Source organism: Arachis stenosperma, chromosome 2, assembly GCF_014773155.1.
Source record: "Arachis stenosperma cultivar V10309 chromosome 2, arast.V10309.gnm1.PFL2, whole genome shotgun sequence".
Taxonomy (NCBI): Eukaryota; Viridiplantae; Streptophyta; class Magnoliopsida; order Fabales; family Fabaceae; genus Arachis; species Arachis stenosperma.
The window spans coordinates 86600763-86672851 of record NC_080378.1 but is presented as its reverse complement, the minus strand read 5'-3'; the positions used below and the strand labels follow the sequence as shown (position 1 = coordinate 86672851).

The 72089-nt window shown below is 38.8% G+C and overlaps 1 long non-coding RNA gene and 1 other non-coding gene across 11 annotated transcripts; one reads left to right on the top strand and one right to left on the bottom strand.

Annotated features, from left to right (window-relative positions):
• The first annotated feature begins 29832 nt into the window (after nucleotides 1–29832).
• Nucleotides 29833–33735, top strand: LOC130961371 (uncharacterized). 10 transcript variants are annotated; one of them, XR_009079527.1, is made up of 7 exons: nucleotides 29835–30517; nucleotides 30679–30799; nucleotides 30922–31120; nucleotides 31251–31464; nucleotides 31703–31795; nucleotides 31886–32446; nucleotides 33132–33735. It is a non-coding gene; the product is annotated as an uncharacterized LOC130961371 (long non-coding RNA). The 10 variants fall into 10 exon arrangements; XR_009079526.1 differs by having other exon boundaries at nucleotides 31886–32544; XR_009079528.1 differs by having other exon boundaries at nucleotides 29833–30517; nucleotides 31251–31605; nucleotides 31886–33735.
• Nucleotides 33736–55175: 21440 nt separating this feature from the next.
• LOC130964131 (small nucleolar RNA R71) lies at nucleotides 55176–55279 on the bottom strand. The gene has a single exon (XR_009080239.1). It is a non-coding gene; the product is annotated as a small nucleolar RNA R71 (small nucleolar RNA).
• Nucleotides 55280–72089: the final 16810 nt, after the last annotated feature.

Below are 72089 nucleotides of genomic sequence, written 5' to 3'. Positions count from 1 at the left end.
TACTTGCTATCAATTAATGATTTGATTCAACATTTCAAGTATGTTGCCTTTTCTGTTGAGAAAGGTTTAATGTTTGAATCATATCTTTTCTTGTTAGCCAAGTCATTAATTTTTTTAAAAAAAAAATTAAATCTTTTTAAATTGTTTTTCAAATCATATCTTCTTCAAAATCTTTTTCAAAATGTTTTTAAAATCTTTTTAATTAATTTTCGAAAAATCTCTTCCCCTCTTCTCACATCCTTCTATTTATGGAGTACCACTCCTCCTCAATGCACAATTCGAACTCTATCTCACTAAGTTCGAATTCTTCTACCTCTTCCTTCTATTTTTTCTGTTCCTCTGACACCTCAAGGAATCTCTATACTGTGACATAGAGGATTCCATATTTTCGTGTTCTCTTCTCTTTCATATGAGCAGGAACAAAGACAAAGGCATTCTTGTTGAAGCTGACCCTGAACCTGAAAGGACCTTGAAGCGAAAGCTAAGAGAAGCTAAGGCACAACTCTCTGTAGAGGACCTAACAGAAATCTTCAAAGAAGAAGAACCCATGGCAGCCGAAAACAACAACAATGCCAACAATGCAAGGAAGGTGCTGGGTGACTTTACTGCACCTACTCCCGACTTCTATGGGAGAAGCATCTCTATCCCTGCCATTGGAGCAAACAACTTTGAGTTTAAGCCTCAATTAGTTTCTCTAATGCAACAGAATTGCAAGTTCCATGGACTTCCATTGGAAGATCCTCATCAGTTTTTAGCTGAATTCTTGCAAATCTGTGACACTGTCAAGACTAATGGGGTTGACCCTGAAGTCTACAGACTTATGCTATTCCCTTTTGCTGTAAGAGACAGAGCTTGGATATGGTTGGACTCACAACCTAAAGAAAGCCTGAACTCTTGGGAAAAGCTAGTCAATGCCTTCTTGGCAAAGTTCTTTCCACCTCAAAATTTGAGTAAGCTTAGAGTGGAAGTCCAAACCTTCAGACAGAAGGAAGGAGAATCCCTCTATGAAGCTTGGGAAAGATACAAGCAATTGATCAGAAAATATCCCTCTGACATGCTTTCTGAATGGAGCATCATAGGTATTTTCTATGATGGTCTGTCTGAACTGTCCAAGATGTCATTGGATAGCTCTGCTGGAGGATCTCTTCATCTGAAGAAGACACCTACAGAAGCTCAAGAATTAATTGAAATGGTTGCAAATAACCAATTCATGTACACTTCTGAAAGGAATCCTGTGAACAATGGGACAAATCAGAAGAAAGAAGTTCTTGAGATTGATACTCTGAATGCCATATTGGCTCAGAACAAAATATTGACTCAGCAAGTCAATTTGATTTCTCCAAGTCTGTCTGGAATGCAAGCTGCACCAGGCAGTACTAAGGATGCTTCATCTGAAGAAGAAGCTTATGATCCTGAGAACCCTTCAATGGAAGAGGTGAATTACATGAGAGAACCCTATGGAAACACCTATAATTCTTCATGGAGAAATCATCCAAATCTCTCATGGAAGGATCAACAGAGACCTCAACAAAGTTTCAACAATAATAATGGTGGAAGAAACAGGTTTAGCAATGGCAAACTTTTTCCATCATCTTCTCAGCAACAGACAGAGAATTCTAAGCAGAGCCACTCTGACTTAGCAACCATGGTCTCTGATCTAATCAAAACCACTCAAAGTTTCATGACTGAAACAAGGTCCTCCATTAGGAATTTAGAGGCACAAGTGGGATAGCTGAGTAGGAAAATTACTGAACTCCCTCCTAGTACTCTTCCAAGCAATACAGAAGAAAATCCAAAAGGAGAGTGCAAGGCCATCAACATGGCCAAATTTGGAGAGGAAGGAGAGGCAGTGAACGCCACTGAGGAAGACCTCAATGGACGTCTACTGGCCTCCAATGAGTTCCCTAATGAGGAACCATGGGAATCTGAGGCTCAAAATGAGACCATAGAGATTCCACTGGACTTACTTCTGCCATTCATGAGCTCTGATGAGTATTCTTCCTCTGAAGAGGATGAGTATGTCACTGAAGAGCAAGTTGCTAAATACCTTGGAGCAATCATGAAGCTAAATGACAAGTTATTTGGTAATGAGACTTGGGAGGACGAACCTCCTTTGCTCACCAAAGAACTGGATGACTTGTCTAGGCAGAGATTACCTCCAAAGAGACCAGATCCTGGGAAGTTTTCAATACCTTGTACCATAGGCAACATGACCTCCAAGAAGGCTCTATGTGACCTAGGGTCAAGTGTAAACCTCATGCCTCTCTCTGTAATGGAGAAGCTAGGGATCTTTGAGGTACAAGCTGCAAGAATCTCACTAGAGATGGCAGACAACTCAAGAAAACAAGCTTATGGACTTGTAGAGGATGTTCTGGTAAAAGTTGAAGACCATTACATCCCTACTGATTTCATAGTCCTAGAGACTGGGAAGTGCATGGATGAATCCATCATCCTTGGCAGACCCTTCCTAGCCACAGCAAAGGCTGTGATTGATGTGGACAGAGGAGAATTGATCATTCAAGTGAATGAAGAATCCTTTGTGTTTAAGGCTCAAGGATATCCCTCTGTCACCATGGAGAGGAAGCATGAAGAGCTTCTCTCAAAACAGAGCCAAACAGAGCCCCCACAGTCAAACTCTAAGTTTGGTGTTGGGAGGCGACAACCAAATTCTAAGTTTGGTGTTGAACCCCCACATTCAAACTCTAAGTTTGGTGTTGGGAGGTTCCAACATTGCTCTGAGCATTTGTGAGGCTCCATGAGAGCCCACTATCAAGCTACTGACATTAAAGAAGCGCTTGTTGGAAGGCAACCCAATGTTATATTTTATCTATTTTCCTTTGTTATTTTATGTTTTCTGTAGGTTGATGATCATGAGAAGTCACAAAATCAATTGAAAAAGCAAAAACAGAATAAAAATAGGAAGAAAAACAGCACACCCTGGAGGAAGATCCTGCTGGTGTTTAAACGCCAGTAAGGGTAGCAGTTGGGCGTTTAACGCCCAGTCTGGCACCATTCTGGGCGTTTAACGCCAGAAAGGTGCACCAGACTGGCGTTAAACGCCAGAAAAGGGCAAGAAGCTGGCGTTAAACGCCAGAAATGGGCACCAGCCCGGCGTTTAACGCCAGAATTGGCACAGAATGCATTTTTGCACGCCACTTGGTGCAGGGATGCCTTTTCCTTGACACCTCAGGATCTGTGGAACCCACAGGATCCCCACCTACCCCACCACCCTCTCTCTTCTTCTTCACCCCTTCACCAATCACCTCTACCACTCTTCCCCAAAAACCCCTCACCTATCAAATCCCACTATCCTCTTCACCACTCACATCCATCCTTCATAAAACCCCACCTACCTCACCATTCAAATTCAAACCACTTTTCCTCCCAAACCAACCCATAATGGCCGAACCCTACCCCTCTCTTCACCCCTATATAAACCCATCTTCACTCCTTCATTTTCACACACCCTAAACATGACTTCTTCCCCTTTTGGCCGAACCACAAAGCCATCTCCCTCTCCTCCATTTCTTCTTCTTCTACTCTCTTCTTTCTTCTTTTGCTCGAGGACGAGCAAACCTTTTAAGTTTGGTGTGGTAAAAGCATTGCTTTTTGTTTTTCCATAACCATTTATGGCATCCAAGGCCGGAGAAACCTCTAGAAAGAGGAAAGGGAAGGCAAAAGCTTCCACCTCCGAGTCATGGGAGATGGAGAGATTCATCTCAAGGGTGCATCAAGACCACTTCTATGAAGTTGTGGCCTTGAAGAAGGTGATCCCCGAGGTCCCTTTCAAACTCAAAAAGAGTGAATATCCGGAGATCCGACATGAGATCCGAAGAAGAGGTTGGGAAGTTCTTACCAACCCCATTCAACAAGTCGGAATCTTAATGGTTCAAGAGTTCTATGCCAATGCATGGATCACCAAGAACCATGATCAAAGTGTGAACCCGGATCCAAAGAATTGGCTTACAATGGTTCGGGGGAAATACTTAGATTTTAGTCCGGAAAATGTAATGTTGGCATTCAACTTGCCCATGATGCAAGGAGATAAACATCCTTACACTAGAAGGGTCAACTTTGATCAAAGGTTGGACCAAGTCCTCATAGACATTTGTGAAGAGGGCGCCCAATGGAAGAGAGATTCAAGAGGGAAGCCGGTTCAACTGAGAAGGCATGACCTCAAGCCCATCACTAAGAAAAGGATGGAGCAAACAAGAGATCCCACTCACCATGAAATCCCTGAGATACCTCAAGGGATGCACTTTCCTCCACAAAATTATTGGGAGCAAATCAACACCTCCCTAGGAGAATTGAGTTCCAACATGGGACAACTAAGGGTGGAGCACCAAGAACATTCCATCCTCCTCCATGAAATTAGAGAAGATCAAAGAATCATGAGAGAGGAGCAACAAAGGCAAGGAAGAGACATTGAGGAGCTCAAGCACTCCATAAGATCTTTAAGAGGAAGAACAAGCCGCCATCATTAAGGTGGACCCGTTCTTTAATCTCCTTGTTCTTTATTTTTCTTGTTTTTTGAATTTTCATGCTTATGTTTATCCATGTTTGTTTCTTATGATCATTAGTGTCTTAGTGTCTATGCCTTAAAGTTATGAATGTCCTATGAATCCATCACCTCTCTTAAATAAACAATGTTCTTAATTGAAAAAGAGAAGAATTGCATGAATTTTGAATTTTATAACAGATTAATTATTTTGATGTGGTGGCAATACTTTTGTTTTCTGAATGTATGCTTAAACAGTGCATATGTCTTTTGAATTTGTGGTTCATGAATGTTAAAGTTGTTGGCTCTTGAAAGAATGATGAAAAAGGAGACATGTTACTGAGGATCTAAAAAATCACAAAAATGATTCTTGAAGCAAGAAAAAGCAGTGAATACAAAAAAAAAAGAAGGAGAAAAACGAAAAAAAAGGGGAGAAAGAGAAAAAAGAAAAAGTAAGCAGAAAAAGCCAATAGCCCTTTAAACCAAAAGGCAAGGGTAGAAATAAAGTTGTGATCCAGGGCAAAAGAGTGTGCTTAAGAACCCTGGACTCCTCTAATTGGGGACTCTAGCAAAGTTGAGTCACAATCTGAAAAGGTTCACCCAATTATGTGTCTGTGGCATGTATGTATCCGGTGGTAATACTGGAAGACTGATGCGCATAAACTTGTTATGCTACGATTTTAGGAAATTGCACGAACGGCAAAATTCCTTCCGGCAAGTGCACCGGTTATCGTCAAGTAAAAACTCACAATAGAGTGAGGTCGAATCCCACAAGGATTGGTTGAATGAGCAATTCGAATTAGAAGTTTGTTTAGTTGAGCGGAATCAACTTTTGGATGTGAATTTCATAAAGTAAATGTGGCAGGAAACGTAAATTGCAAGGAATTGAAATTGCATAAACTTAAATTGCGAGAATTAAGGTGCGAGAAAGTAAATTGCTGAAATTAAAAGGGAATTGGGGGTGATTGCATGAATTGAAATTTGCAGAAGGTAAATAGAAAGTGTAGATCAGAAAGAGGGGTTCATTGGGGTCAGGAGATATTGAAATCTCCGAATCAAAACAGTTTCATCTCTTCTTCAACCCATGCATTCATTGAATCTTGCTTGGCAATCTTATATGATTGGATCCCAATTTCTTGGCTCACCAATTCTCTCTAAAAACAAACAAATTCCCAATCCCTTGGTTTAAATGTTCATAAGAAGAGATGATGCTCGATCACTGATTATACCACACAGTTTCATGAACCACAATTTGGTAGGATTACATGTCACAATATCCATCCAAACCCCAATCCAATTCACTGTGAGAAAGCTTCTCTAGCATGAATCCATCATTCCTTTCCCAAGGTTCCGAAGGATTCCAATTATGGGTAGTTTCTTTCCCAAGACAACTACCCAATGGAATTAGATCGAGAAGCTTTCTAACAAAATTCAAGAGAAAAGATTGAAGAAGAAGATAAAAACTATTATTGATTCATTGAATTACAATAGAGCTCCCTAACCCAATGAAGGGGATTTAGTGAGTCATAGCTCTGAATTCAATTACAAAGTATGAAAAATAGCCAAATGATCAAAAGTTCCAAAGTGTCAAAAAGTGTCAACTAACTTCAATTCTATCCTATTTATACACTTTCTAAATTGAGCTTCTGTTGAGTTTCTTGGGCTTTGAGGCTTTTTCTTGAATTCCTTTTGCTTTGGGTTTATGATCCATAATCCTGATGAGGCTGTGATCCAATTCTGTAACATTCATTGAGCAATTTTAGTGATAAACAAGTAATGACACAAGACTCAACAAATTGAAGTTCCAGACTCATCAATTCTTCCGGCCCAATCTCATAAACCATGATATTCAATTGGGTTTCATACCATAATACGTTTAAGTTAATATTTGTGCTCAAATGCTAACTTAAACTTCAATATATTTGGCCCAGAATCCCTTTCAAAAGGTGGCGTTTAAGTTGAAGTTTAAGTTTCAGTTTAAGGTTAAACTGAAACTTAAACGTGGAATTGGAAGAAAGCAACCCAGGAGGGTAATTAATCGAACACGTTTAAGCTTCAGTTTAAGGTTAAACTGAAGCTTAAACGTGGAAATGAAGATTGCAACCCCTGGAGGCAATTCTGGTCGAACACGTTTAAGCTCCAGTTTGAGGTCAAACTGGAGCTTAAACGTGGAAATGAGAAGGCAACCCTGGAGGAGCAAAAACGCCGAACACGTTTAAGCTCCAGTTTGAGGTCAAACTGGAGCTTAAACATGGGACTGAAGAAGGTAGCCCAGGAGTGTGAATGTCGAACACGTTTAAGCTCCAGTTTGAGGTCAAACTGGAGCTTAAACGTGGAAATGGCTTCCTGGTGCATAATGTGGTTCGAACACGTTTAACCTCCAGTTTGAGGTTAAACTGGAGGTTAAACGTGGAAATGCTCCCTTGGTGCCATTCTCATTCTGGCGTTTAACTTCCAGTTTAAGGTTAAACTGGAGGTTAAACGCCAGTTTCCTCTTTTCTCAGCTTTCATGATTCTGGCGTTTAACCTTCAGTTTAACCTTCAGTTTAACCTTAAACTGAAGGTTAAACGCCACTTTCAGCTTTGATGCATTTCCTATTCTGGCGTTTAACTTCCAGTTTAAGGTTAAACTGGAGGTTAAACGCCACTTTCAGATTCTCCACATGTGATCTTCAAGCTTCCTTTATTGATTTTGTTGCTTCCTTGCCTAGCCTCTTCTTCCCTGAAATCATCCACACAATTGCATCAAAGTCTTGCAAAATTTCATGAGAAGTCTTCCATTCATAGCATTCAAGTAATATAACTAAAAACTCATGGAATTCGCATCAAAATCTTCATGTTTGAATGATTTAAGACAAGCATGACTATTTGGCCCAAATGATTACTTAAGGCTCAAGAAAATGCATAAAACAACTAAAAATAAAAGAAAAAGGCTAGTGAAACTAGCCTAAGATGCCTTGGCATCAAAGACAGAGTGCTTTGGGCCACGGCCAAGACTCATAAAGTAGCTGTGTTCAAGAATCATCATACTCAACTAGGAGAATCAATAACACTATCTGGATTCTGAGTTCCTAAAGAAGCCAATCATTCTGAATTTCAAAGGATAGAGTGAGATGCCAAAACTGTTCAGAGGCAAAAAGCTAAAAGCCCCGCTCATCTAATTAATACTGATCTTCATAGATGTTTTTGGAGTTCATTGCATATTCTCTTCTTTTTATCTTATTTGATTTTCAGTTGCTTGGGGACAAGCAACAATTTAAGTTTGGTGTTGTGATGAGCGGATAATTTGTACGCTTTTTGGCATTGTTTTTAGTATGTTTTTAGTATATTTAGTTGAGTTTTTAGTATATTTTTATTAGTTTTTAGTTAAAATTCACTTTTCTGGACTTTACTATGAGTTTGTGTGTTTTTCTGTGATTTCAGGTATTTTCTGGCTGAAATTGAGGGACCTGAGCAAAAATCTGATTCAGAGACTGAAAAGGACTGCAGATGCTGTTGGATTCTGACCTCCCTGCACTCGAAGTGGATTTTCTAGAGCTACAGAGGCCCAATTGGCGCGCTCTCAACGGCGTTGGAAAGTAGACATCCTGGGCTTTCCAGCAATATATGATAGTCCATACTTTGCCCAAGATTTGACGGCCTAAACTGGCGTTCAAAGTCACCCTCATAATTCCCAGCGTTAAACGCCGGAACTGGCACCAAAGTGGGAGTTAAACGCCCAAACTGGCATAAAAGCTGGCGTTTAACTCCAAGAAGAGTCTCTACACGAAAATGCTTCAATGCTCAGCCCAAGCACACACCAAGTGGGCCCGGAAGTAGATTTTTATGTCATTTACTCATCTTTGTAATTCTTAAGCTACTAGTTCCCTATAAATAGGACCTTTTGCTATTGTATTTGATGTCTTGGAATCTTGGTAGCTATCTTTAGTCTTATGCTATCTTAGATCATGGGGCTGGCCTCACGGCCATGCCTAGACCTTGTTCTTATGTATTTTCAACGGTGGAGTTTCTACACACCATAGATTAAGGTGTGGAGCTCTGCTGTACCTCGAGTATCAATGCAATTACTATTGTTCTTCTATTCAATTCAGCTTGTTCTTGTTCCAAGATATAACTTGTTCTTCAACTTGATGAATGTGATGATCCGTGACACTCATCATCATTCTCACCTATGAACGTGTGACTGACAACCACCTCCGTTCTACCTTAGATTGGGTGAATATCTCTTGGATTTCTGATACACGACGCATGGTTGATCGCCTGACAACCGAGCGCTCGCCTGACAAACGAGCCAGCCATTCTGTGAGATCAGAGTCTTCGTGGTATAGGCTAGAACTGATGGCGGCATTCAAGAGAATCTGGAAGGTCTAACCTTGTTTGTGGTATTCTGAGTAGGATTCAATGATTGAATGACTGTGACGTGCTTCAAACTCGCGATTGTGGGGCGTTAGTGACAGACGCAAAAGAATCACTGGATTCTATTCCGACATGATCGAGAACCGACAGCTGGATAGCCGTGCCGTGACAGGGTGCGTTGAACATTTCCACTGAGAGGATGGGAGGTAGCCACTGACAACGGTGAAACCCTTGCATAAGCTTGCCATGGAAAGAAGTAAGAAGGATTGGATGAAGACAGTAGGAAAGTAGAGAGACGGAAGGGACAAAGCATCTCCATTCGCTTATCTGAAGTTCTCACCAATGAATTGCATAAGTATCCCTATCTTTATCTTTATGTTTTATTCATCATCTATACCCATTTGAGTCTGCCTGACTGAGATTTACAAGGTGACCATAGCTTGCTTCATACTAACAATCTCCGTGGGATCGACCCTTACTCGCGTAAGGTTTATTACTTGGACGACTCAGTGCACTTGCTGGTTAGTTGTGCGAAGTTGTGTTTATGCCATGGTATTGTGCACCAAATCTTTGGGGCCATTACTAGGGATTATTTGAGTTGTGAAAAGTAGTGATCACAATTTCGTGCACCAACGAGCAAACCTTTTAAGTTTGGTGTGGTAAAAGCATTGCTTTTTGTTTTTCCATAACCATTTATGGCATCCAAGGCCGGAGAAACCTCTAGAAAGAGGAAAGAGAAGGCAAAAGCTTCCACCTCCGAGTCATGGGAGATGGAGAGGTTCATCTCAAGTGATACACTTTCCTCCACAAAACTATTGGGAGCAAATCAACACCTCCCTAGGAGAATTGAGTTCCAACATGGGACAACTAAGGGTGGAGCACCAAGAACATTCCATCCTCCTCCATGAAATTAGAGAAGATCAAAGAATCATGAGAGAGGAGCAACAAAGACAAAGAAGAGACATTGAGGAGCTCAAGCACTCCATAAGATCTTCAAGAGGAAGAACAAGCCGCCATCACTGAGGTGGACCCGTTCTTTAATTTCCTTGTTCTTTATTTTCCTATTTTTCGAATTTTCATGCTTATGTTTATCTATGTTTGTGTCTTGTGATCATTAGTGTTTTAGTGTCTATGCCTTAAAGTTATGAATGTCCTATGAATCCATCACCTTTCTTGAATGAAAAATGTTCTTAATTGAAAAAGAGAAGAATTGCATGAATTTTGAATTTTATAACAGATTAATTATTTTGATGTGGTGGCAATACTTTTGTTTTCTGAATGTATGCTTAAACAGTGCATATGTCTTTTGAATTTGTTATTCATGAATGATTGGCTCTTGAAAGAATGATGAAAAAGGAGACATATTACTGAGGATCTAAAAAATCATAAAAATGATTCTTGAAGCAAGAAAAAATAGTGAATACAAAAAAAGGAGAAAAATGAAAAAAAAAAGAAAGAAATAAAGTTGTGATCCAAGGCAAAAAGAGTGTGCTTAAGAACCCTGGACACCTCTAATTGGGGACTTTAGCAAAGCTGAGTCACAATCTGAAAAGGTTCACCCAATTATGTGTCTGTGGCATGTATGTATCCGGTGGTAATACTGGAAGACAGAGTGCTTTGGGCCATGGCCAAGACTTATAAAGTAGCTGTGTTCAAGAATCATCATACTTAACTAGGAGAATCAATAACACTATCTGGATTCTGAGTTCCTATAGAAGCCAATCATTCTGAATTTCAAAGGATAAAGTGAGATGCCAAAACTGTTCAGAGGCAAAAAGCTAAAAGCCCCGCTCATCTAATTAACACTGATCTTCATAGATATTTTTGGAATTCATTGCATATTCTCTTCTCTTTATCTTAGTTGATTTTCAGTTGCTTGGGGACAAGCAACAATTTAAGTTTGGTGTTGTGATGAGCGGATAATTTATACGCTTTTTGGCATTGTTTTTAGTATGGCGCGATCTCAACTGCGTTGGAAAGTAGACATCCTGGGCTTTCCAGCAATGTATAATAGTCCATACTTTGCCCAAGATTTGATGGCTCAAACCGGCGTTCCAAATCAGCTCAAAACTGCCCGGCGTTAAACGCCGGAACTGGCACAAGAATGGGAGTTAAACGCCCAAACTGTCACAAAAGCTGGCGTTTAACTCCAAGAGAAGTCTCTACACATGAAAGCTTCAATGCTCGGTCCAAGCACACACCAAGTGGGCCCGGAAGTGGATTTTTATGTCATTTACTCATTTCTGTAAACCCTAGGCTACTAGTTCTCTACAAATAGGACCTTTTTCTATTGTATTTTCATCTTTGGATCTTTGATCATCTTTAGATCTTTGAATCTTTTGATCACTTTAGATCTTAAGATCATCTTTGGACGTCTAGTTCTTAGATCATTTGGGGGCTGGCCTCTCGGCCATGCCTAGACCTTGTTCTTATGTATTTTCAACGGTGGAGTTTCTACACACCATAGATTAAGGTGTGGAGCTCTGCTGTACCTCGAGTATCAATGCAATTACTATTGTTCTTCTATTCAATTCAGCTTATTCTTGTTCTAAGATATCACTTATTCCTCAACTTGATGAATGTGATGATCCGTGACACTCATCATCATTCTCACCTATGAACGTGTGCCTGACAACCACCTCCGTTCTACCTTAGATTGAGTGGATATCTCTTGGATTCCTTAATTGGAATCTTTGTGGTATAAGCTGGAATTGATGGCGGCATTCAAGAGAATTCGGAAGGTCTAAACCTTGTCTGTGGTATTCTAAGTAGGTTTCAAGGATTGAATGACTGTGACGAGCTTCAAACTTCTGAAGGCTGGGCGTTAGTGACAGACGCAAAAGAATCACTGGATTCTATTCCAACCTGATTGAGAACTGACAGATGATTAGCCGTGCTGTGACAGAGCGCGTTGAACATTTTCACTGAGAGGACGGGACTGTAGCCACTGACAATGGTGATGCCCAACATACAGCTTGCCATGGAAAGGAGTAAGAAGGATTGAATGAAGACAGTAGGAAAGCAGAGAGACGGAAGGGACAAAGCATCTCCATACGCTTATCTGAAATTCCCACCAATGAATTACATAAGTATCTCTATCTTTATTTTATGTTTTATTTATCTTTTAATCATTAATCCTCCATAACCATTTGAATCCGCCTGACTGAGATTTGCAAGATGACCATAGCTTGCTTCATACCAACAATCTCCGTGGGATCGACCCTTACTCGCGTAAGGTTTATTACTTGGACGACCCAGTGCACTTGCTGGTTAGTTGTGCGAAGTTGTGATAAAGAGTTGAGAATTCAATTGAGCGTACCATGTTGATGGCGCCATTGATGATCACAATTTCGTGCACCAACAGCTCTCAATAGTTGTGTAGCACTGGAAAATGTTCTGTGGTCGTACCACTATTTATCTGACTGCCTCAATGCAGCAGATGAACACACAAATAATTCTGGAGTTGCCTTAATGCAACAAATGAATAAACAAACATCTCTTAGGTTGTCTCAAGTAACAAATGACCTTTTAACAGGTCCTCTGCTTTTTATCATACTACTCTTTTCTCTTTGTCTATTTACTATGCTCTAATTACTCTCTTCTCTTTGTTTCTCTTTACTCTTTTCTGGTTTCTCTTATCTTTGTATCTTTTTACTCTGCTCTGGTAACTCTGTTCTCTGTGTTTCTCTACTCTGCTCTGATTTCTCTGTTTAATATATGTATTTAAAGCTTATGTAAATTTCGGTATGAAAAGTTAGCCTGTCCCAAGTATAGGTTCATTAAGTCTATATTGAAATAGTTTAACTTTTCATATAATACCTAACCTTAGTCGCAACTCATGGAATAACTATGTTGCCCTAGTTCGTTCACTAATCTCTGTTTATTTTTCTGTCATTAAAATTTTACAAAATTTTCTTTGGTTTTTATCTTTTCTGTAAATTTTTATCTTTCTTTTATCTTTGCCTCACTAACATGTTATTACCACTCCCTAAGTGTTTTATGAAGGTAATTATGAGATTCTGCGCTTAAAGTTGTCTTTCTAAATCTTTTACAGAAAACTGCTTTTTTCGCATTATTTTATTGTTTTTATTAAAATATTAATTTTAATTAAATATTATTTTTTAATATTTTATTATTATTTATTATTTTATCATTAAATTTTTGAAAATTACCCCCACTTTAACTTTTAACCTTTAAAATTCACTTTTTACCACCCGTAACTTTTAATATTTCTACTTTAACCACCCTAACTTTTAGAAATTACCAAATAACCCCCCAAACACAAAAAGTTTTACTTCCTTGCCCTTTTCAAGATCTAAGGCCTGTTCTTCCATGTTCTTCATCACACTCAAGTGTTCTTTGTGTTCTTCGCAAATTCTTCATATTCTTTCTCTATTTTTACTCGTTTTTCAGTCTTTTCAGCAACCAATTTTTACCATAATTCATAATAAATTTTCAGCCACTAAAACCCCATCTTTTTCACACGCTTTCAACACAAATTGACCTTAATTTAAGCATAAGGTTTTGTTTTTCCAGCAGCCATGAAGAACATAAGTTCAAAGTTGAATATCATCAAATTTCATCAAATTTTCACCAAAATTTCAACAGGAATCACTCATATAAACCATCAATTTCAAGCACATCCAAACCATATCATAATCACACAAATCAAACATAATCAATCAAGATTAATTTCATCAAACCCTACCTGGTTTTGCTGCTCCAAATTCAGTTATACTTTCAAGTGGTCCTTAAGCACTTTTTCCTCCTAAATCACATCAAGAACAACTTTAAATCCAAAAACCCTCAACTGACCAAATCTCACTCAGCACATTAGGAAGGGATTTCTCACCTTAGAGTTTCTAGAAATTAATGTTTCTTGGCCCTCAAGTCAACTTAAGCATGATTCTTAAGGAAGAACATCAAGAAAACACATGTTTAAGCATGTTTCCTTGAAACCGAAGAAAAAGGGAGATGGTGCAGCCAACTCACCTTGATTCCAGCCTTGATAAGTCATATGGTTATGTAGAGAAAGAAGAGAGAATCATTTTGGTTGGATTGGAATTTTGATTTGAGTTTTAGTTCAGCAAAAATCAAACTTTGAAGATTTGGAACTAAGAACTTTTCTCTCTTTTTCTCTCTTGGAAATTTCGGCCACAAGGAGAAAATGAACCAGCTTTGGGGGTTTTGGGGGTGTAGGGTGAGTTGTGATTGGATGGCTTGGAGGTGGGTTAAAATAATATTAAAATATCTCAGATGTATAACTACTAAAACTAGATGTATTGTAACACTTGTAAAAACATCTCTAAAAATTCTTTTCTGAGCTACTAGCATAAATGACACTAGTAACATATTTATTATGAGAATAGAACATGTATGATGAGGCCTTAGCATTGCTAAAGTCATCAGAGAGTGCTGGTACTAAGCTGCACTAGTAAACTGTGAACCCGGTTAAACCGATTTTTTTGTTTTTAACTAAAACTGACTAGGTAATCTTATAATATCATCCAATAAGCTTCTAATACTCATATAATGATGATATTATAAAATTATCTCTCTTCTCTCATGAATTGAGTCCGGTTCATCAAACTGAGACGACTTACAGAAACCAAAATCAAAACACCTAACCGATACGGTTCAAAAACTAGGTTTTTTGCGATTGCATTGTTGAGCTTGCCCCCAAAAGAGGTTCTAGCTTAAACATGACATATTGACAATGAGGATTGAGATGCTTGATGATACATCAGAGGTGTTCCCTTTACTGATCTTCCGAAGAAATTCATACTTTCAGAAAAGATCTCACGTACTCGAAAATCAGGATTGTTACATATTCTCCATTTTGCATGGCTTTCTCTTCACTCCTTTGATCCATTCCTAGCGTTTTCAAGTTGAATTCACTAACAAACACATCAAGGCATCTAGTGGAATCAAAGGTGAATTAAAACTAGCAAATTAAAGGCCTAAAAAGCATGTTTTTACACTCAAGCACAAATTACAGGAGAATTACAAAACCACGCTATTTCATTGAATAAATGTAGGAAAAGATGATAAAATTCCTCTAAATTCAAAACGAGATAAACCCTAAAAATGGGGTTTATCAACCTCCCCACACTTAAACAATAGCATGTCCTCATGCTAAATTAAGAAGGAAACAAGGGGTATGGCAATTATTCAATATAAATAAACTATATGCAACCTATCTAAATGCAACTATCTATATGAATGCAAATGCTTGGTTAAAACAAATCATCTTCCAGGAAAACATATATAAGCATAAGGGCTAAAGCAATAGAATTCAAATCAAACCCACAATTGTGTTGAATTATCAAAAAGAATTGCAAACTTGCAAGAAAAGGGATGATCATGGTGAAATCATGTAATTGAGTAATCGAACCCTTACCGGATGTGTATCTGCTCTAGTCACTCAAGTGTTTGGGGTTGATCACTCAATTCTCTTCTACTCATGCTTTCCAAAATTTGTTTTTCATCTAACAATCAACAATTATTCAATGCATGCATACAACTATCATGAAGACTTATTCATAGGTTGTAATGGGGCTAGGGTAAAGGTAAGGATGCATATGGTCAAGTGAGCTTGAAATTTGAATCTTTGATTAAGTTAAACTTTCCCACTTAACCTATATAACAACCTATACAATTCAAAGCTAACCTAACTACCCATTCTTCACTATTTTTACACACTCATGCATTTCTCTTTTCAATTCAAATCCCATATGCATTGATCATTATTGAACTTCACTTTGGGGCATTTTGTCCCCTTTTTATTGCTTTTCTTTTTCTTTCTTGTTCTATTTTAATTTATTTTTTTTTTCAAGCTAAACTATATACAAGAACATCAATTTATAAGGTCTGGCCATTTGATTAATACATGAATGTGCACCCAATTTCCAAACATAGAAATACAAAACACCATTTTATCCCAACCAATGTTCCCAAATCTCCCCAAACTTGGATAATAAACACTCTCACTAGCCTAAGCTAATCAAAGATCCAAACTAGGGACATTTATTGTTTTTCGCTTTAGGCTTGTAATGTGCTACAATAAAGAACAATTGGGTTAAGCATAGGCTCAAAATTGGTTAACAATGGAAGGTAAAAGGTAGGCTATTTGGGTAAGTGAGCTTTATGAAACAATGGCCTCAATCATATAAGTGCATGTATACATGGAATAATGGATATAAAGAATTAAACAAATCAAAGATCACAATCATAGAAAGAGAATAATCACACACAAGAATGAAAATAAGTGGTTATATAATGTAACTACACCATTAGGCTCAAATCTCACATGCTTGTGTTTTTAGCTCAAAACATGATCCACAATATGTATGATTCAAGCAAGTTCAACACAAAAATTTCAATTAATTGGGGTGGTGCCCTATAGATAAGTTCCTTGGATAATTTCATTGTTTTGACTAAACTTATTATATGTATCCTAAATGCAATGTTGTGATTGAGAAAGCTAAAAATTCCTTAGTTTATTCCCTTTTCCAAACAAACCAAATTCTCTTATGTAAGAAAGGGTCAACTAAGCTCAATAATCCAAAATTTTCAAATCACAACCAAAAAACTCAAATAACTAAAAGTGCAAATCAAGCTAGAAATTTGAAAATGTATACAAACAAAAGATGCCAAATGCAACAAACTAAAACAGAAGTATTCAAAATAGCTAGTATATACAATAATCCCAAAAAGTGTAATAAAGTAAAATGTGCAAATACTAAAAACAGAACAAAATAAGAAGAATGTCTGAAATGGTCACCTAAAATAGAAATATCCCGCCGCCAACGACGACGGCGACCTCACCACACTTAGAATGATGCATCATCCTCGATGCTATGGCTGAGACTGGGTAGGTGGGTCGACGTCCGCTGCTGGCTCTGGCTGTGGCTGTGGTTGTGGCTCCACAGTAGTCTGTAATGTCTCTGCAAAAGCCTGGGTCTGGGTAGGTGCCTCTGCCAGCTGAGCCTCCTCCTCCTCCCGATCCTCCTCCACCTCAGAATGGTCGAAAGGAGTATTAGGATCAGAGGGCATGACAGTGCCCAGTGATACAAGCATCTGACTCACAAGATGAAACATTAACTTGTTGCGGCACTCGCTCCCCACCATGAGCCCGATGAGATGCTACACAAGTTGATACGTCGGCTGGGGTGCTGCTGGTGGTGCTGCTGGTGGTGTTAATGGTCCAGGTGCTGCTGTTGAAGAGGAAGATGGCTTAAGTGTCGCTACTGCAGAAGCTCGAGCGCGATGCGAGACTGGTGTTTAAGTGTCGCTCACCCAAGTCCCACGAAATAGTCCTCTCCTTTCCGTGGACTGGGGGTGGCAACTCATCATCTGGCAAACATGGAACTCCAGCTCGATGAGCCATCTCTGTGACCAAAATAGGGAATGGGAGTGTGCCTCTGACATGGGCTCGCCACATATACTTCCTGATCAGTCGGGGAAGGTACAGCTCCTTCCCCTTCATAATACACCCAATCAAGACGAGTATGTCCACCAGAATCTCAGTAAAGTGTGTGGTCGGCATGACATAGTGAGCAAGAATCTGCTGCCATGTCCTAGCCTCCCTCGTCAGATAGTCAAACATCATCCCCTTGGGTTTTGTTTTATTGGCATCCATCTCCCAAGGGGCACCCGGCTGTGCAATAACACTCTGCAAGGCATCATAATCATAAGTCAGGCAATGCATCTCCTCCTTAGCCCTCTGAAAAGTGTCTTTCTCACTAACCTTGGGCTGACAGTAGAGTGCCTGCTCAATATCCACCTCTATAATTAGAATCTGTCCTCCTCTCAGGTGGACCAAGTCAAGGATCGGTCTATAGAAATTACAATAAAATTCACGGACCCACGACTCGTTCACCCAAGGTAACTCCCTATCCACAAAAGATAAACCCAACCCCTCAATCCGAAGCTCAACAGATCGCCTCAAATTAGCGGGAATATCCAGCTTCTTCTCTAAGTTGAGATGCCGCTTCTGAAAAAGCGGAAAGCGAAGCTCACAGTAGAAATTAGGGAACCTCTCTGCTTCGGTCGGAGGTAGTTGCTGATCTGCCTCATCCTTATCAGATAGATATATCTTGGCATAACTGGAGATGGCAGAAGCAGTGGAAGATTGAGATTTCTTCCTTTTCTGAGAGGTATCCTTTACTTTTCCCTTTTCTCTGTCTGACATCCTAGAAAAATAGAAATCACAGGATATAATAAGCAAAGTAGAGGAATAGAAAAAACAAGGATACAAGTAGCAGACATAAAATAGATAAAAGAGAGACATTGAGGTATATTCATGAAGTGAGGTAAAGAAAAGAATTCTTCGAATGCATGAAAATAGAATTTAGATATCAATTAGAAATACAAACCAAGAATTCATACAATACTAGCAAAATGCTTGTTTGTTAAGCAACAACAATTGTCATACCCAAAAGAATGTGAAATGGTTAAAGTGAAAACTAAAAAGTAGAGTTAAAGAGTCAATTAAGTCAAAAGTTAGAAAACGGTTAGAAATTAGTGGCATGACAATTATGGAGCTTAACCAAGAGAGAAGTTCAAAAAGCATCGGGAACAAGCATACTCACATTTATGAGGATGATGCAAGTCTTTGATGATGAAATATGAATTACACAAAAGCAGGTCATCATCAATGTTTATGGTCGCTAAAGTTGTAACAATTGGTGTTGAGAGATGTGAGACATGCACTTGGTGTAACTAAAAGAAAGTTGAAGCGGATTTAATTGAAAAAGTTCACACCAGTGGAGAGCACCAATTATTATAATGTAAGAACCGTCATCAAGAAAAGACAAGTTTTAATCAAATGGTGAAAAAATGGAAACAACTTCATTGGTTAAGTAAAGTTAAAAAAATTGAACTTTGAACCAAGAAGTCAGAAAGCATTTGACTTGAACTTGAAATGTTGAGAACACAAAGAAGGTTCATATTGACATAGCTAACCAAGGTTTTATTTGACACAGAAATCCATCAAATAGGCCTTCGGTTCTGTCAATCATCAATACATATGAAATGGAACCAGAATAAAAATGGAAATGCTGAACAAATCAACTTATGAATTGAACTTGGTATAAGTCACTTGAGTCTCAATTCAAAGAGTGTCAAGTTCAATTCCTAAGTTGCAAGTTTAATTACAAGATGATTTCCAAAATTTTGGCAGCATTCCGGCGGCAAAGTGGACGTTCCCAGATAACAAACAGCAGCAATATAACACACATGAATCCAGATTACATTAAACAAGCAAAGCAAGCAGCCAATTCATATGGTTTAAGCATCATTGGGCGAAATAAAACAACTCAACTCAAATCAGCACAGTAGCATCAAATAGTAGGAAGCTCCAAAATTAACAATAACAACACATTCAAACAAAATTACAGAACATTAACACCATCACCATTCAGCAAAGCAAATGGGCATTCATCATTTCAGACACCAAAAATAGAGCAATTATTAGACCTAAATCCTCTAACCACATCCTAGCTACCTAACCACCTAAAATCAACTAGCTTTCATTAAGTAAATATATATTCATTGTGAAATTCTATACCGATAGACAATTTCCGTTCATCAGTTTCACAATGAATATATACCTTCACCACCATATACCTATGACCCATACTTCCAACACAATCCTCAATCACCACATCTTCAAACACCACACTACCACCATTATCCACCTCCTTGCATACCACCTTAAAATATTCATCAACATGAATCACCTCTCATATATCCAACCCTCCTCCCAAACAATGAACCCCCTCTTTCATCCCAATGTGAAGTTCTCCAACTATTGACCCAAGAACAACAAGACCTTCAAGCTTTTCTCCAAGAGCAAGAAGGATTCCGAAGGACACCAGGGCAATTCATGGCTACCACAGCCGAAGTAGTGGACCGCTTGATTCTACTACACTCATCTGATCAAAATACTCCTCTTGAAGAATGTGAAGGATCAATTGAAGAGTGTAGTGAATAGGAAAACATGGAGTCTCAAGTGGAGGAAGAGGAACTAAGGTTTGAACCGCAACAAGAGGAGGAAGGTGAAATGAATGAGTCGGAAGAGGAAAAGGGAGAATTGAGGGAGATTGATCAAGATGTGGATTCTATCATCAAAGGTTTTTTGTCCATATTCGTCAATCCCCTCAATGATCTTGATGAATCATCCCTTTTTGGTTTTGAAGAAGAGGTTGATGTGGACTTTACACAACCTCCAACGTATTACCTAAGTGATAGGGAAGAGGAGGTAGAGGAATTTGGTAAAGAAGTTGTTGTTAACCAAGAAGTAGAGGTCCTCATGCAAGAATCTAGGGAAGCAATTCCGTTCCAAGAGCACATTGAGTGGGTGACAATTTCATCGATGAACTTCATCGGCCAACATCAATACACTATTTTGGAGATAGATCACCAACTTGAGGTGCTTCTTAGGTTGTTACATAGTGGATGAATGGATGTTGGTTCTCAAGTGAATCCAAGGCTTTTCAAGAAAACTAATTCAAGGTTGGGATTCAAGCATGGTGTAGAGCAAAACTGAGTGGATTCCAGAGATTGTTGGGATGCTTTAAGGGTACTTTAGGAGTCTGTCCATCTGGCTTGAAGCATAGAGATCAACAAGAAAGGGGATGGGCAACTAGAATATGGGACCCCGGAAGACCTTTGAAGTGCAAGCTTGGATGGAGATTCAAGGAGGAGTGGAAACATAAGCCACCCTAACAAGAGTCTCCTCAAAAAGTCTAACTTAGGGAATTTAAATAAAAGTGCTAGGTGGGAGACACACCACCATGGTAACACCTTTCCTAACCCTCTTCTTGTTTATATTCTTGATTTATTGCATTTTTGTTTGCCTTGATTAGCTTAGGATTAGTTTAATTTTGAGCTTAGATAGGTTGATTTTTGTATGGATCATGAGTTTGTGAATTTCTTGATGTTTTGGGTTGAAATTTGTGTTGAGCTAAAGTTGAGTGCCTTAGAATTTAAGGAAATTTTTTTTGAAAAACAGGGCAGTGTGCGTACGCACACACTTATGCATGCACACACAACCACTAATTTTTGCATCTTGTGCGTACACACCCCCATGTGCGTACGCCAACTCAGTTTTACACCCTCTGTTCGAAGCGCTCGCACAACCTTGTGCGTGCGCATTCCAGTATGCACGTTAACCCATATTCAAGCACTTTATGTACGCACCCATATGTGTGTACGTACACCTCGTAATGTCCTTTCTGCAAGGAGCGTTCGCACATGCTTGTGCGGATGCACACTTTCCGTTTCTACCTTGTGTGCGCACGCACACCAGTCTGTGCGTACGCACTAGTCCTGTTTCGTGCATACTTTAATTTTCATTTTAGTGTTGCTTGAATAAATTGCAAGTGTTTATTTTATGCTTAAGTGGGCTGAATATTGATTGAAATTGTCTTGGAAGTTGATAAATATGTGCACGTTTACATTTTATTACATATTAGGTGAAATTTTGAGTAAGTGCATTAAATGTAGTGAATTGGATTGAGTTGCTTGTTCACCACAATTTTCAAACTAACATAATCACATACTAAGGTTCTTGTTCTTTAATTCTTTGCAATTGTTTGAGTGACTTGATTTGATCAAGCTTGTTACTTTTGGCAACAAGAACCTTATACATGTGATTATTTCTTTATTTTTAAGGATGAATAAGTAGTTCTCTTTCATAATTGAATTGGGTATTGTTTGTTGCGCTATTTTATATTAATTTTGCGCGTTCACTTGCATAATTTCAATATCCAATATCCTCTAAATTAAATTCACTTTTGTTATGTTTGTCTAAGCTTGCTTATGCTTTAATCTTTGCTTATTCATTAATTGCAACTTGGCCACCTAATTGAGGAAATCATGCAAATTCTTTTGATTGTGTGGCAACTATTTTGTACGGCCAATGTGTGTGTTCTAAACGATGAGCACATTTAGGATGCACACATTGTCTTTTCTCCTACCACACTCATATGAACTCTTCCTCAATTCATGTTTTATTCATTTTATACAGCAACCCATATCCCAATGCCCACCAGCTGAAGGTGGAGCTTCATAGTTCTTCACCCCCGGATTGTGTGCTTGCACGGAGGACCGTGCAACGATTAAGTGTGGGAAAAGATCCGCAATTTTGGCGAGTAAATTTCTCTTTCTAAACACTTTGCACTATTTTCTAGTTTTTTATAGTTGTGTTTTTGTGATATTAGTTAGTATTTCATTACATTATGCTTTGTTTAGTGTTATATATATATTATCAGAGCCTTTGGGAAGTAGGAATATACATATTATCAGAGCCTGATGGGGAAGTAGGAATATACATATTATCATTAAACTTTCTCTGAGATTCATGGATCTGGGATTTTACTGTTCACATTCTTATTTACTGTTAATGTTCTTATTCGCTGTTCATTTTGTACATAAGAAACAATACTTTAAATCTGGAAGTACAGGCCGTTTAACCTTATTACTCAAAGGAACTGTAGCAGTAAGACCCTGGAATTCGGGCAGTAAGACTAGCTTGATGATGTTCCCAAAGGTAATAATGGTCCAAACATAAGAACTCCTGGTGGCTATAGATTTAAAGCTTTAATTAAAAAAAAAAAGAGTTAAAAACCCAGATTCAAAATTTGAGTGATAGTTTAGTGATAATATATATGTTCTCTCTGAACCAAAGGAGGGCTATGATATCAGATTTTATGTAATCATGTCTAAACTCTTTCGCTCTCTCTCTAGACGCCTTTCCTTTTCTTCACCATCCTCTTCTTCCTCCTCTTCAATCCATTCTTCTTCCAATCCCCTTACTGAGAAAGTTACTCGCCCTGAGGAACTTTCCCCCAAACACAATATCTTTGAAGAAGAAGTCTGCTTCGAAGATATCAATCAAGCCATTGACAATTGGGAAATACCCAAAATCCCTCAAGATGAGTTATATGTCCCTGATGATAACAAGAGAAAATCTGATTATATCATCAAAACGGCTGAAAATAATATTCCTCTAGGACCCGATTCCGGTGAGGAATTTCATCTTCTGACTAAACAATCAGTTAGAGAACATGCCCGCCACTACAGATATCTTCACATAGGGTGTGTCCAAGCTGCAGTCAAACCACTCATCCGAGAAGGTTTGAATGCCTCTATCCTCATGTGTCTTAGAGATATCAGACACAATGACTTCCAAGACTCCTTAATCGGAACAGTTGAAACAAGTCTAGGACATGGTCCAGTTTACTTCAACTGTTTCCCAAACAAGACGGTCAGCCTGTTAGACCTTAATATTCTTGACTCTCTTTTTCTAAACATCCGAATTCATGGTCTTAACATGAAAGAAGGTTCCATTCCAGCCGCTTTAATCTATAGGATTCAATACAAGGTCATGAACACTTGTAACTCCAGAGTCCTTCTTAAGTCCCAAGATCGTGAAACCACTTTGTTTGTCACAGACATGACAAAGGCTAACGTTATGATCCCAAGGCTCATAAGATGGGATGAAATTGACCTCCCACAATCATGGTCAATTGACCGAGCCATTCCAACGCAACCTAGACAAGCACCTCTTTTACGAGAAGTAAACAAGATGAATCAGGGAAAGTAGAGATTTTCTTTGATAGACGAAACTCTTTTTCTTCCAGATCTGAAGCAGGAACTTCTAATGATTTTGCTTCAGCAAAAAGATCTTTTTCAGTAACTTCCCAATCTCAGTTTTCAAAAATGTCAAGACCAGCTAATTCTGAAATACATATTTCTGGATTACAAAATAATTCAAGCATTTCTCAAGCAGTTTACCAAGAAGATGATGGTGATGTAGAATTTGAAGTTGAATCTTCTATTCCATCCCATCAATCTCCAACATATTCTTCTTTGAATGGTAAATGAATAACACGGAATTTACTATAAACAGAGAAGCCTTACTTAAAAACCTTAACTCTAAAGAGTATGATCTCCAAAGAGAATGGTATTTAAGTAATTATACAGCTTCTCAAATTTCATCATTCAAAGAAAAATATTACAAATTTTTAAATGATGTTAGATTGCATATTCCTTTTTTTGAATGGTTTCATGCTTATTCCATAAAAAACAACATTGAGTATCCTTTTAAAAATAAACAAACTTCATTTTCAGCAAATGTTATTTCAACATGGAAAGTCAAAGATGGGAACTTAGTTAGATCTGAGTTTCCTCCAAAAGGAGCTTTTATTATTTCAAATACGGAAGGACATAATCCTGTTATGGCCTCTCCCTTTAAAACAAAGAATATAGATGAAGCTGTCGCCCCTAAAGATATTAAAAATCTCATTGAACAATCAAATTATACCAACAAATTTTTACAATGCTTGGGTGACAATCTTTCATCTTCAGGATCTACTTTCTCCTTGAAAAATGTTTCTGAAACATCTACTTCTAAAAGTATTGAGAAACCTCTTTTTAAACCTTTTAAAATAAGTAGCAAGGCTAAGCAAAGTCTTAAAACCTCCATTTTAAAACAACAATCTAGTGATTCGGAAGTTATTCAAAAGATTGACCAACTTTTGAGCCGTTTTACTACTATCCCTGAAACTCCTACAAACTCAGGTGAATCTACTTCTCGTATTCAAACACGCGCTTCTAAGGCTATTAATGCCCTTGGCCTTGAGTCCAATGAATCTTGCTCTGAGCAAAGTGATGATTCTGGCAAATCATCCCTCAAGATCAGTCCCATTCTGACCAACTCCCTAACCAAGTGGAAGGGTTTAACTAAACCCTCTACGTATGGTTATAATCGTGTATCCGCTCCAGATCTAGCTCTTGAAGAAAGAGAACTAGGTTTTGTTAGCTTCAATGCCAACAATGTCTATGAATGGAATATAGATGGCAAAACGGAATATAATATCATGAGTATGCTCCAGCACATGACAATGGTAGGTACAGCCTATCAAGCAGCCCATGACACCTCTGAAGAAGCTATAGCCAATGTTATTGTTTCTGGGTTTAGTGGCCAGCTGAAGGGATGGTGGGATAACTACCTTTCCGATAACCAAAAACACTCAATCTTTTCTGCCATAAAAGTCAACGACCAGAACGAACCCATCATTAGTGACGATGGGGAACCTATCCCTGATGCTGTCAATACCTTGATTTTTACCATAGCAAGCCACTTCATTGGTGATCCATCTCTTTGGAAAGATCGTTCTGCGGAACTACTTTCCAATCTTAGATGCAAAACTTTGTCTGACTTTCGATGGTATAAAGATACCTTTCTTACTAGGGTTTATACCAGAGAAGACAGTCAGCAACCTTTCTGGAAAGAAAAATTCCTTGCTGGACTCCCCAAATCACTTGGAGATAAGGTAAGGGACAAAATTCGTAGCTTAACTCCAGACGGGATAATACCCTATGATGAGTTAAGTTATGGCCAACTCATTTCTTTTATCCAAAGGTTGCCCTAAAGATTTGTCAAGATGATAAAATCCAAAGGCAACTTGCTCGTGAGAAAACTCAAAATCGTATCGATTTGGGCACTTTCTGTGAACAATTTGGTCTTCCTGCTTGTCATCCAAGGAAATCTAAAAGACCTTCCAACCGAAAAGTTTTTAAACCTAACCCTGAAAAGAATTTCAGACGCTTCAAAAGGAATTTTCAAAAACCTAAAAATGAAACAGGTTTCCAAAAGAATTTCCAAAAGTATCCCCAGAAAAATCCCATTATCTGTTACACATGTAAAAAACCAGGTCATGTTAGCAAATATTGTCGGTTAAAAGGAAAGATTAATAATCTGAACCTTGATCCTCAGATTGAGGACCAGATTAATAATCTTATGATTGAAAGTTCAGATGATAATTCTGGACCCGAATCTTCTGATAATAATAATATCAACAACATCCAAGTTGATGATATTGAGTCATCCTCAGATTCAGATATCAAGCAAATTAATGTTTTATCCAAAGATCAAGATCTCTTATTTGATGCAATCGAGGCTATTGACAATCCAGAATAAAAGAAAGATTTTCTTTTGAAACTAAAAAGATCTTTACAAAAGGAGAAAAAACCCAAAAGTTTGGTCCTTAATAACAAATATGATGTCAAACCTATTTTCAAAAAATTAGAAAAACAAGTTATTCGTCCTATAACCATTCAGGACCTCCAAAGTGAGGTTAACAACCTTAAAGAGAAATACAGGAAATTAAAAGAAACCAAAGCGATCATCATCATATTCTCTCACAATTAGTACAAGAAGAAGAATCTGGTGATGAGGATCTTGGTTCTCTTTTAAACCAAACTGAGTCCTCTAAGGAACAAGAAAACAAAATTTCTAACGACAACGAGGTAAAACAAATTTTGAGAATAATAAATGTATTCTCCTTCATGAAGCATCGTGTTAATGTCCGAATTGTCGTTAAAGATTTTGTTTTTGATACCATTGCACTCTTTGATTCAGGTGCAGATTCAAACTGTATTATGGAAGGTCTGGTCCCCACAAAATATTTTGAAAAAACTACTGAACGCCTTAGCTCAATAACGGGTGAAAGGCTAAGTATCAATTTTAAAATAACCAATGTTTTTATTGAAAAAGGAAATATCAGTATTCCCACCGATTTCATCATCTCAAAAGAGATAAAAAATGATGTAGTTTTGGGGACACCTTTTATAAATCTTTTGTTTCCTTATCTGGCAGATTGGCCTGGACTTACCTCTTTTGTAGGAGGACAAATAACTTTCTTTGAGTTCTTAGACTCACCAAAGCAAAGATCTTTAAACCTAATCGAATCCAAAACCAAACAGATTTGTTTTCTAAAACAAGAAATCTCTTTCAAAACTCTTGAATCGCAGCTTTCACAACCAAAGGTTCAAGAAAAAATAAAAAATCTTTTAAACCAAATTGAAACATCTATTTGTTCTGATTTGCCTCATGCCTTCTGGGATAGGAAACAACATATAGTTGATCTTCCATATGAAAAGGATTTCAAAGAATCTAAAATCCCTACAAAAGCCCGTCCCATTCAAATGAATGAGCAGCTTTTGCAGCATTGTCAACAAGAAATTAATGATCTCTTGGATAAAAAATTAATCAGGCCTAGCAAAAGTCCTTGGTCTTGCTCTGCTTTTTACGTTAATAAACAAGCTGAGATAGAAAGAGGAACTCCCAGGCTTGTTATCAATTATAAACCTTTGAATCAAGATTTACAGTGGATTCGTTATCCCATCCCAAATAAAAAGGATTTGCTTAACAGGCTAAACTCGGCAAATATTTTTTCAAAATTTGATATGAAGTCAGGCTTTTGGCAAATCCAAATTACTGAATCAGATCGATATAAAACAGCTTTTACAGTTCCATTCGGGCAATATGAATGGAATGTAATGCCTTTTGGCCTGAAAAATGCCCCTTCAGAATTTCAAAAAATCATGAATGATATTTTCAATCCATACTCAAACTTTGCAATTGTCTATATTGATGATGTCTTAATTTTTTCCCAAACTCTGGATGAACATTTCAAACATGTTAAAACTTTTATGTACATCATCCAAAAAAATGGACTTGCTGTTTCTAAACCAAAAATTGTTCTTTTTCAAACAAAAATCCGATTTCTTGGTCACATTATTTTCCAAGGAACAATAACTCCTATTGAAAGATCAATTCTGTTTGCAGAAAAGTTTCCAGATTATATCCTCGATAAACCTCAGCTCCAGAGGTTCCTAGGATGTCTTAATTATGTTTCAGATTTCATCCCGAATCTGAACAACCTCCTTAAGCCCTCCATGATAGGCTTAAGAAAAATCCCCCACCTTGGACGGACAAACATTCGGATATCATCAGATTTCTTAAAACCAAAGTTCGCAATCTTCCATGTCTTTACCTACCCATTCCTCATGCATTCAAATCGTAGAAACTGATGCATCAGATTTAGGATATGGTGGTATATTAAAACAAAAACTGCATGATAAAGAAGGTATCATTGCATTTACATCCAAACACTGGAATTCTACTCAACAAAAATATTCCACTATCAAAAAAGAAATTTTAGCCATTGTTTTATGCATCACAAAATTTCAATCAGATTTACTCAATCAAAAATTTTTAGTCCGAGTTGATTGTAAATCAGCTAAAGACGTGTTACAAAATGATGTAAAAAATCTTGCATCAAAACAAATTTTTGCCAGATGGCAAGCAATTTTAAGTGTCTTTGATTTCGACATTGAGCACATCAAGGGTAACTCAAACTCTCTCCCTGACTTTCTCACACGTGAATATTTGCAGGGAGATAATCAAGGAAAAGATGCCTAGAAAGGCAGCACTAGCCTCGGTAAGAGGCAGAGGAATTCGCTTAGCCCTTCCTGGGCCAACAAAGAGGTCTGGGTCAAGTACCCCGACTGGGTCATCTACCCAACAACCTTCCCCTTTAACCCAAGAACCGACTGGGTCATCTACTCAGATCACAAAAAATGTAGTTGAGTCATCTACTCAACCCCCAAGCAGCCAAACAGCAAAACAAACAAAGGCAAACTATGCCTTCCCAATCCAAACCTTGTTGGCCTTACAAGATGCGGGCCTTACAAAACTTCATAAAAAATCCTGGGCTGACATATGTGACAGCTCAGATGAAGATGAAATAGACCTTACCAAACTTATATCACAAATGGCAACTCAAAAAACATATATATATATATATATATATCTTAGTTGCTTTTAGTTTGCTTGTAGTAAATATTTGCATTTACATGTTGCCTAGTATATAAAATAAGTTTGGTAGAAACAACAAAGGAATTTTCAAGAAATCTCTTTTAAGGTGTTCTATTGATTAGATTTGAAAATTTGTTTTCCAACTTGCTTGAAGTATTTTTTTATGGAACATGGAAAAGAACTAGAACAAAACACCAAGTGAGATTTGAGCTTTAATAGTGTGGTTGTATATTTTTAACCACAAATTTTATTCTCGTATGCCACACTCTTTTATGATGTGATCTTAGATTTGCTTGAATCTTTATGTCCTATATTTGATGTTTTGAATGCATTTAGTATGATTGAGGCCATTTTTGAAATTGAATTCACTAACTCATATGGCCAACCCTTACATCTACCTTTGTAACCAACTTTTAAGCCTTTTAATTTCCCTTTATTCTAATTTCAACCACATCATTCTCCCTAAGCAAAAAACTATTAATGTCCATGAATTGTATCTTTGATTAGCTTGGGTTGAGAAGTGTGTGCTACTCAAGTATGGGAGAAATTTGTGGAGAAATATTGGTAGTAAGTTTACTTTGGATATTCATTGAGAAATTATGGAAAAATGGGTAAACACTCATGCATTCATTACTTAAAATATATGCATCTCTTTTTTATTATAAAAAAAAAGAGAAAAGAGAAAAGAGATGATGACAATAATGATAAATAAAGGATGCATATGTATGTGAATTAGAAAGAACATGCATGAGTGAATGTAAAAAGAGAAATGAATGGGAAATTGGGTTGTTTTTTTTGTGTAAATAGGTTGATATAGGATTAGGTGGGATACTTGAGCTAATCAAAGGTCCAATTTACTAGTCCACTTAACCATATTAATCCTACCCTTACCCTAACCCCATTACAACCTTCCAAAGACCTCATGATATTTGCATTCATGCATCAAGTATTTATTGATTGTTAGATGACTAGCAAATCCTAGAAAATTTGATTAAAGGAGAATCGAGTGATTAAGCCCTAAACACTGAGCGACTAGAGCGTATACACATCCGGTGAGGGGTTCGATCGCTCAATTCTATGATTTCATCTCTTATCTTGGGTTTTCTTGCAAGTTGTTGAAACTAATTTCTGAAACTTCAAATCAAATCTTTGGATATTGGTCAATTTGCATTGATCCCTTGCCATGCCCTAATGATCTACTTTGGATTGATTGGAATTCTATTATTTGTCTTTGCCAAATTCATTAGGAACTTTAGTATCACGACAAAAAAATGTTAGTAAAAATGGCACTAATTTTATGGCGGGTCAAGAAAATTGCCATTATGTTTGATAATTTTGGCGGTGCTAACTTATGCCATAATGTTCATGGTTTTTATGGCGGCTTTTGTTGATTGTGGCGTTTGGAACCGCCATAGAATTTTTGTTTTCTTTTCTATTTTGAGTGATGTTGCATATGAGAAAATGAGGATGATGTCAATGATGAACCCTAATTTCTTGCCGTTGTTCATCTTCCACTAATTTGTCATTAAACTTCTTACTGTCACTCATCCCCTTGTTGCAGCTCATCTCCTCGTTGCTGCAAGCAACGTCGTTGTCATTGCCTTCATTGAGCTTCTACGATTTGGCTTCGATCTGAAGACTTGTCAGCATTCGTCGAAGCTCTGATTTCTATGTTTCTTCAATTCATAGATTTTCTCTCTCCCTGACGTTTAGTTTCTTCACCTCGGAGCTCCAAAAAAACCACCACCAGCACTGAGCGCCACCATGGAAGGTGGCGGAGCAACGCTATCGGATGTTTATCAAAGCGCGAAGAAACTCCTCCTGAATAGGTGCGACTGCGTGGAACGCCTCGAGCGCCTCGACTACTTTGCCTCCTCTGATCTCTCGCTCTCCCTCTCCAACAACATCTCTCAGATTTAATCCCTATGCGTCTAGATGGATTGATTTTAGCGCTCCATCGCCGCTAAATCTCAACGCGATCTCTGGAAAAGGTTCGTTCTAAATCATCATCCTCCTTTGCCATTTTTTAACTTATTCTGAATAAGTTCTAATCGAAAATTTTGTTTCTGCAACGCGATCTAGTGTTTTTTTCTTTTCATTTCTTTTGCCAGTGGTTGATGTTGAAGTGGTTGCGTTGTGAACTTTGGTGCAGAAAAGGGGAACATATAGCTGAAGAGAAAAACTCTCTGAAACAGTCTTTAGATAAATATAACATAAAAAATCATGAACAGATCACAGAAGCTAAAGATAGAGAAGAGCTTCTGGGACGAGCAGTATGTACTTGAATTTTTATCATGCTCTGGTTTTGGTGATTCTATCTATTACTGTTTTTATGTTCTTGCTTGATTTTGATGCATGCATGATTGATTTGATTTTTGTTAATTTGATGTAGCAGAATGAGAATTTTCGTGATGCTGGTGAGGCCAAAATTGTTGATGAGTTTCGTCAAGCTCTCATTTTGGATGAGCTTCTCCTTTCCAAGCACGATGACTATCACATGTTGCTCAAGTTCATTCTTAGTAATGCATGCTAAAAAGCTTCATAATAATGGAGGCATATAAAATTCAAAAAATAATTGTTACAACTATCCTAAAGTAAGTCCTTCCTCTGCTTTTGTTATAGTAAATATGGATTATAAAAGAGTTTATCTCTCGATTAAATGTTTAATTATATCGAATTAGAGAGTTTAATTTTAATATCATTAAATTGGGTCCTTCATTGCAGGCCTTGAGCCAAATGTACATCATTAATGCTGGTTCTGGATTCAGAATATTGTGGAGCACTGTCAAATCCTTCCTTAACCCAAAGACCACATCTAAGATCCATATGAGAACAAAGATTGTATGCTAATTAATCCTCTTTAATTCTACATTTACAAGTACTTGGCAACAAGTATCAAAGCAAACCGAAAATGAGAGGCAAGCTAATGAACTAGAAAGTGAGTCATTAACCGAGGATGATAAAGTCGAGGAATGTATATTTGCAGATAAAGAAGCAAACCTTTGTGCTAATGTTGTTGCTCATGTTTCTGAGGCTTATCAGTTTAATGTTTAGAAGTTCTTAAATGGGCTTGATTTTGGTGATTTCATGTGACCACCATGTATATTAATTAGCTTTATAGAACCTCAGAAGCAAGTTAACTAGTTGCTTTTGTTTCCTATTTCAATATTACACAGGAATGTTTGACTACCAATATGTTGTTCCTGTTCATGCGAAAGTTGCTCAGAGGAAAAAGAGAAATTGGTCAGAACTTGAGGAACCACACTTCGGTGAATATCTTAGTTTCAATATTCTGTTATTTAAACATAGTGTTTTGATGGCTTTTTCCAGGTTATTAGTGTGTTTCTGTTCTGTCATAGGTGAGCGTGGTCTTATGGATGTGGATCATGAGGACATTATGCTTATTGTGCCTTCATTCATCTTGCAACTTTTAGAATGAGATGAGCCTAAGAGATTTGGAGATAACTAGAATGCAAAGCTTACTGCAAGTTGAGGTGTCCAGAAAGGATGATGTAATTAAAGGGTTGCTCTATGACCTGAGCTTGCTGCAAGAGTTAGCATCTAATAATAAAGACCAAAAAGTATTATTAGTCCTAAAGTATCTATTTTTGCATGACTATTTCTCTTTGCTATTTTCAGTTCATGATTAGTGTGCAAGGTGGTACTTATTTAGTTATTTGAGATCAAGTGAAATATGGCTAGTGGTACTTATTTAGTTACTTATTTTCTGTTCATTTCCTCTTATCTCACCGCATAATAATGACATAATCTCCTCAAGGTTATTATTGACTTTTGCAATCATTTCATTTGCAAACAAAAATATATTATATTGTGTTACTTTCTCTATTTTGTAGATCAAGAGTGCTTCCTCCTCTCACTTTGCCACTTGCAACTAAAATTGCTTTTCTTGGCCTCATCGGGTATAATGCAAATTGTAACAATAAATACAGTTCCACTACTCTCTTATTTTTTCCTTACAATCCAGGTCAAAATTATTGGAATATTTTATCTATTTTAGGTAGGTGTCTAATTAATAGATTCTTTTTATAAAAATTTAAATTTTGATAGGCTTATCTATATTGGGTGTGGGGATTTTGTTTTATATTCACTCCTGTATGATAAGCTAATCATTTGAAGCACATATTGTGACAATAGAGGCATAATCTAAGAGATTGACATATCATATATTTTGTTGTTCTGAGGCAACATTCAATTGAGACATAATGAACGTGATGAGATACACTCACATGATATTTTTTTCTCCCATTTCCCCTTTTTATATTGTCAACTATTAGATTTTATATATGGATATATGCATAATCATATTGCTCCTGTAGATCAAATCCTTTGATTTCTTTCACTGGCCACTATGTTATATACATGGATATATAAACAAGATTACTGTTTGGTTGTTCTTAATTCTCATTTTTTGTTTAAATTTATTTTGTGCTATTGATGAGTGGATAATTTGTACCCTTTTTGGTATTATTTTTAGTATGTTTTTAGTATGATCTAGTTAGTTTTTAGTATATTTTTATTAGTTTTTAGTTAAAATTCACTTTTCTGGACTTTACTATGAGTTTGTGTGTTTTTCTGTGATTTCAGGTATTTTCTGGCTGAAATTGAGGGTCCTGAGCAAAAATCTGATTCAGAGACTGAAAAGGACTGCAGATGCTGTTGGATTCTGACCTCCCTGCACTCGAAGTGGATTTTCTGGAGCTACAGAAGACCAAATGGCGCGCTCTCAACGGCATTGGAAAGTAGACATCCTGGGCTTTTCAGCAATGTATAATAGTCCATACTTTGCCCGAGATTTGATGGCCCAAACCGGCGTTGCAAATCAGCCTCAGAAATTCTAGCGTTTAACGCTGGAACTGGCATAAAACTTGGAGTTAAACGCCCAAACTGGCATGAAAGCTGGCGTTTAACTCCAGAAAAGGTCTCTACACTTGAAAGCTTCAATGCTCAGCCCAAGCACACACCAAGTGGGCCCGGAAGTGGATTTTTCTTTCATTTACTCATTTCTGTAAACCTTAGGTTACTAGTTTACTATTAATAGGATCTTTTGACATTGTATCAGAACCTCATGACACTTTACACGTTTCTTTGTGTACTTTCCACGGTATGAGTCTCTAAACCCCATGGTTGGGGGTGAGGAGCTCTGCTGTGTCTTGATGGATTAATGCAATTACTACTGTTTCTTATTCAATCATGCTTGCTTCCATTCTAAGATATCACTTGTTCTTAACTCGGATGAATGTGATGATCCGTGACACTCATCATATTCTCAACTATGAACGTGTGCCTGACAACCACCTCCGTTCTACCTTAGATTGAGTAGATATCTCTTGGATTCCTTAACCAGAATCTTCGTGGTATAAGCTAGAACTGATGGCGGCATTCAAGAGAATCCGGAAGGTCTAAACCTTGTCTGTGGTATTCTGAGTAGGATTCAATGATTGAATGACTGTGACGTGCTTCAAACTCCTAGCAGGCGGGGCGTTAGTGACAGACGCAAAAGAATCAATGGATTCTATTCCGGCCTGACCGAGAACCGACAGCTGATTAGCCTATGCTGTGACAGAGCATAGGAACGTTTTCACTGAGAGGATGGGAGGTAGCCACTGACAACGGTGAAACCCTACATACAGCTTGCCATGGAAGGAGCCTTGCGTGTTTGATGAAGAAGACAGTAGGAAAGCAGAGATTTAGAAGATGGAGCATCTCCAAAACCCCAACCTATTCTCCATTACTGCAAAACAAGTAACCATTTCATGTTCTTTTGCTTTTTACAATCAATCCTGATAATTTCTGATATCCTGACTAAGATTTACAAGATAACCATAGCTTGCTTCAAGCCAACAATCTCCGTGGGATCGACCCTTGCTCACGCAAGGTATTACTTGGACGACCCAGTGCACTTGCTGGTTAGTTGTGCGGGATTGCAAAAGTGTGATTGCAATTTCGTGCACCAAGTTTTTGGCGCCGTTGCCGGGGATTGTTCGAGTTTGGACAACTGACGGCTTATCTTGTTGTTTAGATTAGGACTGTTTTGTTTTTATTTGGTTTAGAGTCTTTTAGTTGAGTCTAGTTTCATATTCTAAGTTTGGTGTCCTCTTTGTGTTTTTCCCTTAAAATTTTCGAAAAATTAGTGTTTGATTTTCTAAAAATTCTAAGTTTGGTGTCTTTTTATGTTTTTCTCTTTCCTCTTTTCAAAAATCAAATCTTTTTCAAAAAAAAATTTTCAATCATATCTTTTTAATTGCTATTTTCAAAATCTTTTTAATTACTTAATTGATTCAGTTCTCAATTTGCTTTGATCTCATTTTCTTTTTGATTTTCGAATTTTTATTTTAATTTTCTTTTGTTTTATTTTATTTTTTTCGTTTAAACTCAAAAAAAAAAACAAAATTTATCTGTTTGCAATCATTATCATTTCCCTTTTGTCCATTATGGACATAAGTGGGATTGATCAGTCCAAAAGGACTCTGGGGTCATATGCTAACCCCATTATAGCTGCATATGGGAGTAGCATCTGTACACCTCCCATCAAAGCAAGCAGCTTTGAGCTAAATCCTCAACTCATTATCATAGTGCAGCAAAATTGCCAGTATTCCGGTCTTCCACAGGAAGAACCTACTGAGTTTCTGGCACAGTTCTTACAAATTACTGACACAGTACATGATAAAGAGGTGGATCAGGATGTCTACAGACTATTACTGTTTCCATTTGCTGTAAAAGATCAAGCTAAAAGATGGTTGAATAACCAACCTACAGCAAGCATAAAGACATGGAAACAGTTATCAGAAAAATTCCTGAATCATTTTTACCCTCCAAAGAGGATGACACAGCTAAGGCTGGACATCCAAGGCTTTAAACAAGAGGATAATGAATCCCTTTATAACGCTTGGGAGAGGTATAGAGGTATGCTAAGAAAATGCCCCTCGGAAATATTTTCAGAGTGGGTACAGTTAGACATCTTCTATTATGGGCTTACAGAAAAAGCTCAGATGTCTTTAGACCACTCAGCTGGTGGATCTATACACATGCGGAAGACAATTGAAGAAGCTCAAGAGCTTATAGACACTGTTGCTAGAAACCAATACTTATATTCTAGCAATGAGTTCTTTCCAAAAGAGGAAGTCATGGCATTAGTCACTGATCCTAATCCTCAAGAACAGATGAATGAGCTTAATCAACAATTGCTCCTGATGACAGAACAGTTAGCAGAATTTAAAGAAATGCTCCATGATACTAAGGTTGCTAACAAGAACATAGAACTGCAGTTGAATCAAGCAAAACAGCAAATATCTAAACAAATAACAGAGGAATGTCAAGCAGTTCAACTGAGGAGTGGGAAGACACTGAACACCACTGCTCAAAAGAGCAAAAAGCCAAACAAGGAACAATTGACAGAGGATAACCAAAACACTGTTCAAAATCCCTCTGAGGACAGTAAGAGCCCAGAGAGGAATGTTATTGGCGTTCAAACGCCAGAAAGGGAAGGAAAGCTGGCGTTAAACGCCCATTCCTTGCCCAGTTCTGGCGTTCAAACGCCAGAAAAGGGGGAAAAGTTGGCGTTAAACGCCCATTTTCCACCCAATCCTGGCGTTCAGACGCCAAGGGAGGATCAGACACCTGAGAGTGCTGACAATAATCCCTCTAACAAGGCTTCTTCAACCACTTCTGTAAGGAATAAACCTGCAGCATCAAGGGTTGAAGAATATCAAACCAAGATGCCTTATCCTCAGAAACTCCGCAAGGCGGAACAGGATAAGCAATTTGCCCGCTTTGCAGACTATCTAAGGACTCTTGAAATAAAGATTCCGTTTGCAGAGGCACTTGAGCAAATACCTTCTTATGCTAAGTTCATGAAAGAGATCTTAAGTCATAAGAAGGATTGGAGAGAAACTGAAAAAGTGTTTCTCACTGAAGAATGCAGTGCAGTCATTCTAAAAAGCTTACCAGAAAAGCTTCAAGATCCTGGAAGCTTTCTGATACCATGCACATTAGAAGGCGCTTGCACCAAGACAGCCCTGTGTGATCTTGGAGCAAGCATTAATCTAATACCTGCATCCACTATCAGAAAGCTTGGGTTGACTGGAGAAGTCAAACCAACCAGGATATGCCTCCAACTTGCTGATGGCTCCATTAAACATCCATCAGGCATAATAGAGGATATGATTGTCAAGGTTGGGCCATTTACCTTTCCAACTGACTTTGTGGTGCTGGAAATGGAGGAGCACAAGAGTGCAACTCTCATTCTAGGAAGACCATTCCTAGCAACTGGACGAACTCTCATTGATGTACAAAAAGGGGAAGTAACCTTGAGAGTCAATGAGGATGAGCTCAAGTTGAATGCTGTGAAAGCTATGCAGCATCCAGACACACCAAATGACTGCATGGGCGCTGACATTATTGACTCTCTGGTAGAAGAGATCAATATGGCTGAAAGCCTAGAATCAGAGCTTGAAGACATCTTCAAAGATGCTCAACCTGATCAAGAAGAACCACAGGAAATAGAGGAATTTTCGAAAATTCCTCAGGAGGAGGATAAACCTCCCAAACCTGAACTCAAACCACTACCACCATCCCTGAAATATGCATTTCTAGGAGGGGGTGAAACTTTTCCAGTGATTATAAGCTCTGCTTTAAATCCACAGGAAGAGGAAGCACTGATTCAAGTGCTGAGGACACACAAGACAGCTCTTGGGTGGTCCATAAGTGATCTTAAGGGCATTAGCCCAGCTAGATGCATGCACAAGATCCTGTTGGAGGATAATGACAAACCAGTGGTCCAACCACAGAGGAGGCTAAATCCAGCCATGAAGGAGGTGGTGCAGAAAGAGGTCACTAAATTACTAGAGGCTGGGATTATTTATCCTATTTCTGATAGCCCCTGGGTGAGCCCTGTCCAAGTTGTCCCCAAAAAGGGAGGCATGACAGTGGTTCATAATGAAAAAAATGAACTGGTTCCTACAAGAACAGTCACAGGGTGGCGTATGTGTATTGACTACAGAAGGCTCAATACAGCCACCAGAAAGGATCATTTTCCTTTACCATTCATAGACCAAATGCTAGAAAGACTAGCTGGTCATGATTATTACTGCTTTTTGGATGGCTATTCAGGCTACAACCAAATTGCAGTAGATCCTCAGGACCAAGAGAAAACAGCATTCACTTGCCCTTCTGGCGTGTTTGCCTATAGGAGGATGCCTTTTGGTCTGTGCAATGCACCTGCAACCTTTCAGAGGTGCATGCTCTCTATCTTCTCAGATATGGTAGAGAAATTCTTGGAAGTCTTCATGGATGCCTTCTCAGTATATGGAGACTCATTCAGCTCCTGTCTTAATCACCTAGCACTTGTCCTGAAAAGGTGCCAAGAGACTAACCTGGTTTTAAACTGGGAGAAATGTCACTTTATGGTGACTGAAGGAATTGTCCTTGGGCATAAAATTTCAAGCAGGGGAATAGAGGTGGATAAGGCAAAGGTAGAGGTAATTGAAAAATTACCACCACCTGCCAATGTTAAGGCAATTATAAGCTTTCTGGGGCATGCAGGATTCTACAGAAGGTTTATAAAGGATTTTTCAAAAATTGCAAAACCTTTAAGTAACCTGCTAGTTGCTGACACACCATTTGTGTTTGACACACAGTGTCTGCAGGCATTTGAGACCCTGAAAGCTAAGCTGGTCACAGCACCAGTCATCTCTGCACCAGATTGGACATTGCCATTTGAATTAATGTGTGATGCCAGTGATCATGCCATTGGTGCAGTGTTGGGACAGAGGCATAACAAACTTCTGCATGTCATTTATTATGCTAGCCGTGTTCTAAATGATGCACAGAAGAATTACACAACCACAGAAAAAGAATTACTTGTAGTGGTCTATGCCATTGACAAGTTTAGATCTTATCTAGTAGGATCCAAGGTGATTGTGTACACTGACCATGCTGCTCTTAAATACTTACTCACAAAGCAGGATTCAAAACCCAGGCTAATAAGATGGGTGTTGCTTCTGCAAGAGTTTGATATAGAAATAAGAGACAGAAAAGGGACAGAGAACCAAGTAGCTGATCATCTGTCCCGAATAGAACCAGTAGCTGGGGCGTCCCTCCCTTCAATTGAGATCTTTGAGACTTTCCCAGATGAGCAACTCTTTGCCATTCAGGAAGCTCCTTGGTTTGCAGATATTGCAAATTATAAAGCTGTGAGGTTCATACCCCAGGAGTACAGCAAAGTGCAAAGAAAGAAATTAATTTCAGATGCCAAGTACTACCTCTGGGATGAACCATATCTCTTTAAGAGATGTGCAGACGGAGTAATCCGCAGATGTGTACCTAGAGAAGAAGCACAAAAGATCCTATGGCATTGCCATGGATCACAGTATGGAGGGCATTTTGGAAGTGAGCGAACAGCCACTAAAGTCCTCCAATGTGGCTTCTACTGGCCTACTCTCTATAAAGATTCCCGAGAGTTTGTGCGAAACTGTGACAGTTGCCAAAGAGCTGGTAACTTGCCTCACGGATATGCCATGCCTCAACAAGGGATATTAGAGATAGAATTGTTTGATGTATGGGGAATTGACTTCATGGGTCCATTCCCACCATCATACTCAAACACTTACATTCTGGTGGCAGTGGACTACGTTTCTAAGTGGGTAGAAGCAATTGCTACACCCACTAATGATACCAAGACCGTGCTAAAATTCCTCCAGAAACACATCTTCAGCAGGTTTGGTGTTCCCAGAGTACTAATCAGTGATGGGGGCACTCATTTCTGCAATAGACAGCTATACTCTGCTATGGTTAGATATGGAATCAGCCATAAAGTGGCAACTCCGTATCATCCACAGACAAATGGGCAAGCTGAAGTCTCTAACAGAGAGCTAAAAAGAATCCTAGAACGGACTGTGATAGCCCGGAGAAAGGATTGGGCAAAGAGCTTGGATGATGCTCTGTGGGCATACAGAACAGCATTCAAGACTCCTATAGGAACCTCTCCATACCAATTGGTGTATGGGAAGGCCTGTCATCTGCCCGTTGAACTGGAACATAAAGCCTATTGGGCAACCAGGTTCCTAAACATGGATGCACAGTTAGCTGGTGAAAAGAGATTGCTCCAGCTAAATGAGCTAGAGGAGTTCAGACTCAATGCCTTTGAAAATGCAAAAATTTATAAGAAAAAGGCAAAGAAATGGCATGACAAGAAGTTGTCAACCAGAGTCTTTGAGCCAGGACAAAAAGTCCTACTCTTCAACTCTAGGCTCAAATTGTTTCCAGGAAAACTCAAATCCCGGTGGAGGGGTCCGTATGTGATTACAGGAGTTTCACCATATGGATATGTTGAGCTTCAGGATATTGATTCGGACAAAAAGTTCATTGTTAATGGACAGAGAATCAAGCATTATTTTGAAGGCAATCTTGAGCAGGAATGCTCAAAACTGAGACTTGAGTGATTCTCAGTGAAGGTCCAGCTAAAGACAGTAAAGAAGCGCTTGCTGGGAGGCAACCCAGTCATTAGGAGGTTATATGATTTGTTCTTACAGAAGCAAGTATCAAAAATAAAGGAATTCACAGAGTTACAGAAGGATTCAGCTCAAAAAGCAGAGAAAATGAGCTTACTGGCGAAAAAATGCCAGTAAGGGGCATTTTGGGCGTTAAACGCCAGAATGGGTACCATTCTGGGCGTTTAACGCCAGGAATGGTGCCATTTTGGGCGTTAAACGCCAGAATGGGCACCATTCTGGGCGTTTAACGCCAGGTGTGCAGCATCCTGGGCGTTTTGGAAAAACGCCCAGCGACAAAGGAATTCTGACGTTTAACGCCAGCCAGGGCACCTGGCTGGGCGTTAAACGCCCAAAAGGGGCATCAAATGGGCGTTAAACGCCAGAATGGGTGCCATTCTGGGCGTTTAACGCCAGAAAGGTGAGGGGACCACAATTTTGTTTTCAAACCAAATTCTTTCAAACTTTCCTTTTCTTACCCATACTTTTCTACAAAATCACACTTCAACCATTCATCATTCACTTTCAAATCTTCAAAAATCAAAACCATTCTTCAAATCTATTTCAAATCAATTCCAAATATTGTTCAAAAACTCACCTTTCTCTCAAATTCTTTCCATATCCTCTCAAATCTCCTTTCAAATTTTTCTTTTCTTTTCGAAATCTCCCCTCCCCACCTTATAAATACACGTTTGTCCCCCCTCATTCCAACACACCATTCGAATTTCCTCTTCCTCTCTCTCTCTCTTCTCTACTTTCTTTTGCTTGAGGACAAGCAAACCTCTAAGTTTGGTGTGCTTTTCCGTGATCACTAAGCCAAGATTCATCAAGATCATGGCTCCTAAGGGAAAACAAACCAATTTAAGAGGAAGGAAAGAGAATAATCCAAAGAATCTTTGGAATCAAGAGAAGTTCTTAACCAAAGAACATGAAGACCATTATCACAAGATAATGGGTCTGAGGTCAATGATCCCGGGAGTTAAATTTGATCTGAAAGAAGATGAATACCCGGAGATCCAAGAGCAAATTCGAAACAGAGGATGGGAAGTTCTAACCAATCCTGAGATAAAGGTTGGAAGGAACATGGTTCAGGAATTCTACTCAAATCTGTGGTTAACAGATAAGCAGAGAATGACTGGAACTGCTTACCATACCTACAGAACCATGGTCAGAGGGAAAGTTATGTACTTCCATCTGGACAAAATAAGAGAAATCTTCAAATTGCCTCAACTGCAAGATGATCCTGACTCCTTTAATAGGAGGATGGTGAGAGCAGATAAAGGGTTGGATCAAGTTCTAGAGGACATATGCCTCCCTGGAACTAAATGGATAACCAATTCTAAGGGTGTCCCAAACCAACTCAAGAGGGGAGACCTCAAACCAATTGCAAGAGGTTGGCTAGACTTTATTGGGCGCTCCATACTACCCACTAGCAACCGTTCTGAGGTCACCATCAAGAGAGCAGTGATGATTCATTGCATCATGCTTGGAAAAGAAGTGGAGGTTCATCATGTGATTGCTTGTGAGATCTACACAATTGCAAATAAGAATTCCACTGAAGCCAAATTGGCTTACCCAAGCTTGATCTCCTTGCTCTGTAAAGAGGCTGGGGTGAAGATGGGAGTAGATGAATTCATACCCATTGAACATCCAATCACCAAGAAGTCAATGGAAGGACAAATGCAAGACAACTCTATCAAAAGGAGGGCGCAGGAGTTCCTCCCTGAATTCCCTGAAATTGGCTACTGGGCCAGCCTAGAAGCATCTATCACCAAGTTGCAAGAAACTATGGAGCAACTGAAGGAAGAACAGCAGAATCAGAACTGCATGCTCTGCAAATTGCTGAAGGAACAAGAGAAGCAGGGGCGTGAACTCCAAGAGATGAAACGCCAAAAGCTCTTCTCTCAAGCTGAGGGAGCATCCACTTCTCAAAATCAAGGTTGTTGAGTCCTAACTCTGTGAAAACCTCTATCATTAGGAGCCTATTTTTGCATTTTTTTTTCTTTTGTTTTCTGTTCCTATTTTATTTTTTTTAATCTCATCTTATATCTATATTTGAGTCTTGTTCTTAATTCATAATTAATAAAATTTATGCCTTAAAGTTATGAATGTCCTATGAATCCATCACCTCTCTTAAATGAAAAATGCTTTAATCACAAAAGAACAAGAAGTACAGGATTTCGAAATTTATCCTCGAAACTAGTTGAATTAGTTTGATGTGGTGACAATAATTTTTGTTTTCCGAATGAATGCTTGAACAGTGCATATGTCTTTTGAATTTGTTGTTTTAAGAATGTTAAAATTGTTGGCTCTTGAAAGAATGATGGAAAAGGAGAACTGTTATTGAGGATCTGAAAAATCATCAAAGTGATTCTTGAAGCAAGAAAAAGCAGTGAATACAAAAAAAAATATTCAAAAAAAAAAGAAATTTCGAAAAAAAAAGAAAAGAGAGAAAAAGAAAGAAATAAAATTGTGAACCAAGGCAAAAAAGGAGTGTGCTTAAGAACCATGGACACCTCTAATTGGGGGCTCTAGCAAAGCTGAGTCACAATCTAAAAAGGTTCACCCAATTATGTGTCTGTGGCATGTATGTATCCGGTGGTAATACTGGAAGACAGAGTGCTTTGGGCCACAGCCAAGACTCATACACTAGCTATGTTCAAGAATCACTATACTTAACTAGGAGAATCAATAACACTATCTGAGTTCTGAGTTCTTATAGATGCCAATCATTCTGAACTTCAAGGGATAGAGTGAGATGCCAAAACTGTTCGGAGGCAAAAAGCTACTAGTCCCGCTCATCTAATTGGAACTATGTTTCTTTGATATTTTGGAGTCTATAGTATATTCTCTTCTTTTTATCCTATTTTGATTTTCAGTTGCTTGGGGACAAGCAACAATTTAAGTTTGGTGTTGTGATGAGCGGATAATTTGTACCCTTTTTGGCATTATTTTTAGTATGTTTTTAGTATGATCTAGTTAGTTTTTAGTATATTTTTATTAGTTTTTAGTTAAAATTAACTTTTCTGGACTTTACTATGAGTTTGTGTGTTTTTCTGTGATTTCAGGTATTTTCTGGCTGAAATTGAGGGTCCTGAGCAAAAATCTGATTCAGAGACTGAAAAGGACTGCAGATGCTGTTGGATTCTGACCTCCCTGCACTCGAAGTGGATTTTCTGGAGCTACAGAAGACCAAATGGCGCGCTCTCAACGGCATTGGAAAGTAGACATCCTGGGCTTTTCAGCAATGTATAATAGTCCATACTTTGCCCGAGATTTGATGGCCCAAACCGGCGTTGCAAATCAGCCTCAGAAATTCTAGCGTTTAACGCTGGAACTGGCATAAAACTTGGAGTTAAACGCCCAAACTGGCATGAAAGCTGGCGTTTAACTCCAGAAAAGGTCTCTACACTTGAAAGCTTCAATGCTCAGCCCAAGCACACACCAAGTGGGCCCGGAAGTGGATTTTTCTTTCATTTACTCATTTCTGTAAACCTTAGGTTACTAGTTTACTATTAATAGGATCTTTTGACATTGTATCAGAACCTCATGACACTTTACACGTTTCTTTGTGTACTTTCCACGGTATGAGTCTCTAAACCCCATGGTTGGGGGTGAGGAGCTCTGCTGTGTCTTGATGGATTAATGCAATTACTACTGTTTCTTATTCAATCATGCTTGCTTCCATTCTAAGATATCACTTGTTCTTAACTCGGATGAATGTGATGATCCGTGACACTCATCATATTCTCAACTATGAACGTGTGCCTGACAACCACCTCCGTTCTACCTTAGATTGAGTAGATATCTCTTGGATTCCTTAACCAGAATCTTCGTGGTATAAGCTAGAACTGATGGCGGCATTCAAGAGAATCCGGAAGGTCTAAACCTTGTCTGTGGTATTCTGAGTAGGATTCAATGATTGAATGACTGTGACGTGCTTCAAACTCCTAGCAGGCGGGGCGTTAGTGACAGACGCAAAAGAATCAATGGATTCTATTCCGGCCTGACCGAGAACCGACAGCTGATTAGCCTATGCTGTGACAGAGCATAGGAACGTTTTCACTGAGAGGATGGGAGGTAGCCACTGACAACGGTGAAACCCTACATACAGCTTGCCATGGAAGGAGCCTTGCGTGTTTGATGAAGAAGACAGTAGGAAAGCAGAGATTTAGAAGATGGAGCATCTCCAAAACCCCAACCTATTCTCCATTACTGCAAAACAAGTAACCATTTCATGTTCTTTTGCTTTTTACAATCAATCCTGATAATTTCTGATATCCTGACTAAGATTTACAAGATAACCATAGCTTGCTTCAAGCCAACAATCTCCGTGGGATCGACCCTTGCTCACGCAAGGTATTACTTGGACGACCCAGTGCACTTGCTGGTTAGTTGTGCGGGATTGCAAAAGTGTGATTGCAATTTCGTGCACCAGCTATCCAAGTTGATGGTTTATTTATTTATTCTTTTTTTTTCAAATTATATTTTTGTTGTAGGAATTGGATCAAGAGAGTGAGATTCCATCACCGAAAGAGTTAGAAAGTAGATCTTTTGAAGCGAATAATAGATAAGTGTGATTTTTTTATGATAGAGACTTGATGTATTAAGAGTTACATATTAAGACTTTCAATACTTTATTTGTATAGGAGTTATTATTTTTTATTTCCAATACTAAAAATTTATATATTATGTTTAATATTTTATTTATGAGTTATGTAATATTTTGTCGTTGAGTTATGATTTCTTGTTATTGTGAAATTTTAAGAGTAAATTACCAATTTCGCCCTCGAATTATCAGAACGCTGACAAAAATAATCTCCATTTTTATTAACAACAAAAATACACCTAAAATATTGAAAAATGCTACAAAAATACCCGACTGTAAATAAAAACTATTCTGTTAACAGAATTGGTTGAGCTGTCAAATGGATTCTGTTACACCCCTTCTTTTGCTTCTCCTTCGTTCTCCTTCACTCCCTCCCTCCCGAAAACAACTACAACAACAATAATAAACATCTCAGACATTCCTTCCCTCCCCCAACCCTCCTAAAAGCCGCTGCAAGCTACAACAACAATATATCTCAGTCACTCCAAAATTACAATAACAACAACAACATCATCTTCCTAGCTGAAGCTCCTGCAACAACATCCTCCTCACTATTTCTCTCCTCAAATACGATGTCGCATCTTCTTCCACAATTTCTCTCCCTCAAGTACGACAATGATCTTACTCTTTGCCAATGTCATCTTGCTCATCCACTTCTCCTTCTTCGATTATTTTCTTTCGTTGCCTCTCTCTTTCTCTCTCCTTGTTATTTTGCTTCTCTCTCTCCTCAACGACGGTGCTTGCGGTGATGCTACCCTCTCTCCCTAAAGCAACTACAACAACAATAAGTAGCATTTCAGTGACTCCCTCCCTCCTCTAAACCTCCCAAAATAGACCTTCGCCTTACCATCTTCATCTCAGTCACAACAATAATCAGCCATAATTAGTGATAATCATCCATAATCACCAATTCCACATTTTTCATTATACTTTTTTTAATAATATATTAAAGATAAAATCCAAAGAGAAATAATGACAAAGAGAGAAGTTGGAGAGAGAGGGATTGTCCATTGCTGGCTTACTGTGAGAGAGGAGAGTAAGGCACTGCAAGACAGGTTTTTGACAGCGATGGAGGGGCAGCGAGCAAGCAGCAACAACGATGGCAAATCTAAGAGGAAAGATCGAGAGATCTGCTGTGAGAGTGAAAAGGGTAAGGAGCTGTGAGATCCACTTCTGACGACAACGGCGGGGGCGGCGAGTAAGTAGCAGTGGTGACAACGAGGTTCTACCATTAAAGACAAAGAGAAAGTTGCGTGGGTTGATGAGCAACTGTTCTGTGTGTTAGAGAAGTGAAAGTGAGAAGGGAGAAGAATAAAGGAGCAGGGAGTGGGGTGTGACCGCATGAGACAAAAAAGATCAAAAGGCAACAGCCATGGATTCAGAGTGAGAGTGAAGAAGGTAAGGCATAAGCTTTTTCAGGGAGATTTGGGGGAGGGAAGGAGTGAGGGAGAATAAAGGAAAAGTAGAAGAAGGGTGTAATGGAATCCGTTTGACAGCTCAGCCAACTCTGCTAACGGAATATATTTTTATTTACGGTCGGGTATTTTTGTAGCGTTTTCCAATATTTTAGGTGTAATTTTGTTGTTAATAAAAATAGAGGTTATTTTTGTCAGCGTTCTGATAATTCAATGACAGAATTGGTAATTTACTCAAATTTTAAACAAAAAATTATTTGTTTAACATGGTAAAAATTACCTTTTTAAACGATAAAAATGTCATTTTTATCCAATAAAAAGGGTAGTTTGTAACTGTCATTTTAAACAACAGAAATGTCATTTTAACCTGGTAAAAACGACAGTTTCAAATGCCATTTTAACCAAGAAAAATGGCACTGGTAGGGTAAAAATGGCATTTCAAAAATGCCATTTTAACCAACCAAAAATCATTATGTCGGGGTAAAAACGACGGTTCAAAAATGCCATTTTAACCAACCAAAATGCCACTTTGTCAGGGTAATAATGGCGTTCAAACCGCCGTTTTAACCCAGGAAATAACAGCAGTTTTAACCGTCGTTTTAACCTATTCAAAAACCACAGTTTTATCCCAGGGAATTGTGGCGGTTTTCAGAAAACCGCCGTAATAACCAGAATGGCGCCCAAAATTATGTCGCTTTACAAAACCGCCATTCTTGGTAATAATGGTGGTTCAAACCGCCGTAAATACAAAAAAAAACTGTCATTTTTACCAGATTTTTTTGTAGTGTATAGGTATGACTAGGTAATATTCAACATAGTTTCTTGCATGTAGTTAGTGCGTTAAATAAGTTGCATGCCCTTTTCATTTCTCTCCTTTGATTGTGATTAGCATGAGGACATGTTATTGTTTAAGTGTGGGGAAATTGAAAAATCCATATTTGATTATAAATTTTGGATTGAGTTGAGTGGATTTCATCATATAAACCTACATTTATTCACCTAAATAGCATGATTTTGTGTTTTCTCTCTAAATTATGTCCAATTGTGAAAATATGCTATTTTGTACTTATTTTAATCAATTTTGTTCCACTTTCATGCCATTCGATGCCTTGATATTTTTTGTGAGTGATTTCAGGTGTAATAGGTAGGAATGGCTTGATAAGAGTGGAGGAGAAGCATGCAATTGGGAGAAAACATGAATAAATCAAAGGAGAAGCACACAGTCAAGTGTGCTTACGCACACCTTCATGTGCGTACGCACAAGTCCCTGCGCGTGACTTCATTAAAAAGTCATGTGGGTAGTGAATTGGGAGGTTTCGAGGCCCATTTCTGAAGGGTTTGAGGCATATATAGAAGGGCTATCAACACCCATAGAGGAGAGACATTCCATAATACACTTAGATAGTTTTTAGGGTAGTTTTAGATAGTTTTAGGTTAGGTTTTCGCTCAATTTTCATTAGGTTTTAGTTAGGATTTATACTACAAGTTTTTATTCCCTAATTGTGATCTTGGATTCTAGTTAGTTTCTATTATAAGTATTTCTTAATTTCCTCTTTTATTTCATTACTTGTTCTACACTTTCTTATGTTTTTATTTACTTTGTCAATACATATATAGTTTTACAATTTTGAATTCTAGTTAATGAATTTGTTGTTTGATGAATTTGGAAAACTCTAATTTAATTTAAAGATGATCAAACATTATTAATAAATTAATTACAAAAATTATTAACTTGAATTTTAATTCAAATTTGCTAATTAATAATTTTTGTTACTTGCAGATTTGGCTTTGGGCTAAAAGGAAATTAATAAGCCCAATATGGAATCCAAAATTCAGTTTTGGTACAAAAATATTTTCATTCATATGACTGAATTAGTGATGAACCATTTGGGCCAAATTTGAATGTGTAAGCCCAAATTAATTGTTGGTGTATGACCAACTAGCTTGGTCCGAAATTAAAAGGAATTAGGACATTATGGTTAAATCAGTCCTTTAACATATAATGAAATTCAATTCCTTGATACATTACTACATGCTTCCACGGATACCACACTCTCCATCTAGTGGAATTCAAATTTTCATTAAGTGGAGTTAATGCAGACTTTGAAAACATGAAAGAGAAAGAGAAATTGATTTGATTGCTTCATCAATGCTACACGCTACCTAAAGCAAAAAGGGAAGAAAATTAATTCTGTTTAATTCATTTGTTCAAATCCATTGAATGCTTTTCTTCTTTTTCTTTCTTTTCTCTCTACTCTCTCTTTTCACTCTCGGTCACCTCTCAGGGAAATATGGAAGCTATAGCAAGCTACCATAGAGAAGAAGAAGCAAGTATCAAGACCATTGTAATGATGGCAAAAAAAAAAGAAAACAAAAAGTATGTTGTGGCTAAGATCTTCACCAAAATAAGGTAAGATTTGGGGAAGTAAGCTCATGCTCTCCATACCAAAAATGAAAGAAGAAAATCTTGGTCAGAGGAAGAAGATCTCAGAGGCATGGCTCATCTCTGCTTTTTGTGTTCACTCATCACAGAAGGTAGCTAGGGAGGCTACGTGAAGGAAGAAGCAAAAGTGGAGCAGAAGGAGCTGTCATGCATCAAGAACTCATCAAGGGCTAGGAATCCTTCTTGGAGTGTAAGTCAAGTTGGATGGCTCGGATTGATGAAGCTTGGTGTAAAGGGAAGACTCAGAGGTAATTGGATTTTGGTTATAGCATTCAGTTATCTCTCCTCTCTCTCTGGTCGAACCGATTTTGCATGAAGAAGAAGAAGTTTAGCTTGGTTCAACAGTTTCAACTGTGGAGGCTTTCCCTTTTTATAAATAAGGGAGAACAGCCAGGGCTTGAAGGAAGAAAAAGAGTGAAAGTACAGTGTTCACATAGCTACCTAAGCTAACAGAAGTTCTTCTCCTTCAATGTTTTCTATTTGGTAATTTTCTATTTAATTTTGTCTGTCTTGAGTCTCATGGAAAAAGGCAAACAGTGAGGTTTGTAAGAAAAAGTCATAGAGCGAAAAAAGACAGAGTGCACAAAATTAAAAGAAAAATCCATAGATGTCCTTAGAGGTTCTTTGTACATCTGTGTTATGTTTCATGATTCTGTGGGAATCCGCTTGCAAGTTGGGTTAGCACTTAGCAGTTGAAAGCTTGGTGTGTTACCAAGTCAAGTTCAGTTTTGGGAATAGATTCTGGACTTGTCCCAGATATGAAGGGTAGTTCCTAGGGAGAATTGGTGTCTGTAATCAAAGATGATTATAGTGAAATTCCATCATTGTTGTGATGGAGACTGGATGTAGGCTGCATTGCACTTAGCAGCTGAACCAGGATATATCTTAGTGTAATTTTCTCTCTCTTCTACTCCATTTCTGATTCTACTGCATAGGAGACAAAACTGAAAAATATCTCCTGGCTGGTCACGAGACAAAACAAAAAAGTCTCTGGGTTAGGCACGAGACAAAAACAAGAAATGTCTCCTCAAGTGTTCTGAAGGACAGCAAGAGTTACTAAGCGAAAAAAAGGGGCTAAGATTCAACCCCTCTTCTCTTAGCCACTGATAAACCATCAATGTTTAATGGTTATTTTTTGTTTGTTGAGTTGCCATTGTCGATTTTGTTCATTGGTTGTTCTTAGTTTCAAGTATTTTTCCAATTTTGTCATGTTTTATGATTATGCCTACCATGTGTTTGATGAAATGCCAACTTTCATTATGGGGTAAATTTCCACCCCTTGACTTGGGAAAAATGAGTCTATGGGATATTAGAGTTGCAATGTCCAATATTTAGTGATAATTCATGGATTGTTAATTGCTCTTGTTTCCACTAACGCTAACTTTTTACTAAGGCAATTAGTAAGTTAGTTAGCATTTGTGGATTAAGAACAACTATGCTTACTTGACTTAGCCTCCGATGTTGAGGATTGACTAAGTGAGATTAATCCATCATAATTATCATAGTTGTGGTTGTAACAAGGAAATAATTCCCTAACTTACTCCAAGCCAAGGTTCCATTTTTGTTTAAGATTAGAGTTCAATCACTTAAAGCATTACTTGTTCATAATATATGGATAGTTCTTTAATTCCTTTATTGCTATATTAATTACAATTTTGATGGTTCTTTTATTTCTTGATTGTTTACTTCATTATTGAAAAACCCATTTGATCTTGCAACCAAAATTATGCGCTTGTAGTCACTAGCTCCTTGGGAAGACGACCCGGGATTCTACTCCCAGTTAATTGGTTTAAATTGTGACATATACTTTCTAAACCTTGGTCACGGGTCGCTTAGCCGGTTGGGACTATATGTGCAACGCCGATCCCTTTCCCCTTTTTAAGGAAAATTTCCTAACCAGCATCTGACCCGCACCATCTGCTGTGGAGAAGAACGTGGTGGAAAAGGGGTCGTTGCTTTGCCGCCGCCGCCGCTGCTGCTGCAGTTTCTGGCCATCGGGTATGGCTCTCACTACTAGAAAACTAGTTATTACAGACGGATATTTCCGATGGATTTTATCCCACGAAAATAAAGACGGAATTTCAAAGGGATTTTTTGTCAAAAAACAAAAAAAAATGAATTAGCATAAATTACAGACGGAAAACAAAATCCGTCGATAATTCTGTCGGTAAAATTAAGTTTTTTTCTGTGGAAAATGGTTACAGACAGAAAATTCATCTGTAATTAAATAAACAAAATGCTGCATTTTATTAAATTATTATAGACAGAAAATCTGTCTGTAATTTAAATTTTCCGTCAAAAAATATTAGATTAAACCTAATTCTACTTCACTCTCTCGAGCTCCATTCACACTCCATTCAACTAAAACGAGCTTCTTCCTCTTTCATTCCACGAGCTTCTTCTTCCGCCGCTGCCGCCACCGCTTGCGTCCCGTCTCCTCATCGCACGAGTTTCAATCACATCCAATTCGAATCAATTCAACAATGGCCGCCGTGGCTTCACCTTCCCCCAGAAACCAGATGCCGTCCTCCTCATGCTCCTTTTCCTACACCTTCGCTTCATACACCTCCGCCAATTTCGCTTCCGGAGCCTCCCCCTCGTCCCCACGCGCTTCTCCTCCTCTTTTGGCCACTATCGGCATTTTTCTTCCACCTCTTCGCCACCGTGTCCAACATCGTCATCCGTGAGATTCTCCTCGGAGCAACCACCAGGCTCCCCCGGGCAACACTCCACGGCTATAAAGAGGTATACTCTGATTTTATGATTCTGTTGCTTAGGGCTCAATTTTTCTGTGCCAATTTTAGGTTTATCAATTTTTCTTTACAGTTTCTATCTTCTCAAAACAATTTAGGGTTGTGATGAGCGGATAATTTATACGCTTTTTGGCATTGTTTTTAGGTAGTTTTTAGTAAGTTCAAGCTACTTTTAGGGATGTTTTCATTAGTTTTTATGTTAAATTCACATTTCTGGACTTTACTATGAGTTTGTGTGTTTTTCTGTGATTTCAGGTAATTTCTGGCTGAAATTGAGGGACTTGAGCAAAACTCTGAAAAAGGCTGACAAAAGGACTGCTGATGTTGTTGGAATCTGACCTTCCTGCACTCGAGATGGATTTTCTGGAGCTACAGAACTTCAAATGGCGCGCTCTCAACGGCGTTGGAAAGTAGACATCCAGAGCTTTCCAGCAATATATAATAGTCCATACTTTATTCGGGAATTGACAACGTAAAGTGGCGCTCAACGCTAAGTACATGCTGCAGTCTAGAGTTAAACGCCAGAAACACGTCATAACCCGGAGTTGAACGCCAGAAACACGCTATAACTCGGCGTTCAACTCCAAGAAGAGCCTCAGCTCGTGGATAGATCAAGCTCAGCCCAAGCATACACCAAGTGGGCCCCGGAAGTGGATTTATGCATCAATTACTTACTTATGTAAACCCTAGTAGCTAGTCTAGTATATATAGGACTTTTAACTATTGTATTAGACATCTTTTGATCACTTTAGATCTAAGGAACATCTCTGGATGCCTAGTCCTTAGACCATGGGGGCTGGCCATTCGGCCATGCCTGAACCTTTCACTTATGTATTTTCAACAGTGGAGTTTCTACACACCATAGATTAAGGGTGTGGAGCTCTGCTGTACCTCAAGTTTTAATGCAATTACTACTGTTTCTATTCAATTCTCTTTATTCATATTCTAAGATATTCGTTGCACTTCAACTTGATGAATGTGATGATCCGTGACACTCATCATCATTCTCACCTATGAACGCGCGTGACTGACAACCACTTCCGTTCTACCTTAGGCCGGGCGCATATCTCTTGGATTCCTTAATCAGAATCTTCGTGGTATAAGCTAGAATTGATGGCGGCATTCATGGAAATCCGGAAAGTCTAACCTTGTCTGTGGTATTCCGAGTAGGATTCCGGTACTGAATGACTGTGACGAGCTTCAAACTCCTGAAGGCTGGGCGTTAGTGACAGACGCAAAAGAATCAAGGGATTCTATTCCAACCTGATTGAGAACCGACAGATGATTAGCCGTGCTGTGACAGAGCATTTGGACCATTTTCACTTAGAGGATGGGATGTAGCCATCAACAAGGGTGATGCCTCCAGACGATTAGCCATACAGTGACAGCGCATAGGACCATTTTCCCGAGAGGATGAAAAGTAGCCATTGAAGACGGTGATGCCCTACATACAGCTTGCCATGGAAAGGAGTAAGAAGGATTGGATGAATGTAATAAGAAAGTAGAGATTCGAGAGGATTCTAGCATCTCCACACGCCTATCTGAAATTCCCACCATTAATTTACATAAGTATTTCTATCCTATTTTATTTTCTGTTTATTATTAATTTTCGAACTCATCATAAACAATTTAATCTGCCTAACTGAGGTTTGCAAGGTGACCATAGCTTGCTTCATACCAACAATCTCTGTGGGATCGACCCTTACTCACGTAAGGTATTACTTGGATGACCCAGTACACTTGCTGGTTAAGTTGAACGGAGTTGTGTCCACACATAGCAAAGAGCCATAATAATGATTCCATACAATAATAAAGAGTACTACATTGATGTGATCACAATTTCGTCCACCAAGTTTTTGGCGCCGTTGCCGGGGATTGTTCGAGTATGGACAACTGACGGTTCATCTTGTTGCTCAGATTAGGTAATTTTCTTTTCAAAAATCTTTTTCAAAATTTTTCTTTTCTTTTTCGTTTTTTCAAACTTTATTTTCGAAAAAAAATTAATAAAAATCCAAAAAAATTAGAAAATTATAAAAACCAAAAATATTTTATGTTTCTTGTTTGAGTCTTGAGTCAATTTTTAAGTTTGGTGTCAATTGCATGCTTTTAAAATTTTTTCTTGCATTTTTCGAAAATTCCATGCATTCATAGTGTTCTTCATGATCTTCAAGATGTTCTTGACAAGTCTTCTTGTTTGATCTTGATGTTTTCTTGTTTTGTGTTGTTTGTTGTTTTTCATATGCATTTTTCGTTTGTTAGAATCCATGCATTCAAAATTTCTAAGTTTGGTGTCGTGCATGTTTTCTTTGCATCAAAAATTTTTAAAAAATATGTTCTTGATGTTCATCATGATCTTCAAAGTGTTCTTGGTGTTCATCTTGACATTCATAGTGTTCATGCATGCATCTTGTGTTTTGATCCAAAATTTTCATGTTTTGGGTCATTTTTGTGTTTTTCTCTCTCATAATTAAAAATTCAAAAATCAAAAAATATCTTTTCCTTTTTTCTCCCCAAATTTTCGAAATTTTGGGTTGACTTGGTCAAAAATTTTCAAAATTAGTTGTTTCTTACAAGTCAAGTCAAATTTTCAATTTTGAAAATCTTATCTTTTCAAAATCTTTTTCAAAAATTTTATCCTTTTCATTTTTTTTCTATTTTTTGATAATTTCAAAAATCTTTTTCAAAATATTTTCAAAATCTTTTTCTTATCTTTATATCAAATTTTCGAAAATTAGCTAACAATTAATGTGATTGATTCAAAAATTTGAAATTTGTTACTTTCTTGTTAAGAAAGGTTCAATCTTTAAATTCTAGAATCATATCTTGTAGTTACTTGTTAGTTAAGTAATTAATTTTAATTTTAAAAATTAAATCTTTTTCAAACATATCTTTTTATCTTATCTTTTTCAAAAATTTTATCTTTTTCAAAATTTGATTTAAAAATATCTTATCTAACTTCTTATCTTCTAATCTTTTCAAATTTGATTTTAATATCTTTTTCAACTAACTATTTGACTTTTTGTTTGTTTCTTATCTTTTTCAAAACCACCTAACTACTTTTCCCTCTCTAATTTTCGAAAATATCTCACCTCTTTTTCAAAAATTCTTTTTGTTCTAAATTTTAATTTTAATCTTATCTTATCTTTAATTTTCGAAAATTACTAACCCCTTTTTCAAAATTATTTTCGAAATTCCCCCTCTCTTTTCTTATTCTATTTAATTATTTATTTACTAACACTCCTCTTCACCTCCCCTATCCTTACTCTTTATACAGACTATTCATTCTTCTTGACTCTTCTCCCCTTTCTTTTTCTACTAACATAAAGGAATCTCTATACTGTGACATAGAGGATTCCTCTTTCTTTTCTTGTTTTCTTCTCCTTCATATGAGCAGGAACAAGAAAAAAAAGGCACTCTTGTTGAAATTGATCCTGAACCTGAAAGGACTCTGAAGAGAAAACTCAGAGAAGCTAGATTACAACAATCTAAAGGTAACCTTTCAGAAACATTAGAACAAGAGAAGGAGATGGCAGCCGAAAATAATAATAATGCAAGGAGAATGCTTGGTGACTTCACAAAGCCAACGTCCAAATTTGATGGAAGAAGCATCTCCATTCCTGCCATTGGAGCCAATAATTTTGAGCTTAAGCCTCAACTAGTTGCTTTAATGCAACAGAACTGCAAGTTTTATGGACTTCCATCTGAAGATCCTTACCAGTTTTTAACTGAGTTCTTGCAGATTTGTGAGACTGTCAAGACGAATGGAGTTGATCCTGAAGTCTACAGACTCATGCTTTTCCCTTTTGCTGTAAGAGACAGAGCTAGAATATGGTTGGATTCACAACCTAAGGATAGCCTGGATTCTTGGGATAAGCTGGTCACTGCCTTCTTGGATAAATTCTTTCCTCCTCAAAAGCTGAGCAAGCTTAGAGTGGATGTTTAGACCTTCAAACAAAAAGATGGTGAATCCTTCTATGAAGCTTGGAAAAGATACAAGCAGCTGACCAAAAGGTGTCCATCTGACATGTTTTCAGAATGGACCATATTAGATATATTCTATTATGGTCTATCTGAGTTTTCGAAAATGTCATTGGACCCTTCTGCAGGTGGATCTATTCACCTAAAGAAAATGCCTGAAGAGGCTCAAGAACTCATTGACATGGTTGCAAATAACCAGTTCATGTACACTTCTGAGAGGAATTCCGTGAATAATGGGATACCTCAGAAGAAAGGAGTTCTTGAAATTGATGCTCTAAATGCCATATTGGCTCAGAACAAAGTGTTGACTCAGCAAGTCAACATGATTTCTCAAAGTCTGAATGGATGGCAAAATGCATCCAACAGTACTAAAGAGGCAGCTTCTGAAGAAGCTTATGATCCTGAGAACCCTGCAATGGCAGAGGTTAATTACATGGGTGAACCTTATGGAAACACCTATAATTCATCATGGAGAAATCATCCAAATTTCTCATGGAAGGATCAACAAAAGCCTCAACAAGGCTTTAACAATGGTGGACGCAATAGGCTGAGCAATAGCAAGCCTTTTCCATCATCTTCTCAGCAACAGACAGAGAATTCTGAACAAAACACTTCTAATTTAGCCAATCTAGTCTCTGATCTGTCAAAGGCCACTTTCAGTTTCATGAGTGAAATAAGATCCTCCATCAGAAATCTAGAGGCACAAGTGGGCCAGCTGAGTAAGAAAGTCATTGAAACTCCTCCCAGTATTCTCCCAAGCAATACAGAAGAGAATCCAAAAGGAGAATGCAAGGCCATTGATATAATCAATATGGCCGAATGCACAAGGGAGGAGGAGGACGAAAATCCTAGTGAGGAAGACCTCCTGGGACGTCCCTCAAGCAAGAAGGAGTTTTCTATTAAGGATCCAAAGGAATCTGAGGCTCATATAGAGACCATAGAGATTCTATTAAATCTCCTTCTGCCATTAATGAGCTCTGAAGACTATTCTTCCTCTGAAGAGGATGAAGATGTGACTGGAGAGCAAGTTGCTCAATATTTAGGAGCTATCATGAAGCTGAATGCCAAGTTGTTTGGTAATGAGATTGGGAAAAGTGAACCTCCCTTGCTCATTGGTGAACTAGACACCTGGATTCAGAGAATTTTACCTCAAAAGAGACAAGATCCCGGCAAGTTCTTAATACCTTGTACCATAGACACCATAACCTTTGAAAAAGCTGTATGTGATCTAGGGTCAGGGATAAATCTTATGCCACTCTCTGTAATGGAGAAGCTGAGGATCATTGAGGTACAACCTGCCTTGTTCTCATTACAACTGGCAGACAAATCATTGAGACAAGCTTATGGAATAGTAGAGGATGTGTTAGTAAAGGTTGAAGGCCTTTACATCCCTGCTGATTTCATAATCTTAGACACTAGGAAGGAAGAGGATGAATGCATCATCCTTGGAAGACCTTTCCTAGCCACAACAGGAGCTGTGATAGATGTCAACAGAGGTGAATTAGTCCTTCAATTGAATGGGGACTACCTTGTGTTTAAGGCACATGGCCAACCCTCTGTGACAAAAGAGAGTAAGCACAAAGAGCTTCTCTCAGTTCAGAGTCAAGAAGAGCCCCCACAGTCAAACTCTAAGTTTGGTGTTGGGAGGCCACAACCAAACTCTAAGTTTGGTGTTAAGACCCCATATCCAAACTCTAAGTTTGGTGTTGGGACTATACAACATTGACCTGATCATCTTTGTGGCTCCATGAGAGCCCACTGTCAAGCTATTGACATTAAAGAAGCGCTTGTTGGGAGGCAACCTAATTTTATTTATCTAATTTTTATTTTATTTTATTTTATTGTTATTTTGTGTTTTATTAGGTACATGATCATGTGGAGTCACGAAAAAATATAAAAATTAAAAACAGAATCAAAAATAGCAGAAGAAAAATCACACCCTGGAGGAAGCACAGACTAGCGTTCAACGCCAGTAAGGAGCATCTGGCTGGCGTTCAACGCCAGAACAGAGCATGAATCTGGCACTGAACGCCAGAAACAAGCAACATTCTGGTGTTTGAACGCCAGGAATGTGCCTTAAGAAAAGCTGGCGCTGAACGCCAGTAACAAACATGAAACTGGCGTTCAACGCCAGAAACATGCTACATATGGGCATTGAACGCCCAGAACACGCTTAACATGGGCGTTGAACGCCCAGAACATGCTTTACATGGGCATTGAACGCCCATAACGTGCATCACCTCGGCGTTTAAAAGCCAGAATGGTATGCAAAGGCATTTTACATGCCTATTTGGTGCAGGGATGGAATTCCTTGACACCTCAGGACCTGTGGACCCCATAGGATCACCTCAGGATCTGTAGACCCCACAGGATCCCCACCTAACATATTTCCACCTTACCTCCTAATCCTATTAACACTCTTCCCCATGTCACATTTCCCAAAACCCTTCACCAATCACCTCAATCTCTCTTCTCCATCACCTCTTCACCACTCACATCCAACCACTCTTCCCCATAAACCCCACCTACCTTTCAAATTCAAAAACACTTTCCCACCCAAACCCACCCTAAAATGGCCGAACCTACCCTCTCCCCTTTTCCTATATAAACCCTTCCATTCCACTTCATTTTCACACAACACAAGCCCCTCTTCTATACCTTGGCCGAAACCCACCCTCCCCCTTCTCCTCCATATTTTCTTCTTCTTCTTCTCTTCTTTCTTCTCTTGCTCGAGGGCGAGCAATATTTTAAGTTTGGTGTGGTAAAAGCATAAGCTTTTTGTTTTTCCATTACCATCAATGGCACCTAAGGCCGGAGAATCCTCTAGAAAAGGAAAAGGGAAGACAAAAGCTTCCACCTCCGAGTCATGGGAGATGGAAAGATTCATCTCCAAAAGCCATCAAGACCACTTCTATGATGTTGTGGCAAAGAAGAAGGTGATCCCTGAGGTCCCTTTCAAGCTCAAGAAAAATGAGTATCCGGAGATCCGACATGAGATCCGAAGGAGAGGTTGGGAAGTCCTAACCAACCCCATGCAACAAGTCGGAATCTTAATGGTTCAAGAGTTCTATGCCAATGCATGGATCACTAGGAACCATGATCAAAGTATAAACCCGAGTCCAAAGAATTATCTCACAATGGTTCGGGGGAAATACTTAGATTTTAGTCCGAAAAATGTGAGGTTGGCGTTCCACTTGCCCATGATGCAAGAAGATGTACGCCCCTACACTAGAAGGGTCAACTTTAATCAAAGGTTGGACCAAGTCCTTATGGACATATGTGTGGAAGGAGCTCAATGAAAGAGAGACTCCAAAGGTAAGCCAGTCCAACTAAGAAGACTGGACCTCAAGCCTGTAGCTAGAGGATGGTTGGAGTTCATTCAACGCTCCATCATTCCCACTAGCAACCGATCTGAAGTTACTGTGGATCGGGCCATCATGATTCAAAGCATCATGATTGGAGAGGAAGTAGAAGTTCATGAAGACATCTCCAATGAATTCTACAAAATAGCCGAAAAGCCCTCCAACATGGTGATGAGCGGATAATTTATACGCTTTTTGGCATTGTTTTTAGTATGTTTTTAATATGAATTAGTTAGTTTTTAGTATATTTTTATTAATTTTTAGTTAAAATTCACTTTTCTGGACTTTGCTATGAGTTTGTGTGTTTTTCTGTGATTTCAGGTATTTTCTGGCTGAAATTGAGGGTCCTGAGCAAAAATCTGATTCAGAGACTGAAAAGGACTGCAGATGCTGTTGGATTCTGACCTCCCTGCACTCGAAGTGGATTTTCTGGAGCTACAGAAGCCCAATTGGCGCGCTCTCAACGGCATTGGAAAGTAGACATCCTGGGCTTTCCAGCAATGTATAATAGTCCATACTTTGCCCGAGATTTGATGGCCCAAACCGGCGTGGCAAATCAGCCTCAGAATTTCCAGCGTTTAACGCTGGAACTGGCATAAAACTTGGAGTTAAACGCCCAAACTGGCATAAAAGCTGGCGTTTAACTCCAGAAAGGTCTCTACACGAAAATGCTTCATTGCTCAGCCCAAGCACACACTAAGTGGACCCAGAAGTGGATTTTTACGTCATTTACTCATTTCTGTACACCCTAGGTTACTAGTTTACTATTAATAGGATCTTTTGACATTGTATCTGTACCTCATGACACTTTACACGTTTCTTTGTGTACCTTCCACGGCATGAGTCTCTAAACCCCATGGTTGGGGGTGAGGAGCCCTGCTGTGTCTTGATGGATTAATGCAATCACTACTGTTTCTTATTCAATCATGCTTGCTTCCGTTCTAAGATATCACTTGTTCTTAATTCGGATGAATGTGATGATCCGTGACACTCATCATATTCTCAACTATGAACGCGTGCCTGACAACCACCTCCGTTCTACCTTAGATTGAGTAGATATCTCTTGGATTCTTTAACCGGAATCTTCGTGGTATAAGCTAGAATTGATGGCGGCATTCAAGAGAATCCGGAAGGTCTAAACCTTGTCTGTGGTATTCTGAGTAGGATTCAATGATTGAATGACTGTGACGAGCTTCAAACTCCTGAAGGCGGGGCGTTAGTGACAGACGCAAAAGAATCACTGGATTCTATTCCGGCCTGATTGAGAACCGACAGATGGATAGCCGTACCGTGACAGGGTACGTTGAACATTTCCACTGAGAGGATGGGAGGTAGCCACTGACAACGGTGAAACCCTACATACAGCTTGCCATGGAAGGAGCCTTGCGTGTTTGATGAAGAAGACAGTAGGAAAGCAGATATTCCGAAGATGGAGCATCTCCAAAACCTCAACCTATTCTCCATTACTGCATAACAAGTACTTATTTCATGTTCTTTTGCTTTTCACAATCAATCCTGATAATTTCTGATATCCTGACTAAGATTTACAAGATAACCATAGCTTGCTTCAAGCCGACAATCTCCGTGGGATCGACCCTTACTCACGTAAGGTATTACTTGGACGACCCAGTGCACTTGCTGGTTAGTTGTGCGGGGTTGCAAAAGTGTGATTGCAATTTCGTGCACCAAGTTTTTGGCGCCGTTGCCGGGGATTGTTCGAGTTTGGACAACTGACGGCTTATCTTGTTGCTTAGATTAGGACTATTTTGTTTTTATTGGTTTAGAGTCTTTTAGTTGAGTCTAGTTTCATAATTTAAGTTTGGTGTCAATTGCATGCTTTTGCTTTTCTTTTAATTTTCGAATTTGCATGTCTTTAGGCCCTTTTTGATCCGTAAAAATTCTAAGTTTGGTGTCTTCTTTGTGTTTTCCTTTAAAATTTTCGAAAAAATTGTGTTTGATTTTCTAAAAAATTTTAAGTTTGGTGTCATTTTGTTGTTTTTCTCTTTCTTCACTTCAAAAATCAAATCTTTTTCATAAAAATTTTTCAATCATATCTTTCTAATTGCTAATCTCAAAATCTTTTTAATTAACTAATTGATTCAATTTTCAATTTGCTTTGATCTTATTTTCTTTTAATTTTCGAATTTTTATTTTATTTTCCTTTTGTTTTATTTTATTTTATTTTTTTCGATTAATTCAAAAAAAAAAAACAAAATTATCTATTTGCAATCCATATCAGTTCCCTTTATCCACTATGGACCTAAGTGGGATTGACCAGTCCAGAAGGACTCTGGGGTCATATGCTACCCCCATTACAGCTGCATATGGGAGTAGCATCTGTACACCTCCCATCAAAGCAAGCAGCTTTGAGCTAAATCCTCAACTCATTATCATAGTGCAGCAAAATTGCCAGTATTCCGGTTTTCCACAGGAAGAGCCTACTGAGTTTCTGGCACAGTTCTTACAAATTGCTGACACAGTACATGATAAAGAGGTAGATCAGGATGTCTACAGACTATTACTGTTTCCATGTGCTGTAAAAGATCAAGCTAAAAGGTGGTTGAATAACCAGCCTACAGCAAGCATAAAGACATGAAAACAGTTATCAGACAAATTCCTGAATCACTTTTACCCTCCAAAGAGGATGACACAGCTAAGGCTGGACATCCAAGACTTTAAACAAGAGGATAATGAATCCCTTTATAATGCCTGGGAGAGGTATAGAGGTATGCTAAGAAAATGCCCCTCTGAAATGTTTTCAGAGTGGGTACAGTTAGACATCTTCTACTATGGGCTTACAGAAAAAGCTCAGATGTCTTTAGACCACTCAGCTGGTGGATCTATACACATGAGGAAGACAATTGAAGAAGTTCAAGAGCTTATAGACACTGTTGCTAGAAATCAATATTTGTACTCTAGCAATGAGTTCTCTCCAAAAGAGGAAGTTATGACAGTAGTCACTGACCCTAGTCCTCAAGAACAGATGATTGAGCTTAATCAACAATTGCTCCTGATGACAAAACAGTTAGCAGAATTTAAAGAGATGCTCCATGAAACTGAAGTTGCTAACAAGAACATAGAACTGCAGTTGAATCAAGCAAAACAGCAAATATCTAAACAGATAACAGAGGAATGTCAAGCAGTTCAACTGAGGAGTGGGAAGACACTGGATAACACTGCTCAAAAGAGCAAAAGGCCAAATAAGGAACAATTGACGGAGGATAACCAACCCACTGTTCAAAATCCCTCTGAGGACAGTAAGAGCCCAGAGAGGAATACCTTTGGCGTTCAAACGCCAGAGAGGGAAGGAAAGTTGGCGTTAAACGCCCATTCCTTGCCCAGTTCTGGCGTTCAAACGCCAGAAAAGGGGGAAAAGTTGGCGTTTAACGCCCAATCTTCACCCATTCCTGGCGTTCAGACGCCAAGGGAGGATCAGACACCTGAGAGTGCTGACAGTAATCCCTCTAAAGAGGCTTCTTCAACCACTTCTGTAAGGAATAAACCTGCAGCATCTAAGGTTGAAGAATATCAAGCCAAGATGCATTATCCTCAGAAACTCCGCAAAGCGGAACAGGATAAGCGATTTGCCCGCTTTGCAGACTATTTAAGGACTCTTGAAATAAAGATTCCGTTTGCAGAGGCACTTGAGCAAATACCTTCTTATGCTAAGTTCATGAAAGAGATCCTAAGTCATAAGAAGGATTGGAGAGAAACTGAAAAAGTGTTTCTCACTGAAGAATGCAGTGCAGTCATTCTGAAAAGTTTACCAGAAAAGCTTCAAGATCCAGGAAGCTTTATGATACCATGCACATTAGAAGGTGCCTGCACCAAGACAGCCCTATGTGATCTTGGAGCAAGCATCAATCTAATACCTGCATCCACTATCAGAAAGTTTGGGTTGACTGGAGAAGTCAAACCAACCCGGATATGCCTCCAACTTGTTGATGGCTCCATTAAACATCCATCAGGCATAATAGAGGATATGATTGTTAAGGTTGGGCCATTTGCCTTTCCAACTGACTTTGTGGTGCTGGAAATGGAAGAGCACAAAAGTGCAACTCTCATTATAGGAAGACCTTTCCTAGCAATTGGGCGAACTCTCATTGATGTACACAAAGGGGAAGTAACCCTGAGAGTCAATGAGGATGAGTTCAAGTTGAATGCTGTAAAAGCTATGCAGCATCCAGACACACCAAATGACTGCATGGGCACTGACATTATTGACTCTCTGGTAGAAGAGATCAATATGACTGAAAGCCTAGAATCAGAGCTTGAAGACATCTTCAAGGATGTTCAACCTGATCAAGAAGAACCACAGGAAACAAAGGAATTTTCGAAAATTCCTCAGGAGGAGGATAAGCCTCCCAAACCTGAACTCAAGCCACTACCACCATCCCTGAAGTATGCATTTCTGGGAAAGGGTGACACTTTTCCAGTGATTATAAGCTCTGCTTTAAATCCACAGGAAGAGGAAGCACTGATTCAAGTGCTAAGGACACACAAGACAGCTCTTGGGTGGTCCATAAGTGATCTTAAGGGCATTAGCCCAGCTAGATGCATGCACAAGATCCTGTTGGAGGATAATGCCAAACCAGTGGTCCAACCACAGAGGAGGCTAAATCCAGCCATGAAGGAGGTGGTGCAAAAAGAGGTCACTAAATTACTAGAGGCTGGAATTATTTATCCTATTTCTGATAGCCTCTGGGTGAGCCCTGTCCAAGTTGTCCCCAAAAAGGGAGGCATGACAGTGGTTCATAATGAAAAAAATGAACTGGTTCCTACAAGAACAGTCACAGGGTGGCGCATGTGTATTGACTACAGAAGGCTCAATACAGCCACCAGAAAGGATCATTTTCCTTTACCATTCATAGACCAAATGCTAGAAAGACTAGCTGGTCATGATTATTACTGCTTTTTGGATGGCTATTCAGGTTACAACCAAATTGCAGTAGATCCTCAGGACCAAGAGAAAACAGCATTTACTTGCCCTTCTGGCGTGTTTGCCTACAGAAGGATGCCTTTTGGTCTGTGTAATGCTCCTGCAACCTTTCAGAGATGCATGCTATCCATCTTCTCTGATATGGTGGAGAAATTCCTGGAAGTCTTCATGGATGACTTCTCAGTATATGGAGACTCATTCAGCTCCTGTCTTAATCACCTAGCACTTGTCCTGAAAAGGTGCCAAGAGACTAATCTGGTTTTAAACTGGGAGAAATGTCACTTTATGGTGACTGAAGGAATTGTCCTTGGGCACAAAATTTCAAGCAGGGGAATAGAGGTGGATAAGGCAAAGGTAGAGGTAATTGAAAAGTTACCACCACCTGCCAATGTTAAGGCAATCAGAAGCTTTCTGGGGCATGCAGGATTTTACAGAAGGTTCATAAAGAATTTTTCGAAAATTGCAAAACCTTTGAGTAACCTGCTAGCTGCTGACACACCATTTGTGTTTGACACACAGTGTCAGCAGGCGTTTGAGACCCTGAAAGCTAAGCTGGTCACAGCACCAGTCATCTCTGCACCAGATTGGGCATTGCCATTTGAATTAATGTGTGATGCCAGTGACCATGCCATTGGTGCAGTGTTGGGACAGAGGCATAACAAGCTTCTGCACGTCATTTATTATGCCAGCCGTGTTCTAAATGACGCACAGAAGAATTACACAACCACAGAAAAAGAGTTACTTGCAGTGGTCTATGCCATTGACAAGTTTAGGTCCTACCTGGTGGGATCCAAAGTGATTGTGTACACTGACCATGCTGCTCTTAAATACTTACTCACAAAGCAGGATTCAAAACCCAGGCTAATAAGATGGGTATTGCTTCTGCAAGAGTTTGATATAGAAATAAGAGACAGAAAAGGGACAGAGAACCAGGTAGCTGATCATCTGTCCCGAATAGAACCGGTAGCTGGGGCGTCCCTCCCTTCTACTGAGATCTCTGAAACTTTCCCAGATGAGCAACTCTTTGCCATTCAGGAAGCTCCATGGTTTGCAGATATTGCAAACTATAAAGCTGTGAGGTTCATACCCCAGGAGTACAGCAGAGTGCAAAGAAAGAAATTAATTTCAGATGCCAAGTACTACCTATGGGATGAACCATATCTCTTTAAGAGATGTGCAGACGGAATGATCCGTAGATGTGTACCCAGAGAAGAAGCACAAAGGATCCTATGGCATTGCCATGGATCACAGTATGGAGGACATTTTGGAAGTGAGCGAACAGCCACTAAAGTCCTCCAATGTGGCTTCTACTGGCCTACTCTCTATAAAGACTCCCAAGAGTTTGTGCGTAACTGTGACAGTTGCCAAAGAGCTGGTAATTTGCCTTACGGATATGCCATGCCTCAACAAGGGATATTAGAGAGAGAATTGTTTGATGTATGGGGAATTGACTTCATGGGTCCATTCCCACCATCACACTCAAACACTTACATTCTGGTGGCAGTGGACTATGTATCTAAGTGGGTAGAAGCAATTGCTACACCCACTAATGATACCAAGACCGTGCTGAAATTCCTCCAGAAACACATCTTCAGCAGGTTTGGTGTTCCTAGAGTACTAATCAGTGACGGGGGCACTCATTTCTGCAATAGACAGCTATACTCTGCTATGGTCAGATATGGAATTAGCCACAAAGTGGCAACTCCGTATCATCCACAGACAAATGGGCAAGCTGAAGTCTCTAACAGAGAGCTAAAAAGAATCCTAGAACGGACTGTGATAGCCCGAAGAAAGGATTGGGCAAAGAGCTTGGATGATGCTCTGTGGGCATACAGAACAGCATTCAAGACTCCTATAGGAACCTCTCCATACCAACTGGTATATGGGAAGGCCTGTCATCTGCCCGTGGAACTGGAACATAAAGCCTACTGGGCAACCAGATTCCTAAACATGGATGCGCAGTTGGCTGGTGAAAAAAGATTACTCCAGCTAAATGAGCTAGAAGAGTTCAGACTCAATGCCTTTGAAAATGCAAAAATCTATAAGGAAAGGGCAAAGAAATGGCATGACAAGAAGTTGTCAACCAGAGTCTTTGAGCTAGGACAAAAAGTTCTGCTCTTCAACTCTAGGCTCAAATTGTTTCCAGGAAAACTTAAATCCCGGTGGAAGGGTCCGTATGTGATTACAGGAGTGTCACCATATGGATATGTTGAGCTTCAGGATATTGATTCTGACAAAAAGTTCATTGTTAATGGACAAAGAATCAAGCATTATCTTGAAGGCAATTTTGAGCAGGAATGCTCAAAACTGAGACTTGAGTAATTCTCAGTAAAGGTCCAGCTAAGGACAGTAAAGAAGCGCTTGCTGGGAGGCAACCCAGTCATTAGTAGGTTATATGTTTTGTTTTTACAAAGGCACGTATCAAAAATGAAGGAATTCACAGAGTTACAGAAGGATTCAGCGTAAAAAGCAGAGAAAAAGAGCTTACTGGCGAAAAAACGCCAGTAAGGGGCATTTTTGGGCGTTAAACGCCAGAATGGGTACCATTCTGGGCGTTTAACGCCAGGAATGGTGCCATTTTGGGCGTTAAACGCCAGAATGGGCACCATTCTGGGCGTTTAACGCCAGGGGTGCAGCATCCTGGGCGTTTAGCAAAACGCCCAGTGACAAAGGGGATTCTGGCGTTTAACGCCAGCCAGGGTACCTGGCTGGGCGTTAAACGCCAGAATGGGTGCCATTCTAGGCGTTTAACGCCAGAAAGGTGGGGGACTAAGATTTCGTTTTTCAATCAAATTTTTTTTCAAACTTTCCTTTTCTTACCAATACCCTTCTACATCAATACACTTCAACCTTTCATCATCCACTTTCAAATCTTCAAAAATCAAAACCATTCTTCAAATCTATCTCAAATCAATCCTAAATCTTATTCAAAAACTCACCCTTTTCTCAAATCCTCTCCATATCTTCTCAAATCTCTTTTCAATTTTTCGAAATCTCCTCCCCCCCTTATAAAAACACGTTCGGCCTCACCATTCCCCCACACCATTCGAATTTGCTCTTCTCCTCTCTCTCCTCCTTCCTTTCTTTTGCTTGAGGACAAGCAAACCTCTAAGTTTGGTGTGCTTTTCCGTGATCACTAAAGCCAAGATTCATCAAGATCATGGCTCCTAAGGGAAAACAAACCAATTTAAGAGGAAAGAAAGAGAATAATCCAAAGAATCTTTGGAATCAAGAGAAGTTCTTAACCAAAGAACATGAAGACCATTATCACAAAATAATGGGTCTGAGGTCAGTGATCCCGGAAGTGAAGTTTGATCTGAAAGAAGATGAATATCCGGGGATCCAAGAGCAAATTCGAAACAGAGGATGAGAAGTTCTAACCAATCCTGAAATAAAGGTTGGAAGGAATATGGTTCAGGAATTCTACTCAAATCTGTGGCTAACAGATAAGCAGAGAATGACTGGAACTGCTTACCATACCTACAGAACCATGGTCAGAGGGAAAGTTATGTACTTCCATCTGGACAAAATAAGAGAAATCTTCAAATTACCTCAACTGCAAGATGATCCTGAATCCTTTAATAGGAGAATGGTGAGAGCAGATAAAGGGTTGGATCAAGTTCTAGAGGACATATGCCTCCCTGGAACTAAGTGGATAACCAATTCTAAGGGTGTCCCAAACCAACTCAAGAGGGGAGACCTCAAACCAATTGCAAGAGGTTGGCTAGACTTTATTGGGCGTTCCATACTGCCCACTAGCAACCGTTCTGAGGTCACTATCAAGAGAGCAGTGATGATTCATTGCATTATGCTTGGAAAAGAAGTGGAGGTTCATCATGTGATTGCTTGTGAGATCTACACAATTGCAAATAAGAATTCCACTAAAGCCAAATTGGCTTACCCAAGCTTGATCTCCTTGCTCTGTAAAGAGGCTGGGGTAAAGATGGGAGTAGATGAGTTCATACCCATTGAACATCCAATCACCAAGAAGTCAATGGAAGGACAAATGCAAGACAACTCTATCAAAAGGAGGGCGCAGGAGTTCCTCCCTGAATTCCCTGAAATTGGCTACTGGGCCAGCCTAGAAGCATCTATCAACAAGTTGCAAGAGACTATGGAGCAACTCAAGGAAGAACAGCAGAATCAGAACTGCATGCTCTGCAAATTGCTGAAGGAACAAGAGAAGCAGGGGCGTGAACTCCAAGAGTTGAAACGCCAAAAGCTCTCCTCTCAAGCTGAGGGAGCATCCACTTCTCAAAATCAAGGTTGTTGAGTCCTAACTCTGTGAAAACCTCTATCATTAGGAGCCTATTTAAATTTTTTATTTTCTATTTTTTTATTTTTAGTTTCATTTTATACCTATTTTTTAGTCTTGTTCTTAATTCATAATTAATAAAATTTAAAGTTTATGCCTTAAAGCTATGAATGTCCTATGAATCCATCACCTCTCTTAAATGAAAAATGCTTTAATCACAAAAGAACAAGAAGTACAGGATTTCAAAATTTATCCTTGAAACTAGTTGAATTAGTTTGATGTGGTGACAATACTTTTTGTTTTCTGAATGAATGCTTGAACAGTACATATGTCTCTTGAATTTGTTGTTTTGAGAATGTTAAAAATTGTTGGCTCTTGAAAGAATGAGGAAAAGGAGAACTGTTATTGAGGATAAAAAAAAATCATCTAATTGATTCTTGAAGCAAGAAAAAGCAGTGAATACAAAAAAAAATTTCGAAAAAAAAAGAGAGAAAAAGAAAAAAAATAAAGTTGTGAACCAAGGCAAAAAGAGTGTGCTTAAGAACCCTGGACACCTCTAATTGGGGACTCTAGCAAAGCTGAGTCACAATCTAAAAAGGTTCACCCAATTATGTGTCTGTGGCATGTATGTATCCGGTGGTAATACTGGAAGACAGAGTGCTTTGGGCCACAGCCAAGACTCATACACTAGCTATGTTCAAGAATCATTATACTTAACTAGGAGAATCAATAACACTATCTGAGTTCTGAGTTCTTATAGATGCCAATCATTCTGAACTTCAAAGGATAGAGTGAGATGCCAAAACTGTTCGGAGGCAAAAAGCTACTAGTCCCGCTCATCTAATTGGAGCTAAGTTTCCTTTATATTTTGGAGTCTATAGTATATTCTCTTCTTTTTATTCTATTTTGATTTTCAGTTGCTTGGGGACAAGCAACAATTTAAGTTTGGTGTTGTGATGAGCGGATAATTTATACGCTTTTTGGCATTGTTTTTAGTATGTTTTTAATATGAATTAGTTAGTTTTTAGTATATTTTTATTAATTTTTAGTTAAAATTCACTTTTCTGGACTTTGCTATGAGTTTGTGTATTTTTCTGTGATTTCAGGTATTTTCTGGCTGAAATTGAGGGTCCTGAGCAAAAATCTGATTCAGAGACTGAAAAGGACTGCAGATGCTGTTGGATTCTGACCTCCCTGCACTCGAAGTGGATTTTCTGGAGCTACAGAAGCCCAATTGGCGCGCTCTCAACGGCATTGGAAAGTAGACATCCTGGGCTTTCCAGCAATGTATAATAGTCCATACTTTGCCCGAGATTTGATGGCCCAAACCGGCGTGGCAAATCAGCCTCAGAATTTCCAGCGTTTAACGCTGGAACTGGCATAAAACTTGGAGTTAAACGCCCAAACTGGCATAAAAGCTGGCGTTTAACTCCAGAAAAGGTCTCTACACGAAAATGCTTCATTGCTCAGCCCAAGCACACACTAAGTGGACCCAGAAGTGGATTTTTACGTCATTTACTCATTTCTGTACACCCTAGGTTACTAGTTTACTATTAATAGGATCTTTTGACATTGTATCTGTACCTCATGACACTTTACACGTTTCTTTGTGTACCTTCCACGGCATGAGTCTCTAAACCCCATGGTTGGGGGTGAGGAGCCCTGCTGTGTCTTGATGGATTAATGCAATCACTACTGTTTCTTATTCAATCATGCTTGCTTCCGTTCTAAGATATCACTTGTTCTTAATTCGGATGAATGTGATGATCCGTGACACTCATCATATTCTCAACTATGAACGCGTGCCTGACAACCACCTCCGTTCTACCTTAGATTGAGTAGATATCTCTTGGATTCTTTAACCGGAATCTTCGTGGTATAAGCTAGAATTGATGGCGGCATTCAAGAGAATCCGGAAGGTCTAAACCTTGTCTGTGGTATTCTGAGTAGGATTCAATGATTGAATGACTGTGACGAGCTTCAAACTCCTGAAGGCGGGGCGTTAGTGACAGACGCAAAAGAATCACTGGATTCTATTCCGGCCTGATTGAGAACCGACAGATGGATAGCCGTACCGTGACAGGGTGCGTTGAACATTTCCACTGAGAGGATGGGAGGTAGCCACTGACAACGGTGAAACCCTACATACAGCTTGCCATGGAAGGAGCCTTGCGTGTTTGATGAAGAAGACAGTAGGAAAGCAGAGATTCAGAAGATGGAGCATCTCCAAAACCTCAACCTATTCTCCATTACTGCATAACAAGTACTTATTTCATGTTCTTTTGCTTTTCACAATCAATCCTGATAATTTCTGATATCCTGACTAAGATTTACAAGATAACCATAGCTTGCTTCAAGCCGACAATCTCCGTGGGATCGACCCTTACTCACGTAAGGTATTACTTGGACGACCCAGTGCACTTGCTGGTTAGTTGTGCGGGGTTGCAAAAGTGTGATTGCAATTTCGTGCACCACATGGCAAGGCTAGCTTTTCCTCACCTTATTTGCCATCTATGTTACCCAGCTGGAGTTATCATAGAAGGAGACATCTCCATTGAAGAGGATAAGCCCATCACCAAGAAGAGGATGGAGCAAGCAAGAGAAACCCTCCACGGTTCTCAAGAGATGCATGAGGAAGCTCATCATCAAGAAATCCCTGAGATGCCTCAAGGGATGCACTTTCCTCCCAACAACTATTGGGAACAGCTCAACACTTCCTTAGAAATTTGAGCCACAATGTGGAACAATTAAGGGTGGAACATCATGAGCACTCCATCATTCTCCATGAAATAAGAGAAGATCAAAGAGCAATGAGGGAGGAGCAACAAAGGCAAGGAAGAGACATAGAAGAGCTTAAGGACATTGTTGGTCCTTCAAGAAAAAGATGCCACTAAGGTGGATTCATTCCTTTTTCTTATTTTTTTCTGTTTTTCGGTTTCTATGTTATGTTTATCTATATTTTGTGTCTCTACTTCATAATCATTAGTATGTAGTAACCATGTCTTAAAGCTATGAATAAAATCCATTAATCCTTCACCTCTCTTAAATGAAATATGCTTTAATTCAAAAGAACAAGAAGTACATGAATTTCGAATTTATCCTTGAATTTAATTTAATTATATTGATGTAGTGACAATACTTTTTGTTTTCTGAATGAATGCTTGAACAGTGCATATTTTTGATCTTGTTGTTTATGAATGTTAAAATTATTGGCTCTTGAAAGAATGATGAACAAGGAAAAATGTTATTGACAATCTGAAAAATCATGAAATTGATTCTTGAAGCAAGAAAAAGCAGTGAAAAACAAAAGCTTGCGAAAAAAATGGCGAAAAAAAATAGAAAGAAAAAGAAAAAGCAAGCAGAAAAAGCCAATAGCCCTTAAAACCAAAAGGCAAGGGTAAAAAGGATCCAAGGCTTTGAGCATCAATGGATAGGAGGGCCCAAGGAAATAAAATCCAAGCCTAAGCGGCTAAACCAAGCTGTCCCTAACCATGTGCTTGTGTCATGAAGGTCCAAGTGAAAAGCTTGAGACTGAATGGTTAAAGTCGTGATCCAAAGCAAAAAGAGTGTGCTTAAGAGCTCTGGACACCACTAACTGGGAACTCTAGCAAAGCTGAGTCATAATCTGAAAAGGTTCACCTAGTTATGTGTCTGTGGCATTTATGTATCCGGTGGTAATACTGGAAAACAAAGTGCTTAGGGCCACGGCCAAGACTCATAAGTAGCTGTGTTCAAGAATCAACATGCTTAACTAGGAAAGTCAAGTTCTATCTGAACTCTGAGTTCCTAGAGACGCCAATCACTCTAAACTTTAAAGGAAAAAGTGAGATGCCAAAACTATTCAGAAGCAAGAAGCTACAAGTCCCGCTCATCTAATTATAATTAATATTCATTGATATTCTGGAATTTATAGTATATTCTCTTCTTTTTATCCTATTTGATTTTCAGTTGCTTGGGGACAAGCAACAATTTAAAGTTTGGTGTTGTGATGAGCGGATAATTTATACGCTTTTTGGCATTGTTTTTAGGTAGTTTTTAGTAAGTTCAAGCTACTTTTAGGGATGTTTTCATTAGTTTTTATGTTAAATTCACATTTCTGGACTTTACTATAAGTTTGTGTGTTTTTCTGTGATTTCAGGTAATTTCTGGCTGAAATTGAGGGACTTGAGCAAAACTCTGAAAAAGGCTGACAAAAGGACTGCTGATGTTGTTGGAATCTGACCTCCCTGCACTCGAGATGGATTTTCTAGAGCTACAGAACTTCAAATGGCGCGCTCTCAACGGCGTTGGAAAGTAGACATC